Source organism: Orycteropus afer, unplaced genomic scaffold (assembly GCF_000298275.1).
Source record: "Orycteropus afer afer isolate SDZICR_OR568_19922 unplaced genomic scaffold, OryAfe1.0 scaffold00064, whole genome shotgun sequence".
Classification (NCBI taxonomy): Eukaryota; Metazoa; Chordata; class Mammalia; order Tubulidentata; family Orycteropodidae; genus Orycteropus; species Orycteropus afer.
Genome location: NW_006921651.1, coordinates 4,209,353 through 4,275,239, shown reverse-complemented (window position 1 = coordinate 4,275,239; position 65,887 = coordinate 4,209,353). Strand labels below are relative to the sequence as shown.

The 65,887-nt window shown below is 51.1% G+C and overlaps 6 protein-coding genes across 6 annotated transcripts in view; 2 read left to right on the top strand and 4 right to left on the bottom strand.

Moving 5' to 3' along the window:
- PSD (pleckstrin and Sec7 domain containing) overlaps nt 1–7,497 on the bottom strand; it is a 12,886-nt gene extending 5,389 nt beyond the window's left edge. The window contains exons 1-9 of the mRNA XM_007939901.2: nt 6,844–7,497; nt 6,469–6,571; nt 5,636–5,993; nt 4,342–4,770; nt 2,912–3,106; nt 2,668–2,748; nt 2,348–2,460; nt 1,690–1,748; nt 1,486–1,575 (exon numbers count right to left, since the gene is read on the bottom strand). Coding sequence (XP_007938092.1) covers nt 1,486–1,575; nt 1,690–1,748; nt 2,348–2,460; nt 2,668–2,748; nt 2,912–3,106; nt 4,342–4,770; nt 5,636–5,993; nt 6,469–6,571; nt 6,844–7,497 — 2,082 coding nt within the window. The remainder of the gene's footprint in view (nt 1–1,485; nt 1,576–1,689; nt 1,749–2,347; nt 2,461–2,667; nt 2,749–2,911; nt 3,107–4,341; nt 4,771–5,635; nt 5,994–6,468; nt 6,572–6,843) is intronic.
- A 3,804-nt stretch (nt 7,498–11,301) lies between these two features.
- On the top strand, nt 11,302–13,162 carry FBXL15 (F-box and leucine rich repeat protein 15). The gene is made up of 4 exons (XM_007939900.2): nt 11,302–11,354; nt 11,514–11,667; nt 11,943–12,448; nt 12,973–13,162. The coding sequence occupies exons 1-4, from the start codon at nt 11,302–11,304 to the stop codon at nt 13,160–13,162; spliced, it is 903 nt and encodes a 300-aa protein (XP_007938091.1).
- Nucleotides 13,163–13,592: 430 nt separating this feature from the next.
- Nucleotides 13,593–15,582, bottom strand: CUEDC2 (CUE domain containing 2). Its single transcript, XM_007939899.1, has 8 exons — nt 15,509–15,582; nt 15,028–15,171; nt 14,887–14,948; nt 14,666–14,796; nt 14,226–14,387; nt 13,972–14,033; nt 13,824–13,884; nt 13,593–13,739 (listed from the first exon to the last, which is right to left on the bottom strand). Exons 1-8 carry the CDS (start codon nt 15,580–15,582, stop codon nt 13,593–13,595), a joined length of 843 nt encoding a protein of 280 aa, XP_007938090.1.
- Nucleotides 15,583–39,394: 23,812 nt separating this feature from the next.
- CUNH10orf95 (chromosome unknown C10orf95 homolog) lies at nt 39,395–40,069 on the bottom strand. The gene has a single exon (XM_007940024.2). It carries the CDS (start codon nt 40,067–40,069, stop codon nt 39,395–39,397), a length of 675 nt encoding a protein of 224 aa, XP_007938215.2.
- A 13,972-nt stretch (nt 40,070–54,041) lies between these two features.
- MFSD13A (major facilitator superfamily domain containing 13A) lies at nt 54,042–59,918 on the top strand. The gene is made up of 8 exons (XM_007939898.2): nt 54,042–54,209; nt 54,846–54,928; nt 55,494–55,946; nt 56,101–56,224; nt 56,857–56,953; nt 57,501–57,672; nt 57,750–57,943; nt 59,656–59,918. The coding sequence occupies exons 1-8, from the start codon at nt 54,042–54,044 to the stop codon at nt 59,916–59,918; spliced, it is 1,554 nt and encodes a 517-aa protein (XP_007938089.1).
- Nucleotides 59,919–63,839: 3,921 nt separating this feature from the next.
- Nucleotides 63,840–65,887, bottom strand: part of ACTR1A (actin related protein 1A) — a 17,518-nt gene continuing 15,470 nt past the window's right edge. The window contains exons 8-11 of the mRNA XM_007939894.2: nt 64,975–65,149; nt 64,815–64,876; nt 64,116–64,156; nt 63,840–63,942 (exon numbers count right to left, since the gene is read on the bottom strand). Of these exons, the coding sequence (XP_007938085.1) occupies nt 63,840–63,942; nt 64,116–64,156; nt 64,815–64,876; nt 64,975–65,149 (381 nt within the window). The remainder of the gene's footprint in view (nt 63,943–64,115; nt 64,157–64,814; nt 64,877–64,974; nt 65,150–65,887) is intronic.

Here is a 65,887-nt window from a genome sequence, read left to right as displayed (position 1 = left end):
GCGGCGCTGTGGGCTCTGCAGCTCGGCGAGAGCGGGAGGGGGGCGCCGATGGGGAGGGGAGGCGAGTGCTGGGGGCGGGGACGTCGCAAAATGGAGGCGCCGACCGAGAGGGGCTCCCAGCGCGCCGCCACGGGGCAGGGCCTGGGGAGTCCTGGGAGAGCTGATCTGGGCACGTTGGGAGGAGCCCCTAAAGCCTGGGGCTGTGGGGGGTGGGCTAGCCCGGTAGAACCCAAACTTCCCTGCTGACTGCTCTGGGTTCGCGGTGGTGGGTAGGGTAGCAGCTGGACCGCCTCCCCGCAGCCCTTTTTCACCAAGCTAGGAGGGGCCTCGAGGTAGGAGACGGCGCGGGGCGTGGGGTGGAGGCTGGAAGCAGCCATGGAATTGCCCTGGTCGCACTCAACTTGCCGGCTCGAGTCCGTGTACATATCCCAAGTCATGTACGCACACCCAGTGCACAGGCACACGCTCCACCTAACCAGACACACCAACTCACAGACACAAATTCAAATGTACACCTCAAAGTGTCCACGCATACTCGCAAACATACACCCCCTTCTCATGGACGTGTCATTAATCAGATAGTCAATCCGCAGCATACATAAACACCCGAACTACATACACCTCGTTTTAGACACACTGTAAAGCCTAAAGAGCAGCCACACCCGGAGTCAGATGAATCTCCTGATTCACAGACACCCTAAGTCAATGATACACCCCAGCTGGGAGTGAACACCCTCACTCGGAGACATTTCCAAACTCGCCATCCCAACACACCCCTGCTCACTGGCACCCCAAGGGCACGCCTCTGTTACATATACGTAGTGGCCCAAAGACCCCTTTGTCCCACCCTAAGGGTTTCTTCAAGTGAACCCAGGCCTCCCTGGGTAAACCACCACCCAGAGATCAGAGAGGGGAGTGACCCCATCAGCCCCACGCTCCTCCCCCCTCAGGCCCGTGTATCTCTATCTCCTGTGCGGGCACCTGGGAAGCAAGAAACAGTATCTATCTAGTCCCAGTTTAGCGCTAACTCGCTGCCAGACCTTGGAAAAGCCTTGGTCCGTCTCCAGCCCCGCTGCCCCCGCATCCCTCAAGCGCAGCGATACTAGGAAGGTCTTCATGACTGTACACAACGGGGTGGGAGAGAAGGGGACGGTGGACATGTGTGCCCCACCCCACTCAGGAAGCCATCCCACTCTCAGTGAGCACCGACGAGGGCATACGCTGGGTCCAGGACCTCCGGGTCGCGTATTTTCGAGAGCTGTCTCCCCTCCCCCGCTGCGCGAGGCCGCCACTGCACGCGTGTGCGCATGTCTCGGGCAAGCCTGCGTGTGGGGGCTGGGAAGAGGGGGCGGTCCCCAGGCTGAGTCACTGAGAGCCCTAGCTCTTGTGGCAGAAACAAGGGACTGGCTGGTTCCTCCTCTTTCTCGGACTGGGACCCCCCCCAAATCTGCCCCGCAGTTCTTTTCATCTTTCCCTGCCCCTCACCTTGAGCAGCTCCTTGGGGAAGTCACCCCCATCGTTGAGACCCTCCAGGTTCCCAATGAAGTCCCCGCAGGTCATGCGCTTGCCGATGTTCTAAGGAGAGTGCAGAGGCCTGTAAGTCTGGAGGTGTCCTAGGCCCCTTAGGCCAGGGAGTCTCTGGACTAGGGATCTGTTTTCTGGGCTCCCTCCCTCCTCTTCCCCACTCACGTGGCCATGGAGATCGGTGTTAAGTAGCATGAGGGCGCAGGTCAGCGTGTGGGCACCATCTGCAGTAGAGTTAGCCTTCAGCCTGGGCCACCACTTCCCGGGGACTATTTTCACACAGACACCTACCTTCCCCAGGTCTCTCCAAGGAAAGATCCCCTTTCCCAGCACATCCCTCAGCAAACACTTTGCCCTGCATCCCTGAGGTGCTGGGGGTGTGGAAGCTCATAGCTGCTCCCCACACTCACATGCCTCTCTGGTCTGTGCACGAAACACACCCTACCAGCAAGGCGGCCCCACAAAGACATGCAGACCTGTGCAGCCAAACGGAATCCCCACTCCCGCCAAGCACTGTCCTCCACGTTTGTGAACAACTGCACACACACTCTCCCGCTACACGCCTCTGCACAATACGCGCTTGAATCTAGCAGTCGGCCCACTCACATGTACAGTCCTACACACGCAGCCAGCACTGCACACATGTATAAGAGGAGTGGTCTGCACACATGCATGCTCACATGCCTGCCAGCATGGCATTCATTCACCAGTGCACACACACACATGCTTCTATGCATACACATGCAAAGCCCAGCCCGTTGCCTCAGCCTCAGCGGCCCCCCGGTGGGGCAACCCCCGCCCCTCCCTGCTCCTGCTCCCTCACCCTCTGAGGACAAGGCTCCGGGATTGCACTGGAAGTATCGCTGGGAGAAGTGGGCCAGCACGCGCTCCCGTTCCTGGGTTTCACCCATTAAGGCCAGCTCCTTCAGAAACACCCTGGGGCGGGGCAGAGAGGACAATGTCCTGTCGTCCCTACCCCAGGACCCCTTCTCAGGCAGCCCCACCCTTGGCCCTACTGAGCCAGCTTGGGAAAGGTTGTCAGGGAAGTTTGGGAGAGGTGCAGGGGCTCAGAGCAGGCATGGCTAAGGCCCTGCACACCAGGCCTGGAGAGGGGAGGCTGCCCCCAAAGGACTTAACACCCACCTGAGAGCCTGGTCCAGAGTCATGCCCGTAAAGACAAAGAACTTGAGGTACTCGCCAGCTACCAGTTTGCTGAAGTCATTGCTGTGGGCAGGGCAGAGAGACAGGTGAGGTCATGAGGGAGAGCGTCAGGAAGGCAGGCAGGGGTTACCTAGAGACCCGGGGTGATGGATGGAGGGGATGTGGAGGTGCTGCCTGCAAGATGCATCTCCCGCCCCCATCCTCAGCCCCAGCCCAGGGGCTTTACTTCTTGCCCAGGTGCCGGGCCACGTCAGCCTTCCTGAACCCGTCAAGTCGGTACAGCCTCTTGGCTAAGCGCTGTGCAGCCTCCAGGTCTGCTTTCTGCCCGTTGGACAAGGTGTCTGTACTTCCCAGTGCCAGCCGCTCCGTGCTGTCCAGCTCCGAGTCTGAGTCGGACACCAGCTGGGTCAAGGGTGGTTCACTGCCAGGGTAGGACACCAGCTCAGGGGGTTGGGGGGGGCAGGGCCTAGGGGGCCATCCAGACCCTCCCGCTGCTTCCAGACCCAGACAGACAGTGGAGAAGTTGAGAGAACATGGTGAAGGCACTTTTCTTTTCTCCCAGAAAGCGATTTTACAGGTTCTCTCCATTGGCCTACTCCATCCTTACCACCACTCTGTGGAAGTCCTGCCTCAGATCTAACCCACGTTCATCTTGCTGCTGTGGGAGTTCTGGCTGCATCCCCAGACTCCCAGGGGCATAAGTTTGCTAGTGGACACAGATTCCCCATTCCCAACACTGGCCCTGTTCAAAACACAGTCCATATCTCTGAAAATATGGGCAGAGGTGGGATTGATGGTCTGTCAGAGAGAAACAGTGAAGGGTCAGGCAAAGACTTGAGGGCAGCAGGGCCACCCTCAGGCCTGCTCCTCTGTCATTCCTCCCCTTCTGAGGGAAAGGAGGCTCCTCCTCCATCCCTCCCTTCCACCCACCAAAGAGCAGACTCTGCGGTGGGAGAGATTGGGGGTCAGGGTGTGCTCTCTCACCCCTTCCTTATCCTCCCCTTTCTTCCCCACCCCAGCTGCTCTACTCGCAAAGCCACCTGTCACCCCAGAGACAGAGGCCGGAAACTCCTGGTTGCTAGGCAACCCTGTCTCCCTGGCCACCCCCTCCTGTTGCCATGGCTTCCATGACTGAGAGGGTAACTGGCGGAGGAGGGGGAGCAGAGAGGTTAGACTGGTGAAAGGACTTCCTGGAAAAGGGTGGGAGACTCCTGATTGCGGAAAGGAGGGGTGATGGTGGAGAGAAGCCAGGGGAAAGGCTGGTGGCTCCATCTTTGGGAGAAATCTCCCAGCTGGATGGGAGTAAGGTCATATGAACTCTAAGCAGGTTAGAGGCTCTGCCGGGGGAGGAATCGGCCCTTCCAGAGAGAAAGGAGGGTGCTCTCTGGAGACTCCTGCGACTTCAATCATGTCTTCTCAAGTCACTAAGACCAAAGAGGGCCCTGTTAGGGACTCTGCCTCAGAGCCAATGAAAGTAGTCCTCCAAATGGAAAACCAAACACCTGCAACCCCCTTACCATTCCCACTCAGGTCAGATATACAAACAACAGAACATCCCTGTGCTCAGGCTCTGTCTCGTGGGCCAGCTGCTCTTGGGATCCTGGGACCCTAGAGCCCTGGAAACTTCAGGTCTGAGGGACCAAGGGAATCACTCACCTGCCTAGAGGGGCTGCCCCCAGCCCAAAGCTGTCCTCAGAGCGGCAGGGACTGGAAGACTCCCTCCCTGGGGCCAGCTTGGCTCTGGCCTCTGCCTCCTCCTCCTCCCCTCTCTGAGTCCAAGGCCCATCAGCAGCGGAGCTGGTGCCAGAATCTGGCTCAAGAAGGGCAAGTGGGGCAGGAGCAGGTGGGTCAGGCCGTGGGGCAGGGGGCTGTGGGGGCAGCTCAAAGGTGAAGAAGGGGCTCTGGGTTGGGCCAGGTGAGGCCAGGGCTTCCAGTGAGGCCAGGCTGGTGTAGGAGGTGCCCTTGGCCCGGTGTGACTCCAGGATGGCTTCAAACACACAACTGAAAGAGTCAGGCCCGTCAGCAGAGGGGCTGGTCCCAGGCAAGAAGGGCACTGGCGACTTGAGGGGCATTCGAGTCCCTGGCCTGCAGGAGCAGGGAGAATGTTTGGTTAGGGGCACCAGCCGTTTTCAGAGGGCAGATCCTGGGCCACATCTCACTGAACTCTCATACTGATTCTGTGCGAGGATCATCACCCCATTTCATTTGCAGAGAATGAGGTTCAAAGAGAGGAGGAGGAAGCCGTGTACTTCAGGCTGCAGAACCAGGACTCAGACCTCTGACCCTATCTGACCCTGGTGCTGAAGCCTCCCATGCTGTGTCCTCAGCCCCCTCAAAGAAAAAGAGGATCCCCACCACAGGCTCCCCAAGCTATTCAGTGTCCCAGGGCACCCCAGGCCTACCCCCCCAGCACCCAATCCTCTTCCTCCCTCCCTCCCTCGCTGCTAATCTCCCTCTCTCCTCCTTTTCCCTGATCCGCTCCCCTCCTGCCATCCTGTATCTATTTCTGGCAACATCTTAGGAGAAGATGAGTCTCCAAGTTGCAGTGGGGTGTGAGACAGGAGAAGAAAGCCCCCATATGCCCCACTCTCCTGCCAGGACCCAAGATCTGGACTGATGCTCCCATTCCTCCAGGCTTCCTTTAGGCCTCTGGCCTCTCACCTTGCCCCTGGGCCTGCTAGAAGAACTCTCAGTGCCCTGCCTCCTCTCTCCTGCCTGCCCCCTATCCTCCTGGCTTCATGCCTGATGCTCTCCAGAACCCTCGTGTTCTTCCAGGCCTAGGCCTCTGTGCTCAGTCTTCTGCTACCCACACTACCCTGCCAGCACCCCAACCTTGGTCCTGATGCTCCTGGTCCCATCCTTGCTTTTGTCCCATTCCCTTCCACCCCAGCTCTGCCTCTGGGCCAGTGACAAGGAGCAAGCCACTTTCTTCTCCCACTCCCTCACTCACCGGGCTCCCTCTGAGGCCTCAAACACTTCATCATCCACATCCTCTTCCCCACCTGCCTCCTCCTCCTCCTCCTCACTGCCACTGCTGGGATGAAGGCCAGGGCACAGGCCAGGACGTAGGGCAGGTGGGTGAGCAGTACCAGGTGGGCCTTCCGAGCTGGGCTGACTCTCAATGGCCGAATCAGCTTCCTCCCGCTCAGCCAGCACCTCGTCAATGTCCGTCTCGCGGTAGCACCTCAGGGGCACCGTGTCCAGGTCCGTCTCAGAATACTTGGCCGCTCTCCCCACAGCCACCCCAGAGCCTTGCCTTGGGCCCACTCCAGGTGGAGATTGGGGGGCCTGCTCTGGGGGCTTAGCACCTGCAGGATGCATAGGCCTCCAAGTCAGGAGGTCTTCCAGTGTAATTCCCTAGCCTGCTCCTGTTCTAGGAACTCTCTCTGACTGCCCTCACACTGGCAGGAAGTTCCTTCACCGTCTGGCCACCACTCCTCATACTACAAACTCAGCTTGTTCCTGGTGTTGATGGAGCTCATTTCAAACCAAATTTTTATCTAACACCCTCGAGGGGCCTCTTATCTCCTCCAAGGAATGGCCCTTGAGATCCTTGCATCCCCTCCTTCTACTACCCAGCTTCCTCTAGGTACCCAGCCCAGCCGCTAGCCCTGAGCTCTCCCCATCATAACACAGGTGGGAAAGGGACGGCCTGGAGGGGCACTTGCCAGCTCAGAGCCCAGGAAGGGACTGGAGGGACTCTCAAGGACGGCTCCCTACCAAGGCCCAGCTGCTGCGGGGAATGTCCTGCCTCATTCTCCTTGCCTCAGTCCCAGGCCTTACCTGAGCTGGGGGGGTCCAAGGAGCCATAGAAGAATTCCCATTTGGCTCTAGCAATTCTCTGAGCATGAGAGGAGACTTCCCCGGGGGAGGACCAGGTGTCCCCCTGAGCCAAGGAGGGAGAGATAGACACAGGCACCCAGAAATAAAGCCAAACACGTGGAGACATAGGAACACAGGGTAGAAACACAGAAATAAACACACAGGGACAGAGATGGAGAAGCAGAGACACAGGGACCAAACACAGAAGGCAAGAAAGATATTTAGGAAGATTGAAGGATTCAGAGTAAACAGACAGATCCGAATCTACCAGGTGACCAAGCCTTGCCCCTTCACTGGGACCCTGTGGCCCCAGGGAGCCCACGGGGGATCACAAACCTGGTTCAGGAGTCCGGTGTTGGTAGGTCCTCGGAATAGTGTGGCCAGGTGCTCAGGGGGACCCCCCAGCCCATTGGGGAGAGAGGAGTAAAGGCCATCTGCCCCAACCTGGGGTGGGGCGGGGGGCCCGATTAAGGGGCCTCGGTGGCCAGACAGGGCAGAGCCTCCTCCGGCTGGAAGTGGGTCTGACGTGGACGCCTCCAGCCGCAACTTCCGGTTAGAACCAGGCCTAAGGGCTGGGGTGGGTCTGGGAGGAGAGACCCCACCCAGGTCCCAGCTCCGACTCAAGCCTCCGGGAGCAGGTAACCCATTCAGTGGCCTCACACTGGCCTTCTCCACAAGGCGGAAGATGACCACAGAGCTCTGGGCCCCAGGTGGGGGCTGCCCAGGGGGGGAAGAGGATGCCCACGGTGAGGGAGCAGCACGGGGTGAAGGGGGACCACGCAGGGGCGTACAGGGCGCTGTCACACGGCCCAGTTCCCGGCCCCGGGGACCTGGACCTGCCACCCGCCGTAGCAGGGAGCCTGTGCTGCCATACATGCTGGCCGGGGGGCTCTGGGGCACAGGGCCCTCGGGGAGCCAGCGGCGTGGGCATCGTGGTGGGGAGATGGCACAGTCGCCTTCTGAGCAGAAGCGCATGGCACCCTGGGCCATGCTGGGGCCGGGGGTCAGGCTGGGGGAGCAGGGATGGCGAGGCCAGGCAGGGAGTGAGGGGGCAGCATGCTCTTCAGACAGGCCTGCAAGAGAGGAAGGGGAGCAGGGGGTGAACTGCAGGAGAGCCGAGTGCAGGAGAGCAGGGGCAGGGTGGGGACGCGGGCTGGGGCCTCTGAGCACCAGGAGCCTAGCCTACACTGGAATTAGGGGCTCACTGACCCCACCTCTGGGGGTGAACTGGCCTCCCGCTTGGGCTACTTTCGTGAAAGTCTGAGGAGAAATGAAATGCCCCCCAGTGGACCCCTGGACCCTCTCCTTCTGCCCGGGAACCCTGAGCTCACCCTGAGAGGACAGAGGAAGCTATTTCAGAAGGTGGGTGAGCCCAGAGTCCCAGTGGCACTTTGGAACTGCTTCTGGTGGGGAGAGACTGGCACCCCATCCTCTGGACCAGGGGTGCCAGCCAGCCATCACCATCATACAGCCCTGAGTCCCCCACAGTCTCTCATTCAGGGAAGGGGAACACAGGCCCCCTGAAAGGAAAGGAGGAAAAAGTTGGAGAGGTTACGTAGGGACAATAAGGGGCTGAGAGGCACAGGGTGGAGGGGAGGAGAAAGGCTGAATAGAATATCCAACCGGATACACAGAAGCTGAATGAGAAAGGGACATTGTTGTTCTCCATACAGGTACACACACACACACACATACTCATACACACACAGGCATACATAAGGACAAATATGCCTAGACACAGTCAAACACATTCACAGGCAACACCCTCTGGCAAACACACATACACACAAGTACACACACACACACACTGCTCAAAGACACACCCTCACACACTCACGTCATAACAAATATGTGTGTAATGAAAAGGCACATGCTTGTTTTACACACACATTGTCATACTGACAGGAATACACAAAGAGATACCCAAATATACACACCGGCTCTCACTCTGCAATACTCTCTGATACACACAGAGACACAGAGATGCACAGGTGTATCGTATCAGACACAGAGACCTGCTGGTGCACAATCACACATAAACACAGATACATACTTACACAGTCGCAAGCAGGGACACCCACCCCTCCCCCCACACACCCCAGGAGTCACAGGTCGCTGGGTGGCGGAGAGAGCTGCACCAGATCCTTCTCCCACCCCCACCTCCAAGAGGTAGGCAGATCTTTCTCATCCAGTCCAGCCCTGGAGGGAGCCCAGAGGGGTAAAGGGGCCTCTTGGGGCAATGCAGGGTAGGGGCAGAGGTCAGGAGCAGCAACCCTGCCAGGCAGGTTCCTGCAGCTCACCCAGGGCCCTGCGCATCCCCTGTGTAGTCCCGGCTCGGAGCCACCTCAGTACTCACCGCTGCTCGCCAGGAGCTGGGGCCGAGGAAAGGCAGGGGAGAGGCTGGGCCCAGCTCAGCGGTGAAGGCAGCGCGGCTCCCGCTCGCTCCGGGCCCGCCCGCCTCTCAGTCCCTCCCCCTCCCCCCTACGCGCTGCTCCAGCAAAGCTAATCCGCACCCCCCGCCCTCCCCGGGGCCTCGAGCCCTGGGGGCTACCCCCGCTCGTCGCCTGGTCCCGGCTGTGCTCTCCCGCCAACCCCGAGACCCGCCCCTGACGAGGGGGAGGCATATGGAACCCTCGGAAGTGTTTCCCGGACCCTCACGTGCCCCACCCCACTCGCGTCCACATCCCTCTCGCCCCCCGCCCCCCGAGCCACACGCAAGGCCCAGCTGCACACGCGTGTCCCGCTCCAGACCCCACGCGTGTCCCTAGGCGGCTGCCACATGACCTGTTACATGCCACACGCGCTCTCGCCCCCACGAGCACGCGGCCACGCCAAGCACACGATATGGGTGTAGACCAGACCCGCCCCCTAGAACCAGGAGACTGTCAACTTAGTGGAGGGAAGATCTAGGGAACACCGCCTCGACTCCTCTGGGGTTCTCGGTCTTGGACCCAGGAGGAGGTTCAATCCTGACCACCCATCCAGGGAAGAGCAGGATGGACGGTAGTCAGACTTCAGAAAGAATGTCCCTGGTTCCTGAGTTAGGAGTCCTAGTTGCCTGGGAGTGGTAAGAGGTTAGCTGAGATGTCCCTGGGACTGGAGGAAATGGGGGACAGGCAACCTCTTTTTCCGCTTGTGCTCTTGGCGAGGGTAGAAGGGAGCACGGCTATTTTAAGAAAGCGCCGCTTGAGTTACTATGGTAACCGCTTTCCTTCAGAAGGTCGGAGCGGGTAGGTGGTGACCTCGGAAGGAGGAAGGAAGGTGTTTGTCCGGGCGGTCTAGGGGAACGGGGACGTGTAAGGCGGGGGCGCGCGGGGCTCACCGCGGGGTGGCGCGGCGCGGCTTCCGTGTGGTGCTGAAGGGGACAGCGCCAGATTTGTCGCACTGCGCAGGCGCAGAGGCGCGAACAAAGCGGGGAGGGGGAGAAGGCGCGCGACCCGAGGCGGTGCGCGCTCTTGTGGCTCTATCCTAGCAGAGGTCAATCCTCTCAGTCTCCCCTCCTTAAGCAAGCTACGGAAGAAAAGGAGGCCGGTCCTTCACCCAACCTGACCCTCTTCTATTCCTACCCTGCTGCTGGCCTCTCCCTTCTCACCGCATTGCGGGGTGGTGGAAAGTGGAAGGGATTTGGGGAAAATCAGAATGCCTGGATTCTCTATCCCCTATTCGCTTGACCCTGGACCAGGCACTTCCTCTCCAGGGCCTTGATTTCTCTATCTTTAAAATGGAGCGACAGCACTATCCAGCCCACCTTACGAAGGTGGCTCAAACCCCGATGAGATAACGGACGGGAAGCTGGTTTTGTTATGAAGTGGAGGTGAAGCGGTTGCCTCGAGGGAGCGCCCATCCCTGCTGGGGGCAGCTCTCAGCAACGGCAGTGGCGTGCCACTGAGGAGGCCCTGGGCATTCTTCATCCCATCCCCCACCATGCATAATGGGGAAAGCACTGTGTCCTAGTTCCCTAGAGCGGACCTAGGAACTAGGACCTGGGGGAAAGCCGGCCCAGAGACTGAACCCAGAGCTCTCTGCCAGAGCGCGGGCCCAGTCCCAAGCCCCATAACTAACCCCCCAGGTCTGTATTCGAGAAGCAGTACCCCTAGTGGACTGAGCTGGGCACTCATTCTTCTCAGGTCTCTGGGAATCCTGGGGAAAGGAAAGAGATCTGGCTGGAGATACAGTCTTCAGCGCCCCGTGTTTCTCTCACTGAGTATAAACCCAGTCCATAATATCCTAGAATAGATGGGCTGGACAGTGCTGTACTTCACAAGTAACCAGGAAGAGGACGTCTGCACAAGCGTGCTTGATGAAGGAAGAAAAATTCTGGCTTTGCCCACTCATTCATTTAATAATTACTTATTGAGCACCTACTACGTGACAAGCAGGAAGAGCCCGGACAGTTTTTCCCCATTTTTCAAAATCGCCAGTGGGAGAAAGGAGTAGAGCAGAAACCCAGGCGTCTTGACTCCGCCCCCTCTGCGTTTGGCCTTGCTTGCTCCTCCCATTACTACTTCGAGGTGGCCATCAGCTCAAAACGAAGACACAAGCCAGTCTTTGCTACCACTTGGTTCTCCAGCTCCGGGCCTCAAGGCCTGTTGGTGAGAAAGCGAGGTCAAATGTTACACCATCGGTCTGTTCTACCTCAGTTTTGGGGTCCTTCCGGAAGGTTTTCAGATAGGCTCCTCAATGAGACGGCACTCGATTGAATCAGTCTGTCTACAACCCAAGTAGGCGGGTTCTATGTAGTCGCTCCGAGGCCGATGTAAGAATAGCTTACTGCGCACGCGCAGTAGACAGCTGATGGAGCCACGGATGGAGCCGTCCGGAGGGGAGCAAGAGCCCGGAGCCGTCAGGTACCGAGGACTGGAGGGGCCGAGGCAGGGGAGAGAATCTGGGAGGGGAAGTGGGTTGAGGCCTGGGTCTTTGAGCTGGGGCACAGGAGTAGAACGAAGGCGGACTCGCAGTAACAGAGTGGCTCTGGGACGCCACTGCCACCGCTCCTTTACCCGCAGGCTCCTGGACCTGCCCTGGGAAGACGTGCTGCTCCCACACGTCCTATGCCGGGTTCCGCTGCAACAGCTGCTCCGGCTGCAGCGCGTTAGCCGGGCCTTCCGGGCACTAGTGCAGCTGCACCTGGCGGGGCTGCGCCGCTTCGACGCCTCTCAGGTGAGCCAGGGGCCACCGCCCCGCCCCCAGTCCCTCTGTTTAGCCTTCCCGAATCCCCGGAGCCGCAAGGGCTGCCCAAGAAGCGACCCACGAAGTGGGGAGCACTTTTCAAAGGCAGGTACTGGGTAGCCACTCAGGATGGTGGAACCTCTCTGGGAGGACAGGTGGCAAGCCCCGAGGGCGAGCGGCTGCCAAGAAAGAACTCAGGGACCGATGGGCACCGTCTGTCCCATTCCCGGGGCGGGCTGAGAGTCGAGGCGCCTCCCTGCCCACAGGTGGGTCCGCAGATCCCGCGGGCCGCATTGACCCGGCTGCTGCGGGACGCAGAGGGGCTGCAAGAGCTGATGCTGGCGCCATGTCACGAATGGCTGTCAGATGAGGACCTGGTGCCGGTGCTGGCGCGAAATCCTCAGCTGCGGAGTGTGGTGCTGGCCGGCTGCGGGCAACTGAGCCGCCGCGCGCTGGGGGCGCTGGCAGAGGGCTGCCCCCGCCTGCAGCGCCTGTCGCTCGCGCACTGTGACTGGGTGGATGGGCTGGCGCTGCGCGGCCTTGCAGATCGCTGCCCGGCACTGGAGGAGCTAGACCTCACCGCCTGCCGCCAGCTCAAGGACGAGGCCATCGCGTATCTGGCGCAGAGGCGTGGCGCAGGCCTTCGCAGCCTCTCGCTGGCTGTCAACGCTAATGTGGGCGACACTGCCGTTCAGGAGTTGGCACGGAACTGCCCGCAACTACAGCACCTCGACCTCACCGGCTGCCTCCGTGTCGGAAGCGACAGCGTCAGGTGCCCAGGCCTGGGGGGCGATGGGGTGGCAGGAGGACAAACACTTAGCTTCTAGGGGAGGGGTGAGCTGTTGTGGTCAAAATGCAGAATTACGGGGTTCTGGATCATCTGCTATCACAGCACCCCCATCCTAAACAGGAAAAACTAATAGGATTGCCAAGACTAAAGAACCCACACAGTTTAAGAACTTTTTGAACCAGTATTTACACATTGGGAGATTTCATATACAAAGAACTGGATTCTTTTCAACGAGGGGGAAGTCTTGAAATCCCGGGTGAGCCAAGGAGCAGGTTTCCCTTTTAAGAAACTGGAAATCTCTGGTTCACTGGAGACATTGAATGTAGACCCCAATTCAGTCCAGGCCCCCTCCCTCATGTACGGAGGAAAAAAGCATGGCCTGAGCTGGAGGGATTTAAGGGTTTTTCTGAAGCCAGAAGTAGGTACAGTGGGTCGGGGCCCGCCCCTCCTCCGCTGTGGGTGTGGCGGCTTCATGCCCCGGTAGCCTCAACCTGCTCCTCCCCCAGGACATTGGCCGAGTATTGCCCAGCGCTTCGATCACTGCGCGTGCGGCACTGCCACCATGTGGCCGAGCCCAGCCTGAGCCGCTTGCGGAAGCGCGGTGTGGACATCGACGTGGAGCCGCCGTTGCACCAAGCCTTGGTGCTGCTCCAGGACATGGCAGGCTTCGCACCCTTTGTCAACCTGCAGGTCTGAACTGCCCGCAGGTCGGGGAGCAGCTGGACTGTGTGGTGGGGACCTGACTGTGAGCTGTAGGGAAACTGGACTGTGGGGCCCTCTGGTGAGAGGTCAGTGCCCTGCCCCATCCTGGAGTTTCAAATAAAGAGCTTTTACCCCCTCTAGCCTGGCCCTACTGCCCTATTGAAGACAAGGGATGTGAGGCGGGGAGGGGAGGTCAGAAGACACAGTACTCTAAGCCTGGGGCAGAAATGACCAGACTGCACACACTGTGCTCACACCACCTTTACTGTGTCTGTGGGCAGCTCTGAGAGGAAGTTAACACTCTGGGGCAAGGAAGTAGAGAAGGAAGTCAGGAGTTGAGGAGATCCCTGTGGGAGGGGTCTAGTGCTCCTGCATCCCTCTGGGATCTGAGCCGAGAAGGCTCAGGTAGAGTCTGGTGTGTGCCTCAGTGGAAGCGGTACTTTCTGGCTGGCTTGAGGTTGATGTACGTGGCCTTCATCTCCTCCGCCTCAGGGTTCCGCACATCTTTGAATCTCTCCCCTTTGGTGCTCACTACCTGGTTGTCAATGTAGCGGATCAGCTTCTTGGGGGCCTGTCAGGCATTCAGGCAGTGAGTGGCAGAAGCCAGAAAACAGTCTCCTCCAAGTTCGTACCCTAGCACCCCCAGCCCTCTCACCTCCTTGGGAGCCATGGGCCGGTGAATCTTCTGATCCTCTGCACTATCCACCATCATGTACCTGCCGAAAACTGGCTGGTTGAAGCTGCCACCCTGGGGAGAGCCTTTGGGGCCCAGCCCAGCCCAGCCCAGCCCAGCCCAGACTCACTTCTGCAGGATGAAAGACTTCAGCTCATCCTTTTGGGGGCCTCTGAGGCGCCTGGGCAGGTCCTGTGGAGAGGGGAGGCCTGGTCTAGGCCTTGGGGCACCATCAGGGGAAGCAGATGGGGATAGGTTTCGGGGGAGGCACGGTTAAAACCAAGTGGGAATACAGCTGGAGCTACATGGAGTGGGGAGGGGAGAGCCAGGTCTGAGTCCTGGTACTGTTTTGGTGAGGGTGGTGGGGGTGGTTAGGGGAGATACCTGATTGGAGTGGTCCTTCCCCTCTACCAGCACCTGCACAGCCTCTTCCAAGTTCCCCCCAGCTTTGGCTAGTGCCCATTGGGCCTGTCCCACTGAGCAGGTTGGGAACACCTCCAGGAGTACATCCACCCCTGGCAGCAGCTCCTCCTTAGTGCCTGCTGCCTGTGGGCATAAATGTTGACTTTAAAAAAAAAAAAAACACTGCCATCAAGTCAATTCTGACTCATAATGACCCCCAAGGGTTTCCAAGGCTGTAAATCTTTGTGGAAGTAGATTGCCTCATCTTTCTCCTGTGGAGCAGCTAGTGGGTTTGACCTGTCAACCTTCTGGTTAGTAGCCAAATACCTTACCCCTTGCACCACCAGAGCTCCTAAGAGGCAGGAATTCCTCCATTCCCACTTCCCACCTCCCTCATCCATACTCTCCTCTACTACCAGTACCTTATCATGGCTGTCTCTAGCAGTAGTGGGAGAAGACCTGGTCTCTTCTTTGAGCTTTTCAGGCCTCTGCAAGGCATCTAGAGGGATGGGCACTTGACCTTGGACCTCAGAGCTCTGTGGTTGCAGGTTCTCTTAAAGGGGCAGAGAGAGCAGCAGGTTTTCCAGGGCTTTAGAGTGGTGGTGGTTATAAATCACCCAAATGCCCAGCACCCCACACTCACCTTTGTTTCTGGCATCACTCAGCTGCCCAGAGAGCTTCTGCATCATGTCCCCTATTGTGCTCCTGAGTGGATAAGGAGGATGGTGAAGGGACAATTCCACCTACCCCCCGCTCCCTCTTCTTGGCCCAAGCCAGGCCCTACCTGGGGATGTGGGCGAAGCCAGGTACATAGGCCTCCATCATCTCAGTGAAGGCCTCCATATCAAAGTTTTCTTCTGATGGGCCTGAGGGGCCCAGGTCCTCCAGGACCCCAAGAACATAGGAGAAAATGACATCATCCAAGCCACTGCAAGGAAGGGACATGACAACCCCTGGGTAGGATACTTGATACCTCACCAGCACCCCCACTGAACCTAAGATTCCAGCTGTCAGCTTCCTGGGGTCCATGAGCTAGACATGAGGCCTAGATCCTTAAGTCAAGAGAGTCTCCCACCCTTCCTCAGAGTTTTGGTTTCTCACCTGCCCAAAAAGAGTCACAGGGACAGATGAGGGGCAAGCCAATTCCACACCAGGCAGAGGGCTGAGTGCTCTCCACCCAGTCTTTCCAGTGGCCAGGCCTAGAGTACTACCCAGCAGCTCCAACCCTGGGCCTACCATGACCCTTCCAGGGGAGTTGCCTCTACCTGACATCAGCCTCTGGGAGATGCGTCTGGACAAAGGCGAGGAGGGCTGCACTGACAGTCTTCTCCAGCTCCATGCTTTCTCTTCTGAAAGGACACGAGACAGAGGTTTGCCAGGCCCTCTTCTGCCTGTCCCTCCCCTCCCCACTGAGCCTGGGGGTGGCCAGCTCCTGCTCCCAGCCTGTTGCTGCCTGATGCTGTAAAACCATCTGTTGATGTTGCCCTCAGCTTCCAGCTCTCCAGCCCTGCCCTCCTCCCCAAGCAGGGCCACAGCTCCCTCCCCACCCGTCTCCACCTCCTCTAGCCTGAGACAGGGCAGGGCACTGTTTCTAGAGAAGGACTGAGTGGAGGTGCCCTCCTACTCCTACCCCCAGCAGAAGGCCCAGACCCTCTGGCAAGAAGCCAAGGTCTTGGGGTCACATGCCTCGGAGCTGAGGAATCCCATCATCCAGGGAGCCATGTGGCCCCCAAGTCTGACTACAAGGGGTCCCATTGTCCAGCCTCCTCCCCCCTCCCAAAGAGTGGACCTCAGGACCAAGCACAGCTCTTCCCTAACCCAGAAGAGGCCACCCACCCGTTGCACAAAGGGGCTTTTCTGGCCTTGGGGCCCAGATGGAAGGGGAAGTCTTTCATAGACTCTTTCCTCCTGCCCAATCCCTGCCCTTCCAGCAGTGAGGGGCTGTCTACAAAGGATGTTCATATCCTCCTTCCCAACGCCTCTACAGCCCTACAAGATCTGGCCTTTGCCTACCTCTGCAACCTCACCACCCTTTCCTTGCTCACTCCACTCCTGCCCCACCAGTCACCTTGCTGAGCTTCTTTCTGCCTGTATCTCCCAGTTAGACACATGCTCATTCCTTCACTTCCTCCAGAGCTCTGCTCAAATGTTACCTCCTCAGATTCTCCCTAACTCCTTACTCCACTCATTTTCTATATAGCACTTACTATACAAGAACACAAATAGCTTAACATTATTTTATATATTTATTTGCCTATCGTCTATCATTCCCAGCTAGAAGGGAGAGACATTGTCTGTCCTATTCATTAGTGTAGCTCTAGAACCTAGAAAAGTGCCTGCACTTAGTAGGTGCTCAATAAAATCATTCATTCATTTACTTGCTAAACATGAAACTTGGAGATTAACCTTGATTTCTCCCTCTCTCCCCTCCACCTGCTACAGCCACTCAATCACCAAGTCCTGTCGATTCTATTCCCTCTGTATTTTCCAATATATCCACTTCTCCCCATATCCAGTTTGGCTTTTGCTGCAATAAGTCCACCAAACTTCTCAGTCTAAAGTCCACCTGTAACTTTTTTAGGTTTTAGTTCATTAGGTTGAGCTATATGAGTTCAGCAGTATTTGCCTGGTTTTGAGCCACAAAAAAACAAGAAAATAAGTGAACAAAAAAGGCAATTTCTTATGGTTTCGTCTAATATTTGCCGTCTCCACAGCATCAGTGTTGGTTTCTGAGACACTGTACTCTCCTGGCTCTCTTTTACCTTTCTGGCCATTTCTTCCCTGTCTCTGTCCCTCTCTCCTGTGCTGGATGGACTTCCTCAGGCTCAGAGCTGGTCCTCTTCTCCCCTCATTCTGCATTCTCTCTCTGGAAGTTTTCGTCTGGGTCTGTATTTTTATGTACCAATGTATGTCACTGACTCCTGAATGTCCACCCCTCTAGTCCAGTCCCATTCCCTGAGCTACAAACTTGTACATCTACTTCCCTAACACCTCCTCGTGGATGTCTTATGGGCATCTCACATTTAACAGGTCCCAAACTGACATTCTCCCATGTTTTCACTCCTCCAGGACCATCTTCAGTAAATGCATGAGCAGGCACGCAGCTGATTATGCTAGAAGTCTGGGAATTATTCTCGACACCACTGTCCTTTGTCATCCACATCCAAACAGTCACCAAGCCTGACTATTAACTCTTAACCACATCAATTCTCTTCATCTCCACTTGCCTTAACTCTGGTCCTTGCCTTAACTACTGCAAGAACTTCCTAACACTACCTTCACTATTACTACTACCTAGGCCCTCACGACCATCTTTTCCCCAACACCCTGTTCTCCACACTATAGCTGTGTGATCTTCACAAAAAAACCCTGTCAATTCTGCTTATGGCTCATCAATACCAATTATTTAAAACAAAACCCACCAAATTCACTCCCATCGAGTCAATTCAACTCATAGCAACCTCTCCTTGGGTTACTAAGCAATATGACTGCGGCAGTAGATTGTCCAATCTTCCTTCCGAGGAGCGGCTGGTGGGTTTGAACCACCAGACTTCTGGTTAGCACTCATATGCCTGAGGCACTATGCCACCAGAACTCCCAATACCTATTATTCCAAAACACCTATTATTAGGTATAATATACCTACTATACCAAACATTAGGTGTTTTTTAATACCCTTTAGAGAACTCCAGAATCTTTTTGTGTCTGTTGATGTAGGGCCTTACCCCTGTCTATCTCTCTCCAGCCTCATACACCACACTCTCCCTGGCTCCCCCGCCTCTCCCCTGGCTTGCTTTCAGTTTGCCAACACTTCAAGCTGTTTCATGGCAAGGGCCTCTGCACCAACAGCCTCCTCTGCCTGAGCACCTTCCACCTCTGTCCCTTCACTCATCAAACTCCTTCTTACCTTTAAGGTCTGAGTTCAAAATTCTCTCCTGAAGGGATGCTATCCCTCATCCTCTAGAACTGGCTTGGTCCCCTCTATCTTATAACCGCATTACAGACTGCACTTTTCCTTACTTAGCAGAAACTTTCACAGTGTAATTAAATAATTGTATGGGCAATGTTTAATATTTCTTCAGTTGTTTCATAAGGGCAGGGATTATAGCTGGCTTAGTCACCAATGTACACTAGGTATCTAGAAGGCACTCAGTAAATATTACTCCCCACATTATAGATGAATAAACTGAAGCTCAGTAGGCTTAATGACTTGACGGAATGTCACACAGCTTGACTGTGACAGAGTTTAGATTTGAATCCAAGTCTCCTGGTTCACTGATTATATTCCAAGGCCTACTCTGGGGATGGAGTGCTGCTGCTACTGGTGGTAACAAGGCTTCAATGGGTTGGAACAGAGCTACTATCTATGATCACAGTCCTCTGGTCCTCTCCATGGTAACAAAGAGTTGCTGTGACAGCACAGGGATCACTTTGAAAAGCAGGACTGAGAAGCCTAGCCTACAAAGAGGATGCTTGACTCTGAGCATGCCTCTTGCTCCAGACCCCAAGCCATGGGCCCCTGGGGAGAAGTGGAACTGCTCAACCTGGGCATACCAGATTCTATCATGCAACTCCCCCAGTAAGGCAGCCCCTTCAATTCTACAACAACCCTGTTAACAGCACCCTGACAATCCTTGCAAAGGCCAATGGCTACTTGTGAGAGTCCAGTTTCCAGAGAAGAAGCCTCTCAGGGATGTGTTTGATGCCTAAGGGTTTCTGACAATTGTCATTGACCCCAAATGCAATGGGCTTCTGCTCCAGGTTGTTCTCTCAGGGAATGCCCCCCCCCCCCCACACACACACCCTGTTCTTGGGCTGTCCCAACTGTATCCATTCTTCAAAGCTTCCCACTTCCCCCATTCCCTCAGCTTTCCTCAGCATTTCTTTTCTGCTGGGAGAGTCCTCCTAGAATTGCTCCCCCTGTTGGGGCATATTTGGTCTAGCAAACTGCTTCCCCAAGTTGAAGCCTGAGTAACCAGTTCTTTTCCAGGATAAAAGCATGTTAACCATGAGGCTTTTCAAATTCCAGATGTAGCCCACAGACCCCATTACTTCCTGGAGCCCCAAATCATCACTTAGTGGTTGGTGGTACATATGAAATGTGACCGTCATGAGCCCTACTTAAACACCTCTGATGATAACAACAGGATTTACTCTCTGCTTACATTGTGCCAGGCACCGTTCTAAGCCCTTACATGTACTAACTCATTTAAACCTCACCATAACCCTAAAATGTAGATAGTAGTATTATCCCCGTTTTACCCAAGTTGACTTGCCTGAGGTAAATGGCAGATTTACACTCAGGCAGTCCGGCTTCAGAGCTCTCGCTATTTAACCCCTGTACCACATACCATCCCTCAAGATGCAAATGTGTGCCCCAGCCACTGTTGTGATCCTCTTCCGCCTGGCAGGTGCCTAGACTGCCTTTGAACCTGCATGCACAGTTCTCCCTGTTCAGAACGTCTCTCCCTCTGCCTTTTTTTCTGTCTCTCCCAATCTCATCCTGTACCACCCACTTTCTCTTTGCATCCAACTTTGACTGCCCCATCCTCTAACTGGCCCTGTTCCAGGGGCCACAGGCCTGGACCTTCCAGATGCTCAATAGAGCCCTTCTGGACAAACTCAAGTGAGCCTGGAGGAGCAGTACTATGGTCAGAGGTGAAGGGAGAACAGAGAGCCATGTGCGAACCGGTGTGGGAGGCGTCTTGAGGGGTTTAGAGGGGCAACGGGGGTCCAGCTAGAAAGTCTTTATTTCTTTTCCCAGCCCCACAGAACCCTGCTCCTGGGATCCTAGCCCATGTCGCAAGCACCTGAGGGCATCATTCTGTCCTGCCCTCTAAGTCAGGTCTTAGAGGTGCCAAGGGCATTGAGGGCCACAAGGGATCCGGGCGTCCAAAGTCAGCGGGTTCGCAAACGGCAAGTGGGGCCGCGACGATGGCCGACCCCTGAAGCAGGAACTGCCTAAACTAGCTAACGAGGTACCCGCAAAGAGTCCAGAAGAGTGGGCCTCAGGGCATGGGGATGCGGTTGCGGCCCTGAGGGACATGTGACGGGTCAGGCCTGAGCAAGCTGGGTTGTGCATTGATGCAGGCCACTGAGAAAATCAAAGACTGGGGTCCGGCGGGCCCCAGAGAGAATACCGTGAGGGAACTCACAAGACGAGTACCCTGGGTCAACCTCTCCGCAACTCTCCCGCCGGGCTGAGGGCTTGAAGGGAAATCACCTGCTCCGTCAGGCGCCGCCGGCGACTTGTCCCGCGCGGTGCAGCTCTCATCCCCCGAGCCCCACCAACGAGATCAAAGGCATGGCCCAGAGCGGTTCCTTCCAGCGGCGCCGCGGTGGCCATTTTTGAAAAGGGCAACTTGCCCTCAACTAGGCGGGGATTCTGCCCCCTTTCCCACTTGTTCCATCTGTTCCAGGGCTTTGGACGCACCCTTGCGTTGGCCATTTTGTTTAGGGCAAAGAGTTAGTTGGGTGTGGAGGCCTGGCCTGTGGAGTCGCAGCGGCTAGACATGTATCCTTGCTTATTTGCGTCAGTATTTGACCATTCCCAATCTTTAGACTCCATTCAACGTCGTCCTTCCTCGCTTCAAGGATCTCCGCCCTCACATTCTCTTATCTTTTCCTCTTTTATCATTATTGTCTTACCTGCCTTTCCATAGACCTCGGGGCCCCTGGTAGGCCATCATGCCAGACCCGGTGTTTGCTCCCAAATTCCTGTGTCTTTCGCCTTCCGTGGCCAGACTAGACTCAAACTCTTGTCACTCAGTTCTTAGGCGCTGCCTTCTTCACCCTGTTTGTCCCCTTTGCACGACCCTGACAAGGATTGATGTCTCCCCAATGCTAGAGTGTGTTACAAGGTCTGGCTCTTTGGGCCGTGGAGCCTGGTTTAGGGAGGCAGCCGGAACTGGAGTGAGGATAGACCTGAGCCAGAACCAGGATGATCCGCAGGCCCTGCCTACCCCTTGTGCCCTCAGTCCATGTTGGCATGATAGCTGAACTCCAGGGCCCCTTGGGGCCTCAGCTTCCTCTTTCTGTTCCTGCTGCCTCAGCTTCCCAGTAGTGCTGCCCTGTGGGGAAGTCCACAGCTACCCCTTCCTGGGAACCTGGCAATGGGTCATGGGGGTCCAGAAAAAGAATTAGCTAGGTCATCCCCATCCGTGGTCTTTTCTGAGGCCCTGTTCAGTGCTAGTCCTCTTGTAGGGTACTGGGAACCCAGAGGCTGTCCCTGCTCTGGGTAACCCACAGTCCAAGGGAGAAAGCCCCATCCTCCCCTCTCCCCTAGGGACTAAGTTAGTTCCCAATGTGGATTAAAAAAGAGATCACTGCTCCCTCTCCTTCCAGGCCTGTCCCTTCACACAGGCTCCCTCTTTCCCACCAGCTTCCTCCTCCCCACCCAGGTCCCCTGGTCTCAGAGAAAGCAAGAGGTTGGTGGCTGGGGATGAGGAGGTGGGGTGGGGATTTGGCTTGGCGTCCTCCATAAAAACAGCCGCTGCCAGCCTGGCGCTGCTGGGGTTAATGAGGGGTGGGGTGACAGCCACTTTGAACTCCAGCCAGGCAGGCCTCTGGGAAGGGGATAATGGGCAGTGTCCTCAGCCCCAGGCCTCTGCCAGCCCTCCAGTGACTAGGGCCCCCCACCCCCCACCCCACCCATTACACAATACTGATGACTCTTAAATCCTTACCACCCTCCTCATTCTGGGAACTTTCAGGTTTCCTCAGTAGAGCTGCCCTCAGTTCTGACCCAAGACCCCTACAGCCATTCCTGACTATTATAGCTACCCCATCCCCATCACCTATTTCTTGGATGGCAGCTGAATGTAGCTAGGTATCAGAAAGAACTTCCGTAGCTTTCAGGGAAGGAGAATAGGAAAGACCTCTTAGGGGGAGCCCTCCATTCCCAACTCAAACTCTGATTCTAGGGCCCTAGGGTGGGTGGGCTAAGGAGAGTTACCACCACAGATAAAAGGATACACTCACAGACTATAAGGTAGGGGCTCCAAGGAACCCCTCTCCTGCCTGGAACTCCTCAATTTGCTCTACTTTAAGCCCCTGGTTTTTCATTCCCTCAGGCCTCAGTCTCTCACTCCCCAAGATGGGAACATAGCTGCTTTTGGGTACTGTTTGAAGCCACACAGGGTGAACATGGATAGAGTAATGCCTCCCCTCCCCTCTATTTCCTTATATGAACTTAGCAGCTGGTGTTTGGGGTGCCTGGGTCTTCTCAGCTGATGGAAAACGCTAGAAACCTATGCTGAAGCTCCCCCTTGTATATCAATTCCCCACCATCCTATCTCAGAATGAGGAATTAGGTTTGAACTGGGGTTTAAAGAACAGATTTGCCAGACATTAAGAGTCGATAAAGAACCCAGCTGGCTGCTCCCAAGGGATGGGAGAAATGCAGTCAGAGTGAGGTGAGGAAGGGGACACTTGGAAGGATGGGGGGGAGGGTCCCCTTTCTTACTTGAAGTCAGAAAGGACTCTCTGGGCAGGACGCCCGGCCCTCCCACACCTTCCTCCTTTCTCAGAAGAGCCAGCATGGGGCGGGGGCGGGAGTTGGCTGGGGCGTGGTGGGGGCCTATTTAAGGAGCACTCTTGGAGGGTTTCGTTGCAGATCCAGTCCCAGGAAAGAGGGAGAGAGAGAAAGCCTTCGTGGGTAAGTGCTGGTCCCTTTCTCCTGATCTCAGGCAGGGTGCGGGTAGGATGGCTCTGAGCCTATAGCTTCCTCTCTCCAGAAAATGAAAGTGTGTTTCAGGGAAATCTTTCTCCTCCGCTTCCTGACCCCAGATACTTCAGGCCTTCACTTCAGTGGGGAGCTGGTTGCCCACGGTTCCCATCTTGGGGAGCCTCATCTCGGGATTCTCCATTGACTCAGGAAGTTCCTCAATCCACAGAGCCAATGCCCTTCTCAGTGCGTTCTGGCTCTTCCCCCAAACACTGACCCCTTAAGCCCAACATCTGGGCCCAACACAGAGCACATCTCCTATGACTGGGGACTGATCACGGAGTACCCTAGAGCCTAGGGAACAGGGTCCCTGCTATAGAGCCCTGAGCTCTGGTCCATTCTGGGTTTCAATTTGCTCATCCTGAGAATGGGGGCAAATTCACAGAAGTGAGTATGGGAAGGAAGCATCATGAAAGAACTTTGGCCACCTGGCTCTGAGAACTGAATTCCATAGGCTGTGAGCTCTAGCAAATGCCCTAGGAACTCAGTTCTGGTGCCCGGCTGTGCCACTCCATCAGTGCTGGGTCCCCAGGGAAGCTGTTGGCTCAGCTCAGGTTCTCCCAGACAACCTTCCAGCCAGACTCTTTCCATGCCAGACTCCCTGCCCTGCTGTTAAAGTATGGTCTTCACTGGTTCTAACCTGCCCCCCCCCCCAATGGAACTTGCCAGCATGGTTTCCTTTTGCTGGTCTCATGTCAGTTCTGGGGACATCTGCTTCCCATCACTGTCTGTTGGAATCTTCTGCATCCTTCAAAGCCTCTCTCAGATGCCTCTTACAAGAAGGCTCTCTCAACTCTGCAAAAATGCATCTCATCTCCTGAAAATCCTCCCCACCCCTCTCCAGAGGGCCTGATGTTGTGAGCACCTGTAGTGTTTAGTCCAGTGTTCTGCACATAGTAGCTGTTCAATAAATGCCTCTTGTATTTTATTTATTTATTTTTTTTACTGTATTTCATGTGTGAATAGGCAGTTTGGCCTAGAGACAAAACAGGTTTGTCAGTGTAGGACCTTGGGTAAGTTGCTTAACCTCTCTGGACCTCAGTTTCCTCATCTGTAAGTGGGAATCATAATTATATTCACCTTAATGTTTTGTGAAGATTAAATGAGTTAATAGTCTCTATAAAGGGTTTTAATACAGCACCTGGCACCTACTGAGTGCTCAATAAGTGTGTGAAGTTATGATTATTATTTTCCCTTAAGTAGAATGTAAGGAGCCCTGATGGTGCAACTCAGCTGCTAACCAAAAGGTGAGTAGTTCAAACCCACCAGCCACTTGGCAGAAAAGAGATAGCGATGTGCTCCCGTAAAGATTACAGCCTAGGAAACCATGGGGGCAGTCCTACCCTGTCCTATAGGGTTGCTATGAGTTGGAATTGACTCAACAGCGTACAACAAGAAGTAGAATGTGAGTCATCCAAAGGTAAGATCAGTAGGAGGGTGGAATTGAACTTGGAATTGGTCAGCCAGGACTTGTTGAGTGAGGAACTCTAGAGCAGGTGGGAAGGTTTGATAACAGGGTCACTGGGAGCTCTGGATTCCCACCTGCTATGTGATCTTGAGTAGGTCACTCCCTTTCTCTGGCCTTGGTTTCTGACATAATGTAAATTGAGGGGGTTGGACCAATGAACAGCAAGGTCCCAGTAGTCTACAAGTTTTATGAGTTAAGTTCAAAGAAGGAAGCATCTAGGCTCCATGCAGAGCTCACTTATATCCAAGGGGCCTGGAGTAAGGAGAGCTAAGGTTTGGAAGTGCCCTGGGATGCTGAACTGACTGACTGGCTGGTGGTACCTCCCTCAGAAAGCCTGCAATTCAGGGGCATATCTCCCTCATTAGTAGGAGCCCTGGTAGTGCAGCAGTTAAGTGATCAGCAGGAGGAAGATGTGGCCATCTGCTTCAGGGAAGATTAACCCCAGATTGTGGGGTTAATTGTGGTTGATTGTGTTGATTGTGGTCCAGTCAAGTTGATTGTGTTGATTGTGGTCCAGTCAATTCGGAGTCGACAGCAACCCTACAGGACAGAGTAGAACTGCCCCATAGGGTTTCCAAGGCTGTAAATCTTTATGGAAACAGTGGAGTGACTTGGGGGTTCCAACTGCCAACCTTGTGGCTAGTAGCCGAGAGCTTTACCATTTTACCACCAGAGCTCTCCTGTTGGCTGGATAGGTGTCTTCCAAATTTCTTGGCATAAACAAGTGAGTACTTCCAGTGTTGCATCCATTTGTTAAAATATCTCAATATTCCATCAATTCCTGGAGCGTTGTTTTTTGCCAGTGCTTTCTATCCATCTTGGACTTCTTCCTTCAATATCATCGGCTCTTGATCATATCCTACCTCCTGAAATAGTTAATCGTCAACCAGTTCTTTTTGGTACAGTGACTCTGTATTCCTTCCGTCTTCTTTTGATGCTTCTGTATAGTTCAATATTTTGCCTATTGAATCATTTAATCTTGCAACTTGAGTCATAGATTTTTTCTTCAGTTCTTCAGCTTGAGAAATGGTGAGCATGTTCTTCCCTTTTGATTTTCTAACTCCAGGTCCTTGCGTATTTTGTTATGACATTTTACTGTGTCTTCTCAATAGAGAAGACATTTTACTATAACATCTACTCTGTCTTTCACCCTTTGAAATCTCTTCAGCTCATTTATGCCATCACGTCTCCTGTTTGCTTTAGCTACTGTACGTTTAAAAGCAAATTTCAGAATCTATTCTGACATCCATTTTAGTCTTTTTTTTTTTCTTTCCTGTCTTCGTGTATGATGTCCTTGATGTCATCCCACACTCCTCTGGTCTTTGGTCATTAGTGTTCAATGAATCAAATCTATATTTTTCTTTACATTTTATTTATTTTGTTGTTGTTGAGAATATGCACAGCAAAACATACCAATTTAGTAGTTTCTACATGTACAATATAGTGACATTGATTACATTCTTTGAGTTGTGCAACCCTTTTCACTCTCCTTTTCATGTCAAATGCATTCTTGAGATGGTCTGTAAATTCAAGTGGGATATACTCAAAATTATACTTTGCCTCATGGACTTGTTTTTATTTTCTTCAGCTTCAACTTGAACTTGCATAGAGCAATTGATGGTATGTTTTTCAGTCTGCCCCAGCCTTGTTCTGACTGATGATGTTGAGCTTTTCCATCATCTCTTTCCACAGATGTAGTCAACTTGTTTCCTGTGCATTGCAGCTGGTGAGGTCCACGTGAAACCAAGGCTATATTTTCCAACTACTGATCCTTTTCCTTCTCTCCAACTTTCACATTCCAAACACCACTAATTATCAATGCATCTTGGTTGCATATTTAATCAATTTCAGACTGCAGAAGTTGGTAAAAATCTCCATCTTTGGTATTAGTGGTTGGTGTGTTATTTTGAATAATAGTCATATGAACTGGTCTTCCTCATGGGTGTATGGATATTATCCTAACACAGACAGCACTGGACTTCAGGTTAGATCGTGAAATGTTCTTTACAATAATGAATGCAATCCTGCTCCTCTCCAATTTGACATTCCCGGTGCTTGAATAATTTCTTTTAGGAGGATCAGCCAAGGCTGTGAGACAGAGGTTAAAGATGTCTCAAATGTCCAACTTTTCCAAACTACTGTATACTGCATCATCGCTAATATCAACTCCTCCTCCTCCCCTCAGTACTCTCCCTCTCATCTTTAACGTTCCGTATTTCACTGTAACATCTCACGGAACTCAAACGAACTGCCAAGGAAATGGCTTATGCAGTTGTGGAGGCTGGCAAGTCCCCAATCTGTGGGTCAGATGTTGGTCTGCACGAGTCTTCTCACTCACGTGGTTGCAGGGCCTGACAAACCCAGACTGGCAGGTCAGATGACTGGCTGCTGTCTCATGTCCCGAGAACCGAGGGTGAGATGATGGTGAACCTGATGTAGGATCCAGAGCAAGAGAATGACCTTTCCCAGAGCGTTCACATATATACCCTCAAGGAAAATGAAGGGTGGTGACTTGAGTCACACCTTCCAACAACCTTCCAGCAAGGCAGGACTCGAGATACATTCCACCCTACTCCTGCCTCATCAGTGCAACATACAACTCACCCCAAAATGGGACCATAACCACAGGCATAGAGGCTAGGATTTACAACACATCACAAAAGGGAGGACTCTGGCTAGAAGAGCCAATATTAAGCAATTCACTGCACTGCACCCAGCATGGTAGACCGTGTGATTTTCTAATACCTGTCTGTTTCAGCTCACTAATGCCTAGGATATCTATCTCCAAGCATTCCATTTCCTTTTGACAACTCTCAATATTCCTAAATTCATACTTCACATGTTCCATGTTCCAATTAATGGATGTTTCAGCTGCTTTTTCTCATTTTGAGTGATGCCACATCAACAAATGAAAGTCCCAAAAGTTTTCCTCTATTCTTGTCATTAAGGTCAACTCTATTTTGAGGAGGCAGCTCTTCCAACCCAGTCATATTTTAGTTACCTTCCAACCTGAGGGGCTCGTCTTCCTGCGTTATATGAGATCACGTTCTGCTGCTTTTTGTGAGGTTTTCACTGGCTAGTTTTTTAAGATGTAAGTCTCCAGGACCTTCTTTCTAGTCTGAGTCTATGAACTCAGCTGAAACTTTTCCACCATGGGTGAACCTGCTAATTTTTGAAATACTGGTGGCATAGCTTCTGGCATCACAGCAATACACAAGACACCACAATACAACATACACACACACACACACACACGTCATTGTTAGGTGCTGTTCTGGTTACCTAGTGCCACTCTGACAGGAATATAGCACAAATGGAATGGCCTTAACAAACAGGAGTTTATTCTTACAATTTGGAGGCTTCAAGTCCAAGTTCAAAGTGCAGGGCTCTAGGGGCTGGGTAAAAGCCCCTCAACCTTGGGGTTCAGCTCTGCCTCCTGCTCACAGCCCACTGGAGCTAGAGGTTTTTCTTCACTCAGCTGCTGGCTGCTGAGGCTGACAAGCCCAAGGTTGACAAGTAAAAAGGCACAGTCCCGATGTTACCAAACCATACAGCAGGCCATTACTTCAAGTCCATTGTAAGTCCCAAGGTTGGCAGAGCATGGCAGACTGCTGAACAACAGCACAGCTACATGCAGGGTCTAAGTGTGCCATAAGCTTGAGACCATTCCTAAAATTGTTTCTTATATATGGGAAGCAAACCACATACCCAGAGGCAGCTACTCAGCTGCCCACAGTAGATTCCACCATGGAGTTGATTACCAGTCTCATCATGGGGAATACTACATCCAGCTGCCAGCCACTCAACCAGGCCCAGCCAAGTTGACATACAAACTGAACTACCACAGGTGCCATCGAGTCAGTTTTAATTCATAGCAACTCTGTGTACAACAGAACGCATCACTGCTTGTTCCTGCACCATCCTCACAATTGTTGCTGTGCTTGGGCCCATCATCACGGCCTTTGTGTCAGTCCCTCTCATTGAAGTTCTTCCTATTTTTTGCCAACCCTCTACCTAGCATGATATCCTTCTCCAGGGACATGTCCCTTCTGACAACATGACCAAAGTATGAGAGATGAAGTCTGGCTACTCTTGTTTTTAAGGAGCATTCTGGCTGTACTTTCTCCAAGACAGATTTGTTCATTCTTCTAGCAGTCCATGATACGTTCAATATTCTTTGTCAATACCACAATTCAAAGGCATTGATTCTTCTGTGGTCTTCCTTATTCATTGTCTAGCTCTCATATGCATATGAGGTTATTAAAAATACCCTGGCTAAGCTACCCAGAGTGACCGAGTAGTTGATCCTGCGGGCTTGGGACCATAGTCGCAGGGGACATGAAGCTCAATTGGCATAACATACTATACAAAACATAGTTCCACCTCCTACTTTGGCGAGTAGCGACTGGGATCTTAAAAGCTAGCAAGCTGCCATCTAGATGCAACAATGGGTCTCTCCTTGTCGAGAAGAAGAAAATCAAAATTAATGGAAACAATCAGTCCTAGCGACTGGTACACCATCCGATCTGCAACCTATGCAACTATGAGACCAGAAGAACTAGATGGTGCCTGGCTACCACTGTCATCCACTTGGAAGGGATGTAGGAGATCCTGCATAGAGAGGGAGAACAATGTGGAACAAAACTCAAAATCATTTGGAGGCAAAAAAAAAAAAAAAAAAAGGTGGGGACCAGGTTTGCTGGTCCAATAGAGCCTGGTGGAACCACTGAGACTATGGCCCTAGCTGCCCTGCAGGTCTGGAATTGAAGCCACACCTGTGGTTTCCAGCTAAACAAAGTACAGGCATGTGAATTAAACATTTACCTGAAGTAGACACACGCCCTGGAGAGAACAATCAAGGGAGAAGGAAGGGCTGCTTATGCACAGGGAGACAAATCAGGGTGCAGAAAAGTATGGAGGGGTGGACACGGGGAAGAGGTAACTATGGGGAGGAAGTGGGAGGGGAGCTGTTGCATTGTAAATTTTGGTCAATGATACGAGACAAAGTATATTATGTGAACTGCTGTATGAAAAGTGAATTTACTCTGTAAATCTTCACCCAAATCAAAATAAAATTAAAAAAAAAACAAAACAAAAAAAACCCTGGCTTGAGTCAGGAGCACCTTAGTCTTCAAAGTGACATCTTTGCTCTTAAACACTTCAAAGAGGTCTTTTGCAGCAGATTTGCCCAATGCAAAATGTCATTTGATTTCTTGACTACTATTTCTGTGGGCATTGATTGTGGATCCAAGTAAAATGAAATCTTCAATAATTTCAATATTTTCTTTGTTTATTATGATGTTGCTTTTGGATCCAGTTGTGAAAATTTTTGTTTTCTTTATGTTGAGGTGTAAGCCATACTGAAGGCTGTAGTCTTTGATCTTCATCAGTAAGTGCTTCAAGTCTTCTTCACTTCCAGCAAGCTAGGCTGTGTCATCTGCATATTGCAGATTGTTAGTGAGTCTTTCTTCAATCCTGCATTCTTTATGTAGTCCAGCTTCTTGGATTATTTGCTCAACAGATTGAATAAATGTGGTGAAAGGATACAACTCTGATGCACACCTTTCCTGATTTTAAACCACACAGTATTCCTGTACATATGTAGTTAGGTGCCATTGAGTTAATTCCAACTCATAGCAACCTCATGTGACAGAAAAAAGGTGCACTACAGAGTTTTCTTGGCTGTAATCTTTAAGGAACCAGGTCATCAGGTCTTTTGTTTTGTTTTGTTTTGTTTTATTATGATTTGGGTGAAAATTTACAGAGAAAATTCACTTTCCATACAGCAGTTCACATACACCTTGTCTCATGACATTGACCACAGTTTACCACAATGCAACAGCTTCCTTCCCACTTCCTCCCGATAGTTACCTCTTCCCTGTGTCCATCCCTCCATGCACTTCTGCCCCCTGAACTATCTCCCTGTGCATAAGCAGCCCTTCTTTCTCCAATGATTGTTCTCTTCAAGGAGTGTATGTACCTCAGGTAAATGTTCAACTCATATGCCTGTCTTTTGTTTGGCTGGAAGCCACAGGTGTGGGTTCAATTCCAGACCTGAAGGGCAGCTAGGGGCCATAGTCTCAGTGGTTCCACCAGGCTCTATTGGACCAGCAAACCTGGTCCCCACCTTTTTTTTTTTTCCTCCAAATGATTTTGACTTTTGTTCCACACTGTTCTCCCTGTTTATCCAGGATCTCCTACATAGATCCCCTTCCAAGTGGATGACAGTGGTAGCTGGGCACCATCTAGTTCTTCTGGTCTCATAGTCGTATAGGCTGCAGATCGATGGTGTACCAGTCGCTACGACTAATTGTTTCCATGAATTTTTGTTTTTCTTCATTCTTCTTTGTTCTGGACACAGAGAGACTCATCGTTGCATCTAGATGTCAGCTGGCAAGCTTTTAAGATCCCAGTTGCTACTCGCCAAAGTAGGAGGTGGGATGATGTTTTATGTAGTGTGTTATGTATATGCCAATTGAGCTTGATGTCCCCGGTCATCAGTTCTTTCTCCCTTGAGCTGCTGAGTGTGTTAGAGATGTCAGTCTTACAGTTAGCAGCCTAGCTCTTAACCTTATTGCCACCAGGCTCTTTCTCTCTCTCTGTATATAAAGTGTGTGTATATGTGTGTGTGTATCGAATATATACATAAGTATTTTTTTCTGAATAATTTGAGAGTTACAGATGATGTCCCTTTACTCATAAATATTTCAGTGTGTATTTTCTAAGAACAAGGGCATTCTTTTATATAACCACAGTATAATTAGAAAAATCAGAGAAATTCATATTGATATACTAGTTTTATCACATTAATAGTTCTTATTCAAATCTTGTTAATTGTCTTTTGTAACAATTTACATCCTAATCCAGGATCCAATCCAACACATGCATTACATTTAGTTTTTGTGTTTCATGAAAGAATTTCTCAGCTGCCTTTGTCTTTCATGACATTGACATTTGTGAAGAATACAGGCCACGTTTTGATCAAATATTCTGCAGAAGAATCCCGATCATAAGGGGGGAAATGCAAAACAGAACTTCTGCTTTTCATGGAGTCCAGACTTTCTGGAGCCATGGAGGCTGCATGAACCCCTGAAACTATTGCCCTGAGATAATATTTAAACATTAATCCAAAAATATCCCTGAAATCTTCTTAAAACCAAACAATAGTTTAGCTTAATTAGTAAAGAATGCCTGCTTGAGCATTATGCTATTTTAAGATCTCTCTATATGGGATCAAAGTGAAAGCAGCAACTCAGATTAGACAGGAACTTTAGGGAGCCGTGAGTTTATGTTAATGGAGGAGGAACAACTCAGGAAAGGAGGGTGAGGATGGTTGCACAACTCGAAGACTGTCGTCGGTGTCACTAAATTGTACATGGAGAAACCGTTGGATTGATGTTTTGCTGTGTATATTCGCAACAACAAAATAGATTATTGTTTTAAAAAAAGAATACAGCCCAGTGGGGTTGTCCTCCAACTTCAGTCTGTCTGATGTTTCCTCATCGTTGTGCATTTCCACTGAACTGATGTTGTTTTCTCATTTAACATCAGAAAGCGGGCACGATGTTGATATGTTCCATTAGTGATAATGTGAACTTTGATAGGTGGGTAAGGTGATGTTTTCCAGTTTTCTCTACTTTTTTTTTTTTCTTTCCACTTTGGAAGTAGTCAATATCTTATCAGACCATGCTTTGACATTGTGTAAATATCCTGCTTCTCATTAACTTTCATCCATTGGGTTTAGTGCCCATTCATGATTCTCACCTGAAGTAATTATTACTACAAATAGTTGGGAATAATGGTTTTCTAATTTTATTATTTCTTCTGTTGTAAGAAAGAGCTTTCCTTTCATAGTTAGTTAGTTATTATCAGTATGGACTAATGGATTTTTATTCTAGTCAATAGGTTATAATCCGTTACTGTTGCTTGTTTCGATGCTTAAATTGTCCCTGATTTGGCAGATGGAAGTCCCTTTAAGCTGTCTCCATTGTCCTTTTGAAATTTTTGAGCACCTCTTTATTATCTAGGGAGCTCTGGTGGCATAGTGCCTAAGACACTAACCAGAAGGCTGGTGGTTCAAACCCACCAGCCACTCTTCACAAGGAAGGTTGGGCAATCTACTTCTGTAATGACACTGCTTCGGAAACCCAAGGAGGGATCACTATTAGTTGGATCCTACTCCATGTCAGTGCGTTTATTTTCTAGCAAGTTGCTCTACGCTCATCTTGTACTTTCCCTACCCAGGCTGTGGCATCAACCACTTTTCCAAGGGCTTTTATTTACCTTTTAGTGGAGAATGATTTTTAGAACCAAAGATCTGAGCACACGCTGTTCTTATTGCTATTGAGGTGATTGCTCAATGATTCAATTTGTAATTCTAAGTACTTAGAAATACAGATTCTAGAATTTAACACTTGCATATGTGAACAAAGATGCATATTCAAGGACTTTTTATCTTCTCATCACCCTCATTACTTCCAAGCAAGGCCAAGGCATACTGTTCTTCCTGGATTACTTCAAAAGCCTCCTAACTGGCCTCTGTATTTCCACAGTGCTCCCTTTACAGTCTCTTTATCAGACAGCAGTCAGAATTAAAGAAAAGTCTGATCATATTACTCCTCTGCTCATAACCTTCTATCCCCTAAGAATACTAATGATAAAACCCCAAGTTCTCAACATGGCTTCATGGCCCCCACAGGACCTACCTTTATCGCTAATATAATTTGCTACCACTTTCCCCTTCACTCACAGGACAAGGACACCAGGCACAGGGTATTTGAGCCTGCTTTTCTCCCCCAACTATTGAAATAGCTTGCAAAGGCCTTCACTGGGGTCTCTACTCAAGAGTCACTTATTCAGAGATGCCTCTTCTAACTTTCCTACCTAAATAAACATGGTTGTCTGTTGCAGTTGACCTTGTCTGTAACAGAACAAAATATTGCCTGCTCCTGTCCCATCTTCTAGCACCATATCAGATAATACTGTGCTGTGATCCATAAGATTTCCATTGGCTAATTTTCAAAAGTAGATTACCAGGCTTTTTTTCCCAGTCTGTGTGAGTCTGGAAGCTTCACTGAAACCTGTCTACCGTGGATGATCTTGCTGGTATTTGAAATACCAGTGGCATAGCCTCCATTATCATAGCAACATATAAGCCACCACAGTACACAAACTGACAGATGGGTGGTGGATCTAATTAGTATCCCATTACTTATCACTATCTGATGTTGTATCATATATTCACCTGTTTGCTGTCAGTCTCCTCTACTGAAACGTAAGCTTCAAGGGGCTTGATTTCTACTGTAGCCCTAGCACCTGGAACACTTCTCAGCACATGTGGGCTCTCCACTCTGTTGAGTGGATGAAGGAAACTCTCTCCTTGCAGCTATTGGACCCACCATGGCTTCTGCCTAGATTCCCCATCTCACCCTTCTCTTTGCTTGGCTAGCTTATTCTCATTCTTTACATTTCAAATGTTACCTCTTCAGAGAAAGATTTCTTGATTACCCTAACTTCCACCACCCCACTCCCATTTCTATCTCAGCCTCTTATTCTTGCTGTAGTGCTTGTAACAACTTCGTATTTGCCTGTTGTTCCATCCTTATGTCTTCTTCTAAGCTCCATGAAGGCAGGGACTGCCAGCCTGTCTTGTTCAGCACTGTACCTCTAGGGCCTAGAACAGTTCCTGGAAAATAAAAGGCACTTAAGAAATTTGTAAGGAGCCCAGGTGGTGCAGTGGTTAAAGCGCTCAGCTGCTAACTGAAAGGTCAGGGGTTAGAGCCCACCAGCTCCTCTGCAGGAGAAAGATATGGCCGTTTGCTTCCATAAAGATTGTTGTTGTTGTCATGTGTCCAGTCAGCCCCGACTCATAGCAACCCCTCTTTGAGTTTCCAAGGCGGTATCACTACGGAAGTAGATCGCCCAACCTTCCTTCTGAGGAGTGGCTGGTGGGTTTGAACTGCCAGACTTCTGGTTAGCAGTCAAATGCCTTAGGCACTATGCTACTAGAGCTCCTTCCATAAAGATTTGTTGTTGTTGTTGTTGTTATGTGCCATCAAGTCTGGCTGACTCATAGCGACCCCTCCTTGGGTTTCCAAGGTGATATGTCTACGGAAGTAGATTGCCCAACCTTCCTTCCCAGGAGTGGCTGGTGTATTTGAACCACCAGCCTTCTGGTTAGCAGTCAAGTGCCTTAGGCACTACGCTACCAGAGCACCCCCATAAAGACTACAGCCTTGGAAATCTTAGGGGGCAGTTCTACTCTTGCCCTGCTGGGTCATTATGAGTCTGAATCGATTTGATGGCAATGGGTTTGGTTTTGGGTTTTATGAAATTTGTCGGATTTCTTTTAAGAACACAAAAATAAGTTTATTTTAGGTCAATATATTATCACAAAGTGAATTCTCAAGATTTCTTTTTCTTTTTTATTGTGGTAAATATACAGGTAACAAAACATTTGTCACCTCAACAATTTTAAAGGCGCAATTCATTGACATTAAATATATTTATGATGTTGTTCAACCCTCATGGATGGACTTTCAGTAGCTAAAACCTGGGAATAACCCAAATATTAGAATTCTGGATGGCTGTTAGAGAATGGTCTGTGTGCACTGGCACAGAATGATGTCCGAGGTATAGTTAGTGTAAAACGCAATAGGCACCATAGTGCAATACCTTTATATGATTAACACAATATACACAAAAAGAAAACTGGGTGCTGAAACGGCATTGGATAGAATGGGAGAAAAATGCAGAAAAAAACTCAAAAACAAAAAAGATCAAGCTTACTGGTCTGATAGAGACTGATGAAACCCCCAAGACTTTAGCCCCTAGCACCCTTTGGGCCTGGAATTGAACTTACTCCCGTGGCTTCCAGCCACACAACAGACAGGTGTATAAGGTGAACATTTACACCAGGTAGGTACACTCCTTAGAACAATCAACCATGAAAGATCAGAAGGGCAGTATTTGCACAGGGAGATGGCTCAGAGGTCAGGAATATATAGGAAAAAAGGACACAGGGAAAAGGTAAGCACAGGGAGGAAGTGGGAAGAGAGCTGTTACATTACAGGAATTGGAATCAGTGTATGAAACAAAAAGTGTATGAACTGTTGTATGGAAAATTAACTTGCTCTGTAAACTTTCACCCAAATCACAATTTAAAAAATGGGGTGAGAAGGAGGCGTGGGGACAGCTTCTGATCTCCTCTAACTTCAGGGGGGAAAGGAAGATTCAGAACAGTATCAACAGCCCAAGGCTGGTTCCTATGAGACAGAGGTCAGACATCAGACATGCAGCTACCCTCCAACCCTTTTTGCCAGCCATCCCTCCCACAGCACTCTCTTCTTTGCTGGGTTCAATAATCTGTTGCATATGGCCAAACATAACTCAGAGACAATACTCACAATTATGAGGTTTATTATTCAGGATCAGAAACAAAGTCAGGATACAGTTCTTCGAACAGGACAGTTCTTCTCAGCCATGCCACAGGCACACTCTTTTCTGGTCTTAGCCTTTGCCCTGTTCAGGCAAGTGTTACAATGCTCTTTTAGTAGATAGGTACCCAGAGAGGTACCCCACTCCACCAGCAAGCTTCCTGCCTGAATGCATTCAGCTTTCTTGCTTCGTGGGCTGAGAAGCCCATGGCGCCATCTCACGCCGGTCTCATGGTTCTACTGCCTCTGCTGCTGCTGTCTCTCTGCTGTCTCAGCGCAGGCATCTCTGGTCCAAAGATGGGCTCCATACCTGGCTCTTTTTTCTTGCTGATAGTGAAATCCCCTGGGAGCTCTGGTAGCATAGTGCCTAAGGCACTTGACTACTAACCTGAAGGGTGGCGGTTCAAACCCACCAGCCACTCCTCAGAAGGAAGACTGGGCAATCTACTTCCATAGTGATACCTCTGGAAACCCAAGGAGGGGTTCCTATGAGTCAGGTCCAACTTGACAGCACATAACAACAACAGTGAGATGCCCCTTTTCACCTCTGGGATGGTTCATTTTAAGCCTAGTGAGATAGAAAAACTAACCAATTCCCACATTAGAGTTCCATACACCTTATTTCCATGGTCCCACACCCACAAGGGTGACTTGTACCTTATTTAAATTATTAGCAAGCTATCCATTCTGCTTGGTGGGCCCCAAACACCTTACATTTGCATAGTCTCACCCAGTCATCTGGTGGGAGCCACAAAGACCATGGCTAGAAGAGCCATATTAAGTGATTCACTGCACCACTCTGGAAAAATAATAGAATGGACAACAGTGATCATTTGGGGGTGAAGGGAGTTAGCAAAGACTCTAACTGCCTATATTATATATTTCTGTATCACAAACTTTAAAATAAACACTAACATTTGACCAGTTAGTACACGCCAGGCACTGTGCTAAAATAAAGTTTATGTGCAGGACTTCATGGCATAATATTAGGATAACTTTTTATCCTAATATTATCATCGTTATTTGGAGATGGGGAAATTGGCTCAGGGTTTTATATGAAAGATGCTAAGCAAATCTGGCTGAGCTTCATGGGAGGAAACGAGATCCTTGGTGCTTAAAAAATAAAAGCAAACCACTTATCAGGAGAAGTATCAACTGTTGAGGTTTGAGAGAACTCCATGAAGCTCATAAGGATGGTAGTGTTCAGTCAGATGGTCCACAGCTTTAATGACACACCTGTAGACCCAGGGATCTGTTGCCAGCTACAAAGGGAAGTTCAGTAAAAGTAATTCCATGAGGGGCCAGATTTCTACAGCTTGGGCATCAGAACTGGTGATCACGCTTGGACCATAGTTGAAACTGGGTATGTGGTCTAACTCTCCAGCAAACTCCTAGAATTTTGCAAACGTCAACCTATTAAAGGAGCTCTGGTTAAGGATTAAAGACTGACAGGGTGAATGATCAGGTATGTCTAGACAAAAGGGAATATACCCATGACCACATATAAGGCTGGCAGAAGATATTTCTATACAGGTATTTATTTATATGTGCTGTAAGAATGTCCATATAAGTAGAACTAATGGGGCAAAGTTGTGATAACTTCTTAGACAGTTCACCACCCTGAAGGGGTGGGTTGTTGGGTCTGTGGGCTCAGGATCATGGTGCAGGGAACATCAAGCTCTATTGGCATACTACACAAAAAGGTCTTCATCAAAGACAAATGAAGAAAACTAAAGATCCATGGAAACAATTAGCCCAAGGAACTAGTGTTGTTGTTGTTGTTATGTGCCACCAAGTCGGACCCAACTCACAGCAACCCCTCCTTGGGTTTCCGAGGCAGTATCACTACAGAAGTAGATTGCCCAACGTTCCTTCCGAGGAGTGGCTGGTGGGTTTGAACCGCCAGCCTTCTGGTTAGCAGTCAAGTGCCTTAGGCACTATGCTACCAGAGCTCCTAAGGGACTAGTAGACCATGCGAATGTCAGCCTATATGACCAGAAGAACTAGGTGGTGCCCAGCTACCACTGTCAACTACTCAGAAAGGGATTGGTACAGAAGATCTCAGATAGAGCCAGAGAACATGTGGAACAAAACTAAAAATCATTAAAAAGAAAAGAAAAGACCAGGTTTACTGGTCTAATAGAGCCTGGTGAGACCCCCAAGACTGTGGCTCCTAGTTTCCCTTCAGGTCTGGAATTGAACTCACGCCTGTGCCCTCCAGCCAAGCAACAGAGAGGCATGTAAGGTGAACATTTACAGCAGATAGATATACTCCTTAGAATGATGGATCATGGAAGAATAGAAGGGCAGTATCTGCTCAAGGAGATAGCTCTGGGGGCAGGAATGCACAGAAAAGAGACACAGGGAAAAGGTAACTACAAGGAGGAAGTGGGAAGAGAGCTGTTACATTGTAGGGAACTGCAGTCAATGTCATGAAACAAAATGTGAATAAATTGCTGTATGGAAAATGAATTTGCCCTGTAAACTTTCATCCAAATCACAATAAGAATAAAATAATAAAAAGAATTAAAGACTATTAGCAAGAATCAAAAAACAGGTAGTGACATTCATTTTTTCATATTCATTCATTCATAAATTTCCTGCACCTTCTAGATGGGCTGGCTTGGTTTTAGGTCCCTTTTACAGATGAAGAAACTCAGAGAACCTAAAGTTCCATCCATGATTAGAAAATATCAGAACCTGCCCTAAACCCCTTGAAACCTAGGTGTCAAATACCCCTTCTCCAACCACACCTAACACACTTCATTCAACAAGAGAGCTAGCGCCCTCTGAACCTCTCCGTGGGTGGTGGGCTGCAGGACCAGTGAAGGCTAGGTGTGTAAGCCTGCACACAGGACTAGGCTGCTGAAGAGCGGAGCTGAGCCCCGCTGGTCCCGGGCACACCTTCTCCAGTGACCCACTCCCACTCTCTTCCTGCCACCCCTCTGGACCCAGGACTGGAAGGTAAGGCTTCCATTACGCAGATGGGGGAAATACCCAAGCATAAAAAATGATCTCACAGCACACACTGGATTTCACTCATTTATTTACTTTTCATTACAAGCTGGGGACCACTGGCCCTGAGCTTGGGGAGGGGTTAGGGGTAAGGAACTCTGCCAGAGGGAGAGGAAGAAAGGCGAAGTTGGGGTTTATCGCAGGGCAGGCTTCAGGGGAGGAGAACAAGGTGGGGAGCAAGAGGGACTGAGGAAATAAAAGACCCTGACTTTCCAAGAGTGTCTGGCAGAAAGGAAAAGAACACCCAGAGATGCCCTTCATCCCCTCTCGCCATTCCCCCATCGTCCAACAACAACGTGAGAGAAATCTAGGAAGTGCAAGAAGGGGCGACAGCAGTGTCGGGGGCTGGGTAATAATAATAATAAAACCAGAAAGCTAGGTGGCAGGTGCACTCAGCTCCCAGCACAGGTGGAAAGGATTCTCTCCTCTCCCGCTGGCGGCGAGCAGCGCAGGGAAGGCGAGCTACGCGCGTGCTCATTCAGGCCGGCCGCCAGGCCCTCGGGCACCCTCAGCTCAGGCCTTTCCTCTTTTTCCGGCGGCCGCGTTCCACGCCTCCCCTGCCCCGGCTGCTGTCTCCGCCGCCTGAGCGGCCGTCGCCCGCCGAGTTGCTGCCGCTGCTGGCGTGCCGCCGCAGTACGCGCCTCTCGACGCGGTACTCGGGCTCGCCGACGCGCGGCGCAGCTTGCAGCAGGAACTCGCCACCGCGATAGGTGACGCGCACGTCAGTGCGCGGGTACGTGCCGTACACGCGCCGCAGTTCCCGGCGCACGGAGTCGGGCAGCTCGCGGCCCTGGCCAAGCGTGCGTTCTACGCGGCCCCAGCGTAGCTCGGCCTGCAGGCTGTCGCCGTCCGCCCACGGCGCCCAACTCTTGCCTGCGGCCGCGGCCGACTCCAGCACCTGCCCTGCGTAGCCGGTCGCTGGTAACGGCGGGCGCAGGGCTGCGGCGTAGGCCGGAGAGAAGGCCCACAGGGGCAGCGCGGCTGGCAGGGGCGCGCTTGGGCTGTAGAAGCAGTGGAACTCCCGCGGGGCCGCCCACTCACCAGTGCTGAGGCTCGGGGGCCGGCTGCAGAAGTTGTGGGCCTGGATGGGGGGCAGCAGAGGGGCGGGCATGTAGGTGTAGGTGAGGGGCTGCAGCGGAGGCCATAAGCCCTCCCAGGGCAGCAGGCAGCTGTAGGAGTACATGATCTGAACTTCAGGCGGAGGGCATTTTTGGTGGGGCCTCGTCCTGGTCTGGAGCTGTGGGAGTAGGCACAGACTTTGTTCTTACCACCACTACCATCAGTACCCATTTCTACAGCCTAGTAATCCAGGCCTCTGGTTCATATTAGGGGCCCACGCATACGCATACCTCATGGCTTTTTGGAACTCTTCCTAAATCAGGTGTTCAGTTCCCTGCCTTACCTCTTGTCCCAGGCGCAGCCTGAACCCCATGCTCCCAGAAGATAATAAGGATCTGAGGCCTGGCCAAGCCTCAAGCCTGACATGTTTTTTCCAGGTAATCCCCCACTTACATGTCTCCTTCAGACTGGGGAGCTGGTCTCCAACATTTGGGGGAGCCAGAGAGGTCCAAAGCTGGGCTTTTTTCTGCTAGCTTTTTAGTTGAGCTGCCCCCTTCATGCCCTGCCTCAGCCACACCTCCCTGTTACCAGGCAAAAGGAAACACCTTGAGCTGGCCAGGAGCCAGTCAGCCAGTGTGTGTCTGGATGAGCCTACAGGTCATACTGGCCCTAACCTAAAGGCTTAGGTCCCCAACATACACTTCCCAAAATCCCTTTCCAATCAAATTAGATCCAGTTCCCCACACCAGCTTCTTCAGATGGGTTGGATTACCCTAACGTTTGAGTAAAACCTCATGAGGCACTGAATCAGTTTGTTGATGAGCATCTAACTTGAATTTCACATCAACTGTAGGAAGAAAGTACCAATGTTATCTCTGCTTTGCATAGGAAATAGCTCTGGTGGTGCAATGAGTGATTACGTGTTTGACTGCTAACTAAAAGGTCAGCAGTTTGAACCCTCCAGCCACTCCCTGGAGAGAGATGAGGCAGTCTGCTTCCATGAAGATTTACAGCCTTGGAAATCCTTTGGGACAACTCTACTCTTCTATATGGTTGCTATGAGTTGAAACCAGGAAGCTGTGTGCCTCGGAATTGATACACAGTGGTGTTTGTTGGTACATGACCTTGATTTTAGCCAATGAGAACCATTTTGAACTTTTGACTCCAGAGTTGTAAAATAATAAGTGGGTATTGTTTTAAGCCACTATTTTGTGCTAATGTGTTACAACAGCAATAGGAAACTAATACATCTCTCCCATCCTATTTATAACCTTGCCCCACCCCTAAAACCTCAGCATCTGGGGAGTGTCTGAAAGCTACTGAACTGTTGACCACACCCCTACCTGGAGCTTAATGTTGGGCCACATGGGACTGACCAGTTTGTCCACCTGCTCCTGTTCCCAAGAGGAGTCTGGTCACACCTGGGTGGGGAATGGGGAGAGCTGAAAAATAAGCTTAAGTCAAAGCCTGGGAAGGTAAGGAGCCTGCGTTTTAATTTTTTCCCAATTTGGTTCCTGCATGCTTGCTGAGGACACCTACTGGTCTGGGGAGAAAGTTTTCAGGCAAAATGAGAAAAATAAGGACCAAGCAGTGAGTTCCTTGGTATTTGTTACCCTGCCACCAGTAAAGCCCCCAGTTTTTGTTTGGCTCCTACATCTTACCTACTGTCAGTAAAGGGTTCTGCAGAAGTTGGCGTCATTCCATCCTTCAGGTGTGCACATGATTTTAGGCCTAAACCAACCAGGACTGCCATCCACCCGGACATAGTAATTGGTTTAGAGTAGCCATGTGACCCAGTTTGGGCCAATGGGAGCCAAGCCCAAGACTTCATACTCTTTTGAGATGGAGGTATGGTCCAGTAAATTACTTGGTATGGGTCTTCTAGCCATGGTCTTTGTGACTGAGTGGAATTTTGCAAATATAAGGTGCTTTGTGGTCTACCAAGGGGATTGGATAGTTGATAGTAATATAAATAAGGTACATGGCACCTTTGTGGGGGTGGGACTTTGGAAATAAGCTATATGGAACCTAATGGGGGGATTGATCAGTTTTACCATTCTGCTAGGCTTAAAATGAGCCCTTCTGTAGTGATACTGCCTCGGAAACCCAAGGAGGGGTCACTATGAGTCGGGGCCGACTCGACGGCACATAACAACAACAAGAAGAGGCAGAAAGGGGGATCTCACTACCATCAATAATAGCAGCCAGGAGTGGAGTGTGTCCTTGGACCTGAGATCCCTACACTGAGATGACAGTGAGGTAGCAGAGAGATGTTGGCAGCAGTGGCAGCAGGACTGAGGGGCCTGCGTGAGACAGAGTAGTAGGATTGCCAGCCCATGGAGCGAGAAAGCTGAGTGCCTTTGGGCAGGAGGCTTGCTGGCAGAGTGGGGTACACCTATTGACAGAGCCTCAAGCAGGGCAGAGGCCAAGCCAATGGCCAAAGAGAGGCATACCTGCAGGCATGGCCGAGAAGAAGCTATCCTGATGGAAGACTTGTCTCCCGGGCGTTCCTCAACCTGAATTGTAACTTGTTGCTTCCCTAATAAATCCCATAATCATGAATATTGTCTGTGAGTCCTGTGTGGTCATTTCAAGAATTACTGAATCCAGCAGGGAAGTAGAGAGTGTTGCGGGAGGGACGGTTGCTGTCAGAATTGGCGAAAGGCATGGAAAGTGGCAGCATGTCTGACATCCACCTCATAGGAAACACCCCTGAGCTGTTGATGTTCTTGACCTTCTTTCTCTCTTGTTAGATGCTGCCGCCCCTATGCCCGTTATGCAGGAGGCAAGTGTTCTCTTTCTACAGATAGAGATCTGAAAAAATGCAGCCTGGGTTGTGAGGGGAAGGCCTGTCTAAGCATGGATGGAGCCACAGAATCAGTGGAGCCAAGGGGTAGAGAAAGAAATTGGGTCCTGATGACATCATTTGAGTCCTGGATTTTAAAGATGCATGTGGTACAGTGAATTGCTTTTATATGGCATTTCTAGCCATGGTCTTGTAACTACCTCCAAAAGTTTGGGTGGGACTATGCAAATAAGGTGTTTGTGGAGCACCAAGGGGATTGGACAGCTTGTTGCTGCTGCTGCAACTCAGGTGCATGGCACCCTTGTGGGGGTGTGTCTTAGGCTGGATTCTCTAGAGAGGTAAAACCACTGAAGCTTATATGTATGTATATATATAGACAGAGAAAAGAGAGAGAGAGAGAGATTTATCTCAAGGAAATCATTCACATGGTTGTAGAGGCTGGCAGATTACAAGTCTGTGGGTTAGACGTCAGGCTGGAGGCGTCTCCTGATTCGTGTAGCTGCGTAGACTGATGAACCCAAGATTGCAGGTCAGATGGTAAGCTGCTGGCTCATGGGCTGTGAAGACTAATGAATTCAAGATTGGCAGGTAAGATGACAGGCTGCTGGCTCATGTCCAAAGAACCAGAGGTCAGGTGATGATGAGCCAGGTGTAGGATCCAGATCAAGCAAAAAGCTAGAGAGCTTTGCTAGAACAAACATATATACTGGAAGCAGGCTGCACTCCTAAGGAAACTCCCTTTCAATGGATGAGCTGTTCATAGCAGATCTCATCATGGAGGTGATTACATCATATCAGATTTCCTTATGGAGGATAACTACATCATAACTGCCAAATCATTGCAAATCATGGCCCAGCCAAACTGACACACAACCTTAACTATCAGAGGGTGGGACTTTACGAATAATATGTTTGGAACCCTAATAAGGAAATCAGTCAGTTTTGCCATCCCACTAGGCTTAAAATGAGACATCCCAGAGGTAGACAGGAGCACCCAACTACCAGTAAGAAGAAAACATGGGAGCTGAGTACATCCTTTGGACCTGAGGTCCCTGTGCTCAGAACCTCTTAGACCCAGGAGACAGAGAGCTGTAACACTGGGAACAGTGAGAGATGCTGGGAAGTCCCAAGGGCAGCAGCAGAACCAGGAGACCTGCATGAAACAATACCCATGAGAAAGCTGGAGGCTTGTTGGCAGAGTGTGGTGTTAAATAAGTTTGTGACACTTGTCCTGAGCAGGGCAGAGGCTGGGCTTGGCCCTAAAGGCCTGATGGGCCAATGGCCAGGGAGAGGTCTGGCTATGGGCACAGATGAGAAGCTGTCCTGATGGAAGAACTGTATCTTGAGTCATTTCTTATCCTGAATTGTAACCTGTTTCTTCCCTAATAAACTCCATAGTCATGAGTATGCTCTTGTGAGTTCTGTGTAGCCATTATAATGAATTACTGAAGCCAATAGAGTAGAGAGTGCCATGGCAGGGATGGTTGGGGTCAGAAGTGATAAAAAGTTTGGATAGAGGAAGGAAGTCTGATCTGTGCATCATAGGAATTAGCCTGGGGCTTGTTGATCTTGATTCTCCTTTCCTCCTGTGAAGTTAGAAGAGGTCAGATGCCTCTGTCATGCCATTCTTCCAACATGCAAGTCAAGAAAATTCTTTTTCTTTTTTGCTTAAGTTAATTTGAGTGGTGTCTTTTATTGCTTGTATCAATGGACATACCCCTGAATATTTTCCCCTCAGCATTTTATTATTAAAATTTTTTAAATACAGCAACCTGAGTAGTTTTTGATCAGGAAGCCTTGCGATCAGATCCATATTTTAAGCTGCTCACTTGGAAGCAAAGTGGTGTGAGAGAGAGAGAGGCTGGAAGCCAGTCAGGGAGAAGGTCCTCACATTATGAAAACTAATTTCACATTTCCTCACAACAGGAAAACTGACAACCAAAACAGGAGCATGGGGTGGAAAAGAGAGATGGGGGTGGGATGCCTCTGGACTTGACCCCATATGACTGTCTGGATGGAGGAGTTAGGATAGAAGGTGCATGTGCATGTCCCTGGCTGGGTGGGAGATCAAGGTAATCATAGAGATAGAAAATGCTAGAGAATGAATGGGAGTTGGGAGAATGGTGAGTTCAGGATGTTCTGGGAGCGGTTCAGCAGGCAGTTTTTTTAAAATACATTTTATTGATATATAATTTATGTACAGTGGAATACACAAAACTAAAGTGACATGGGTTGATCCATATATATATGTATTTTTTTCTGCAGTGTTCCCTTCCATCCCCCCCACCCCGTAACCAACAAAGAAAGTTTCCTTCTGTTTATAAACGTTTCCTTGACTTTCTACAATAATGAACTAATACCATATTTGTCCTCTGTGATTGACTTATTTCACTCAGCATAATGTCCTCCAAGTTCATCCACGTTATGGGGTGTTTTGCAGATTCTACATTATTCTTTAGTGTTGCACAATATTCCATTGTGTGTATGTACCATAGTTTGGTATCCATTCTTCTGTTGATGGACACCTAAGTTGTCTCCAATCTTTTTGATTTGTAAATAGTGCTGCGATGAACATGAGTGTGCATATATCTGTTCTTGTCCTGGCTCTCACTTCTTTAGGATATATATCTAGTAATGGGATTGCTAGGTCAAATGGAATTGCCATACTGTTTTCCACAGTGGTTCTATCATTTGACAGGCCCACCAGCAGTGTATGAGAGTCCCAATCTCTCCACATCTTTGCCAGCATTTGTTATTTTCTGTCTTGTTGAACTTTGCCATTAGTGCTGGATGAGATGGCATTTCATTGTTGTTTTGATTTGCAGCTCTCTGATGGCTAATGATTGCGAGCGTTTCTTCATGTATTTTCAGCAGGCAGTTTTATATTCAGGCTGGAGACTGGAGGCGTGGAGAAGTCGATGAGAAAGGTGGTAGGTGAAGTTACCAGAGTGGCCACTCCCTGTGCTTGGCTCTATTTGGTGTGTATCAACTGTGATATCATGGCTTTCAACTTGTTTTGTTCCTTTTGAAGGTTTCAGTCTTGTCTTTGAAGTCCTTTTACCCCATATAGCCTATGGGGTAACATGAACTAAAAGTGTGAGTAAGAAGAACATTGAGCACTGGCAGCAGGAGCATGGTTGCCCCCTCAGGTTTGGCTTCTGTGGTTTTCTCACGTGCATAACGCTGGCTGCTGTGCTCTAAGCCCTCATACTCACCCTTGAGGGGCTCACAATCGAGCATGAGGGAGTCCTAGGTCATGCCCCCACCACCTCTACCTATACCTGCCTCAGCTGTGCATCCAATCAGACCACAAGGCTTGGGGCAGGTGCTGAGCTCTCTTCATTCTCTGAAAAACTTGAATTGAATGGAAATAACATTAAGCCTGCCTGGAGGTGAAATAGAGAGTGTGAACTAGTCAGGAATCCAGGCAATCTGCCTCTCTCTTGCTAGTGTACATTTTCTCTGTCTATTAAGGGCAAGCACCCATAACAAAGATGGCGGCGACGGGCTCCAGCGCGGTCACCTGCCCGAGCTGCAGTCCTGGGAGCTGCGGGGAGCCAATCGTTTAGCAGGGGTGGAGGGAGAGGCTGGGGAAGAGCCCAAGGACTGAACGCAGGCGCATTGGCTCGCACCTGGCTCTCGGCAGCCGTGGGATTCCGCTACGCCGGCGAGGTCTGTGGTGAGAGCTGGCCCGCGGCCCGGGTTCGGGGGATGCAGCCGACCGAACAGGGGTTCAGTCAGACCCAAACGACGGGCCTGCGGGGAGGGGAGTGATTTCAGCTCCAGGAGTCATGGGGACTGCCTGTGGAGGTTCTCGAGGTGATCACGTTGTGGGTTGGAAGAGCCCTTGGGTCAGAATGGAGTAAGCTTGGGCTCCAGAGGCGAGGGTGGAATCCTTGCGAAAAAGAGTTTTTTGGGGGGTCAGGGGTCATGAATGCATTAACATAATGGATCTTGGCTCCGGTGACATAGGAGAACCTCTTGTGGAGCTTAAAAACAAAAACAAAACAAAACAAAAAAACAAACAAAAAAACACGGTGCTGGGCCCCACGCCCAAGAGATTCCAGTTTCGAGGGTCTGGGGTGAGGCCAGGGCCCCGGTATTACTGAAGAGCTCTTCAGGTGATTTTGATGTGCGTCCTGGACGGAGAAGCACTCAGCATTTCAGCGCCAGCTGCTGAGCGATGTCCTGGATGGATCCCAGACTCCTCCGTGGTTTTGGGGGGCAGTTGGTTCTGAGGTAGAGCTGTCGACCTTCCACCGCTTTTGTAGTAAAGTGTGGGGGAGGGGGAGGGCGAGAAAGTGGCGCCCCCATGGGGTGAAAGTTCATTTCCAGCCTGAGGTATTAGTATTAGAAGTAGAAGGTGCAATTACCCGCTCTGCCCCAACAGCCCGTGTGAAGGCTCGACCCTGCTGTGGGGAGGCTGGTCGGGAAACAGCTCTGAAGAGTGAAACAGGAAACTGCAAAGAATTCAGAGGTCAGCTGCTAGTTGAGAAAAGGACAACGCCCGGCATTTGCATAGGGTAGTATGCTTTTCAGAAGCTCTGGTGACGTAGTGCCTAAGGCATTTGACTGCTAACCTGAAGGCTGGCGGTTCGATCCTACCAGTCGCTCTGCGGACAGAAGCCTAGGCAATCTACTTCTCTAAAGATTTACCGCCTCGGACACCCAAAGTGGGTCGCTGTGAGTCAGGAATGGACTCAATGGCAATGAGTTTGGTTCGGTTTTGTATACTTTCCCGTTTCATTCCTTTATTTGATAGCCCTTGAGGACAGGCAGGAAATGAAATGTTGGAATGTAGGCACTTAGCTAGTTGGTGCTAACAGTCAGACCTGACTCCGGCCTCCTAACTCCAAATCATGTGCTTATTGGACGTTTTTTTCCTCCTTCTGCACTAATTGCTTCTCACAGTCTTTGGTCCTTCTGAAGGGAATAAGAGACCCCGCACTCCAGGGCCTCTCTGGCATTTTTCATTTCCTTCCCCAGACGCATCAGTCCTCCCACAGCCATAGGCTGGTTCAGAAATCAGGGAGAAGTTGCTATTATCTTCCTTTTCCAGTTCCTTTGTCTCCAGGACCTGATGGGGTGAAGTGGGGAGAGTTCTCACACCGTGCCAGGGTCCTCCTGATTCTGTCACCAGCCCACCCCCGGTGGTCCTCCTCTCCTTCACTGCCCTCAGGACTGGGCATATGGTAAAAGCTTAATAAATGGTACTTTCTGTTGTTCCCAATATTCCCCTTTGTACACCAGTTGTCTTGTCTTTACATGTGTTCCTCTTTTGGGGGGCACATCAAGGCTCTCCAGGAAGGGCGCTAGAGGGGGCCCAGGTTGCCTGCCTCTTTCTGATGATCACAGCCAAGCAGAGCAGAGGTGGGGCACATGGGATCTGTGGATGATCATTCACCTGTGGCTGCAGCTGCCTCTTCATAGGGCTGAGGATATGGCCTTTTAGGGGCAATCCAATCCAGTTGAGCACTGACTGTATGGTGATGAATCTGGTGGGGGAAGGGACAGACAAATTAAAAAACAAAACAACTTACTGCCATTGAGTGGGATCCTACTTGTCGTGACCCCTCCTTGGGTTTCTGAGGCGGTATCACTATAGAAGTAGATTGCCCAATCTTCCTTCTGAGGAGTGGCTGGTGGGTTTGAACCACCAGCCTTCTGGTTAGCAGGCAAATGCCTTAGACACTACGCCACCAGAGCTCCTATCTATAACATGGGGATGGAAAATAATAATAGAGTTGTGAGGATTCATGATGGATGTAAAAGCCAGGCATACCCTATGTGGCTGAGAAAGAAAATAGTTACATCTAGGGTGCTTTAAGGAGCTCTGGTAGCGTAGTGGCTAAGGCAGTTGACTGGTAACCAGAAGGCTGGCAGTTTCAAACCCACCAGCCACTCCTCGGAAGGAAGGTTGGGCAGTCTACTTCCATAGTGACACTGCCTCGGAAACCCAAGGAGGGGTTGCTATGAGTCAGGCCTGACTCGATGGGAAATAACAACAACAGCGTGCTTTAGGGGGAAGGAATAGCATGAACAGAGATGTGGAGGTGACATTTAAAAATTTTTGAACGGCAGATGAGAGGGCTAAGAAATTTCAGGCAGTGAGAGGCATCAATTTTGGTTCTGAAAATTTAATCATGGATTTGGTGGTCAGGAGACATTAACTGAAGTAAAGATAATGAAACCAAGCTTCAGAGGCATGAAAAAAAAAATACTAGCTACTGTTTAGTGAGGATTTTCTATGTGTTAGGCACTATGGTGAGTGCTTTTTATACATTTTGCCTTTCAGCCCCACAGCTACACTAAGGTTGGCATTTCGTTTCCACTTTGCAGGGGAGGAGACTGAGATTCAGGAAGAGGGAGTGACTGACTAAAGATCATACCAAAGGGGATAGGTTGAGGAAGGGGGTGCGGGTAAGCTCTGGGGACCACCAGGTAGGCTCTCGTGCAAAGTGCCGAGGGGTAGGTGGAGTTGGTTGCAGGTTACAGGATAGCTCACCAGGTTATGCAACTGGGCTGGTGTGGGCTGCAGCTGTCTTCCCTGGGAGAGGCTGAATGGTTTGTTCTGTGCTGGGGTGGGTTGGGGGTGGGGAGGGCTAGTGAGGGAAGACTGTTTCCTGATGGAAGGGAGGAATGCGGAAGAGAAACCTCTAGAGGGATTGTCTCCCCTCTCCCTTCTCTAGGGCAGCGGTTCATCTGGACAGGTGTGTTGCCCCGAGCTCACGTTTGTGGTGGGAGTTGTGTCTGGCGTTTGTAGACTTTGCAGGTTGTATCGCCCCTTGCAGGCCCCTCTTCTGACCATCCCTGCTGTGCCGCTTCTGTTTCCTCAAAGTCCGTTACCTGGGGAAGGGGGCTGGTTCCCAGGGTATTCTCTTGCTCCTAACCTGATCCAAGTGATCCCAGGAAAAAGCCAATTTCGGAGGGGTTTCCTGTGCCAGGCCCTGCTCTGGGCTTCTTGGACATCAGTCCTCCCTGCACCCCTATGAAGATAGACCTTATAACCCCTATTTCACAGGTGAAAAAACCAAGGACGTGCAGCTGGGATTTGAACCCAGGCCTTCTGATGCAACAGTCATACCCTTTCCATCTCACCGCCCTTTGAGGTTTTCTTCTACCTTTGACCCCATGCAGGGAGCCAGCTAGTGGGGGTTGGGAGCTTTCCTGCAGGGTTTGCTTTCTCTAACTCCCGAGGAAGGCCACAGGACAGCTGGTACTGGTTGGAGAGGTTTTGGAATTGAGGCTGGGGGAGTTCTGAAAGGGCCTGGCAGAAACAAGAGAAGATGACCTGGGTTAAGGATAATAAAGGAGGTATGCATTGTGATTTCCAGCCTCAAAACATCTTTAGATGTTGCCTCATTTAATCCCCACTTCATCCCTGTGTGGTGGGTATTGGGGCCGTCTCCCTTCTATGGAAGGTCTGAGAGATTCAATAATAATGATAAGGCATTTGACTGCTAACCAGAAGGCTGGCGATTCAAACCCACCAGCCACTCCTCAGAAGGAAGGTTGGGCAACCTACTTCTGTAGTGATACCACCTCAGAAAGCCAAGGAGGGGTCATTGTGAGTCGGATCCGATTCGATGGCAGTGAGTTTTAGTGATGATTTACTGAGTGCTTTTCGCCTTTACTGGCCGAAGTGCTTTGGAATATTTTCTCATTGAGTGCTAACAGCTATCTCATGAAGTAGACAGGGTTAGTGGCCTCATATTACAAATTAAAAAACTGAGTCCAAGAGAGGTTAAGTAAACTGCCTCAGGTCACACAGCTAGTAATGTGTGAGTCAGGATTTTTGAAACCTCCAGTTGTGTCTTCTTTCCACTATGGTGTTTAGAAAAGCAATGTTGAGGAAACTTCTAGGATGGTTGATATGTTCATTATCTCAGTTGTGATTGTTTCACAGGTGCATAAATACGTGGAAGCTTATCTGACTGTATACTTTGAATATGTGCAGTTTAGTGTATATCAGTTACACTTCAGTAAATCTATGGGGGAAAAACAAGAAGAAAAACATTTCCTACTGAACATTCCTTCAGGGATTCATAGGCCACAAAGAGGCCACTTGGCCATCCTCCTGCCTGGGAAGATTCTTGCAGACTGAGGGGCCTGGTTTCAGGTGGTTTGGGCCAGCTTCTCCTTGCAGCCTGCCGCCCACTAGGCATAGACTGGCACAAGATTGGCACAGAGTGAGTGCATGTGAAGCTCTGAGTGAATTGCCACTGAGATCCCAGTGAGAGAACTTCCTTAGGGTCCTGTCAGAGCTGCCTCCTCTGCCAGTCAGTCACTCCCACAGCAAGAGAGGCCAAGCACAGTGCATTCTCTCTCTGAGGGGGACAGAAGGTGAAGACACAGGCCCTGCCTTGAAAGACCCACAGTCAGGTTGGGGTGGCGACAGGCAGGAGCGATAGCTGTGCAGGCAGAGCTAGTCGTGTACCCAGGCAGAAGGGATCAGTCTGAGGAGTCAGGGGTGGTTTCCTGGACGTGGTTGGTAGCTCCTGAAAGATGAGTGAGATTGAAATGAGGAGGTGGGAAGGTGCTTCTGGAATCAGCAAAAACAAAGGTTTGGCCAGAGAAGAGGGTGGATTGAGGACCTGGAGGAGGCCAGGCTACGCCTTCTGGAACAAGGAGGCCCTTGGAGGCTGGGAGAGGAGGATGGTAAGGCCTTAGTATGCTGGGTAGTGGGAGCCATGGTGGATCATGGGACAAGGACTATGCTGTGGGGTCCCTGCTGCTGCTGTTGGACTGGGGCTGAAGGCAGCTGACCAGGGCCTGCCCCTGATAAGAAACAAGCTTTGGCTCTGTGTGTGCTCATACATGTGCATGTGGGTTTGGGATGGGAGCCCCAGGGATCTCTGAAGATCAGCCCTGGATGGTACCCAGTCTTCTAGGGCTGCTGTAACAAAGTATCACAAAGTGGGTGGCTTGAAACAGCAGAAGCCTATTCTTCCACAATTTTGGAGGCTGAAAGTGAACTCGAGGTCTCTGCAAGGCCATGTTCCTCTGAAGGTCCTAGAGAAGATCCTTTCTGCTTCTCGCTTCTGATGGTTGCCAGCAATCCTTGGCATTCCTTGGCTCAGAGTTGTAGCACCCCAGTTTTTGCCACCTTCTTCATGCCTCTCTGTGTGTCCATCTCTGTGTCCAAATTTCCTTCTTCCTATTAGGACACCAGTTATTTATTAGGGCCCACCCGCATCCAGCATGACCTCACCTTAACTTGGTTACATCGGCAAAGACCTGATTTCCAAATAAGGTCACATTCACAGCTACTGGGGTCAAGATGTGCACATACCTTTTTGAGGGACTAATGTCAACCCACAACAGGGTATCTGAGGGAAGGAAGGCCTGCCCCATAGCTCCCCTCTAGGGATCAGACAAGCACCCATGAGGATTTTTTTTTCTGAAGAAAGCACAACTTTCAGTTTTAAAACAAGTGAGAGACAGTGTGTTCATGGACCATCACCTGGGAGTCTGTTAGAAATCCCCTGACCGACTGAGTCAGAACCTGTATTTGAACAAGGTCCCCAGGTGGCCCGTAAACACATTGCAGTTTGAGAAGTAGTCCTCTGATAATCTGCCTTTTATTTCCTTCCCCACCCGTGGTTAGTCTAGACTACTGGTTTTACGTACAGGTTGGCCTGGTTGGGAGCTAGGCACCCACACTGTCCTTTGTTCTCCTCCTTTCACGCCTCGTGTTCTCACGTTTCTTGCCCCGTGTGGTGGTAGTGCCCGTGTGGAGGCCCTGGCCCAGCCTATCTGGAGAATAGCGAGTGAGCTGAGCGAGTCCCTTTGTTGCACTCTTGGGCTGCCTCCAGCTTTTTGCTGTATATAAACGTTGCTGCCATGGCCATATCTGCACGTCTTTGGGGTTAGTTCTTTAAGGTGGAATTTGGGGATCAAAGAATATAAGCAGTTGTGGACTCTTACACATTTTGCCGGATCAGGGAGCAGACAGACATTCCGTTGAATTTCCCCTTTCTCCCCAGTGGCATGTAGGACCCTCCCTATTTGGCAGATCTAGTAGCAGAACAGGCTTCGGGGCCAGAGAGGCCTGGGCTGAAATCTAACAATACAGGTACACCTCGGAGATACTGCAGGCTTGGTTCCAGACCACGTCAATAAAGCAAATATCACAGTAAAGCAAGTCACATGAATTTTTTTGTTTCCCAGTGCATGTAAAAATTGTTTACACTATAGTGTAGTCTATTACGGAGCCGTACTGGTGCAGTGGTTAAGCACTTGGCTGCTAACCAAAAGTTCAGTGGTTCAAATCCACTGGCTACTCAACAGGAGAAAGATGTGGCAGTCTGCTTCTGTAAAGATGACAGCCTTGGAAACCCTAGGAGCAGTTCTACTCTGTCCTACAGGGTCGCTGTGAGCTGGAATCGATTTGAAGGCAACAGATTTTTTGGTTGTGTTCTATGAAGTGTGCAGTAGCATTGTGAAAAAGTTTGAAATACTGTGAGAATTACTGAAATGTGACATGGAGACATGAAGTGAGCACGTGCTGTTAGAAAAATGGTACTGATAGACTTGTTCAACACAGCGTTGCCGCCCACCTTCAATTTGTAAAACATGCAGTATCTGTGAAGTGTAGTGCAGTGCAGTGAAACACAACAAAATGAAGTATGCCTATGCTTTCTTTTTTGCTGTGTGACATTGGGCAAGTCACCTAACATCTCTGAGCTTAGAGTTACGCATATAAAATCATAACAGTGCTACAAACTTTGTACGAATTTTGTAAAAATAGGAGTGACACCACTCACACCCATGTCTTGAGCATTTAGTGTGAGTCACTCATTTAATCCTTAGGGCTCCTCTGCAGAGTAGGCATGATCGTCCTCTTTTACTGTGGACAGAAGAGGGAACTGAGGCTGGGTGGTGTAGCTTGCCAACATTATACTGTAAGGACATTGTGCTCAATCCCAGGGTTGTCACGTTGAGAATGGAAGGCCTTATAGTGCAGATGGAACAAGATATGATCATCAGCCCTTGGCTGGTGGCCTGGCTCAGCAGTTGCTGGGTCCCTGTCTTCTCTTCCCATGGCTTCAGCGGTTTTGCCGGGTTACTCCCCCAGTGGCTCAGCAATACTTCATTGATGAGTCCCTGACTTTGTGTACAGACTCTCTCTCAGGGGAAGGGAGTTCTTAAATAACTCGTGTGAGGGGCAGAACGGGCTCTGATCCTGCTGCTAACTGGCTCCTTCTTCCCCAGGCAGGAGGATGGCGAGACTCCCTGTGGCCATGAGGCCTCCTCAGTGCTGCTGAGGCTGAGGCTGGGGCTGGCGGCCATGGGGCTGGCCTGGCCCCAGGCCTGGTTGGTGGGCCTGCCTACAGCTGTGGTCTATGGCTCCCTGGCCCTCTTCATCTCCATCCTGCACAATGTATTCCTGCTGTACTATGTCGAAACCTTTGTGTCAGTGTACAGGATCAACAAGGCAGCCTTCTGGGTCGGAGAGGTAGGGCCAGTGCTGGACGGCCAGCCTGGGTGGGGTCCTAGAGGGTGCACAGGGCACTGGGCAGATCACAGGTGCTGGGTCCTGCCCCGTCAGGGGCGTAGGGTGGATTGAGGTTGTCCTAGAGACTCAGTAGGAAAGCCAGAGATGGAGCCCTGGGTGATTCCGCAGTGGGGGTTAGACCAGCTATGAACGTGGCACTGCTCTATATAGTCCCATAAACCCACTGCCATCGAGTCGATTCCAACCCCAACCATAGTGACCCTCACAGGATTTCCAAAGCTGTAAATCTTTATGGAACCAGATTGCCTCATCTTTCTCCTGTGCACTCCATAGGCTGGTGGGTTTGAACTGCCGACCTTTTGGTTAGCAGCCAAATGCCTTTCCCATGGCACCACCAGAGCTCCTATGTAGTCACAGATAGGGTGTAAAATATTATATACACAGGTACTAATTTATCAGCTGGGCCCTGCATGGGTTGGTTAGTGGGGGCAGTGGCTGGTAGAGTGGGTTTTAGTGTGGAGGGACTGACAGAGCAAAGGTTTGTGGGCAGAAAGGCGGGGGCCGTCTTTGAGGGGTGGCGAGGAGCCTGAGGAGCAGTCTGCCTGGAGCCCACCTGCCCCCCTCCTCTGCCCGCAGACGGTGTTTCTCATCTGGAACAGCCTCAATGACCCCCTCTTCGGCTGGCTCAGTGATCGCCAGTTCCTCAGCTCCCAGCCCCGGTTTGTGCCTGGGGACGGCTTATTGTGCTGTCCTACCACACCCCCTCCAATCAGCTAGAGGACCCCTGCCCATGTTGGGTAGGGGGAGAAAGGGGTACCATTTTCAGCTGCCCATTCCCCATCCCCTCTTGAGGCCCAAGGGTAGTCTCCAAGTTGGAGAAATGGCCTTGACTAAGCCTTGTCCTGCTCACCTAGGGGAAGATTCACCCCAGCTTGGCTTGTCTGGTGCCTCCAGACTGAGCTCTGTACCCCAAGCACCCTCTGCTGCTGCTGGCAGCTACCCCAGCCCTGCTTCAATGCCATCACTGCCTCACCCTTGAGAAGTGGGTACCCACCACCCTTCGGCTGTCTGCACTGGCAGGCTGCAGGCGGGAGATGGGGACAGAGGAGGGGTGCACCCACTGGGAAGTGTGCTGCCTGGGTTGGAGGCTAGGGTCTCGGGTTATACCACCCTGGTACGAGTCCCACATCTGGGCCTCCATCCCTCCTCTGGGACTTGGAAGTGGAGAGCTGGAGCCTGCCAAGGCTGAAGAGCGTCTCCCAACAGCCCTCCTTTCCCTGGCAGGTTGGGCGCTGGGCTCTCCTCGAGGGCCGTGGTGCTGGCCCGGGTGCGGGCACTGGGCTGGCACGGGCCACTGCTGGCGCTGTCATTCCTGGCATTCTGGGTGCCCTGGGCCCCAGCTGGCCTACAGTTCTTGCTGTGCCTGTGCCTCTACGACGGCTTCCTGACCCTTGTGGACCTGCACCATCATGCCTTGCTGGCTGACCTGGCCCTCTCAGCCCACGACCGCACTCACCTCAACTTCTACTGCTCCCTCTTCAGTGCCGTGGGCTCCCTCTCTGTCTTTGCCTCCTACGCCTTCTGGAACAAGGAGGACTTCTCCTCCTTCCGTGCCTTCTGTGTGGCACTGGCCGCTGGCTCCGGGCTGGGCTTTGTGGGGGCCACGCGGCTGCTAAGGAGGCGAGTTGAGGCGGCCAGCAGGGAGCCAGGTTGCCCAGCCCTGGCTGTGGATGGCGGGTGAGTGGCCGGCCTTGGTTCTGCAGGTTCCCGTCAGCGCTCTTCTGAGTTTGACTTCTGCACTGGGTCCCCTGGCTGATGGGTGGTTGCCCTAGAGTGGGGGAGTGGCTCTGACTCAGCCCCAGGAAGCTCTCAACTCCCCTCTGCCCCATAGCCTGTGTGGAGAGGAACTCCTTGTGGGCAGCGAGGAAGCAGGCAGCATCACCTTGGGTCAGTACCTCCGGCAGCTGGCACGCCACCGGAACTTCCTGTGGTTCGTGGGCATGGATTTGGTGCAGGTATGGGGAGCCGCCCTTCTCCCTGGATGGCTGGGGTATGCCTCAGTCAGGGGGCAGGTTCTTCAAGAGCTGGCCAATCAGTTCTGGGTCTTGTGTTAGGGACTGCGAAGGGACTCAGTGACAGGATCACAGGAAGGGCCATTGGGAGACCTAGATTCTAGCACCATCTGAGCTCCTAACTGCCTGTGTGGTTTGAGGCAGGTCTCAGCCTCTCCGGACAGCCTTGTCCTCACCTGCAAATTGAGGGGAAGAGAGTCATGCCTTGTTGGGGCAATCTTTTTAACAAAACTGTGACAATTGTTTTAAAAAACTGAAGTGCCGTACCTAAAATGCATGATGTATTTAAGCTACCGAAATTTAGAAAGTTTGTTTTTATGTCACTACGTTATTTTATTAAATTAAAAAGAAAAAACTTAGTTGCTTTCATTACTATTTGATCATTCCTGCTAACTTTTAGCAAAGATAGATTAAAAAGTTGGGGTTTTGCTTTAGGTTTGGTTCTGGCATGTTCCATGTTTAGGGCCATGGGGATAAAGACCCGCTCTCCCTCTGACCGCCTTTGGCTTTCGGCGCTGGCTCCGGTCTCCCCTGCCGGCCCCTGCAGCCCCCTCACTGCCCCTGTTGGGTTGCAGGTCTTTCACTGCCACTTCAACAGCAACTTCTTCCCCCTCTTCCTGGAGCACCTGTTGTCAGACCACATCTCCCTGTCCACGGGCTCTTTCCTGTTGGGTGAGTGGGTGCATTGGACAGGCTAGAAGAAAAGACTTGTACCCCAGTGCCCTTAGCCCAGCTGCAGGCATGGCCATCTCATCAGTGGAGGCCCCGGGTGTCAGAGGGCAGGGATGACTGCTGCGGAGGTTGAACCTTCAGCGCCCAGCTCTGTTTTCCGGAAGGACGGAGTGGGAGCCCATTGTGGGAGTGCAGGGGGGACTGGCCTCTTGGTGATGGTGCCACCCAGAGGCGATGAGGTGCAGTACCGGTTATCGGCAAGGGTTATTGTCTGATAGGTGTGGGTGTGTCCAGACTGCTCATTCCCTGTGTGGGCTTGGGCATGTCATTTAATCTTCTTTAGCCTCCAGTTCTCATCTGTAAAGTAGGGATAATAGTACTTACCTTAAAAAGGGTTGTGAGGATTCTGTAAAAGGATGATTGGTAAGCTCAGCACAGAGGCTGGCTCGTCCTTAGTTTCCAATACATGCACACTGTGATTCTGATCGTTAAAAACGTTGATAAGCTGTGCAGTGCCCCCTGACAAGCTTGGGCCCCTTCTCCCCAGGCATCTCTTACGTGGCGCCACATCTCAACAATCTCTACTTCCTGCCCCTGTGCCGGCGCTGGGGAGTCTACGCCGTGGTGCGGGGGCTCTTCCTGCTCAAGCTGGGCCTTAGCCTCCTCATGCTGTTGGCTGGCCCTGACCGTCCCGGCCTGCTCTGCTTCTTCATCGCCAGGTATGGCCCGCCCTCTCTGACCCCCCGCACATCGGTCCCCCACCCCCTCACTCTTGCCCCTCTCTCTTCACCGGCAGTAACCGTGTCTTCACTGAGGGCACCTGTAAGCTGCTCACCTTGGTGGTCACCGACCTGGTGGACGAGGACTTGGTGCTGAACCACCGCAAGCAGGCAGCCTCAGCGCTGCTCTTTGGCATGGTTGCCCTGGTGACCAAACCAGGCCAGACCTTTGCCCCATTGCTGGGTACCTGGCTGCTCTGCTTCTACACAGGTGAGGGCCTGGGGGCACAGTTTACCTGGAGTACCAGCTGACAAGCCTGAACTCTAGGTCCAGTGAGGGAGAGAGAATGGCAAGTCCGGCAGAGCCTGGGCCTCCCAGGACTAACCCGCCCTCCTCTGCTTATGGGTAGAGGAAACTGGATCTCACAGTCTTCCATTCTTTCCACGCACTCATTCCTTCCACCAGTATGTTTTGAATACCTTTTCTATGCCGGATGCTGCTCTAGGTGCTAGGACATAATAGTGAGTAAGACAGACAAGGTCGTTGCTATCATGGAGCTTATAATATCTAGTTGGGGAAGAAGGGAGGACTTGTGATAAATAGCCAAACAAACAAATGTTGGGTAGTATTAAGTGCCCTGAGGAAAAAATACAGAGATGTGAGACTGTATGACTGAGTGTGGTCAGGGAGGCCTCTGGGGGAAGTGATGCTCAAGATGGGAACTGAGTAGCAAAGAGCTGGTCTCGAAAAGATCTCAGGAAACCTCAGACGGTAGAAGCAGCAAGTGCAAAGGCCCAAGGAATCGTGAGTGGTCAGGACGTGAGTCTGGAGAAGTGAAAAGAGTTTTGCAGACCAAGGCGGGGTTAGATTTTATTATTGGCAAAGGACACTATTGGGAGAGTTCTAAGCAAGGGCATGACAGTCCAGTTTATGTTTTTTTTCCCCCCATATATAATTTTTCTTGCTGTTGAGAATATATGCAGCAAAACACCCCAATTCAACAGTTTCTACATGTATAGTTCAGTGACTTTGATTTTATTCTTCGAATTGTGCAACCATTCTTACCCTCCTTTTCTAAGTTTTTCCTCCTTCATTAACATAAATTCATTGCCCCTTAAGGTTCATATCTGGAGCTCTGGTAGCATAGTACCTAAGGCATTTGACTGCTAACCAGAAGGTTGGTGGTTCAAGCCCACCAGCCACTCCTTGGAAGGAAGACTGGGCAATCTACTTCCACAAAGATTTACCGCCTCGGAAACCCAAAGGGTGTCCGCTCTGAGTCAGGATCGACTCGATGGCAGTGAGTTTGGTTTCTTTTTTAAGGTTCCTATCTAATCGTTTGAGTTGCTATTGTCATTTTGATCCCATGTAGGTAGTTCTTAAAAGATCAGGATGCTTAAGGCAGACCTTTTTTACTCGTTGAGCTAAACTGTGGTTTTAAGATGACTCCAGGGGATATTTTTGGTTTAAGGTTGAAAGATTATCTCAGGGCAATGATTTCTGGGGTTCATCCACCCTCCATGGCTCCAGGAGTCTGGTTTAAGTTTTGTCGCTCACTCTGGCTGCTGTGTGGAAATGGATTGTGTGGAGGCCAGAGCTGGAACGGCAGAGGGGGGTGGATAGATCATCACCAGGCTGTGGCAGAAGTGCTGGGTGCTGGGGCCAGGGTGCTGGGTGCTGGGGCCAGGCTGGTGGCAGAGGAGCTGGAAGGAAATGAGTGGGTTGGGATGTTTTGGAGTTGGAGGGAGGAGGAGGATTGGATGTTGTGGGATGCTGAAGGAAATCGAGGATGACTTGGAAGTTTTTGGCCTAGGTTGTTGGGTAGATGGAAGTGCTGTTCACTGAGGGTGGGAGAGGAGCCAGCTTAGAGGAGGAAATCAAGAGTTGTGGTTTAGACACGTACGTGCAACGTTGGAATGTCCCACTGCAGACTTGGGAGTGGAGCTGGGCTGATCATGTACCTCTGTGCTCTCTCATCCTAGGCCATGATGTCTTCCAGCAGGCCCCACTAGCCCCTGTGGGGAGTGCCCGGCCCTGGCCAGAGCCCCCAGCCCCACCCCCGGCACAGGCCCCGACGCTTCGTCAGGGCTGCTTCTACCTGCTGGTGCTGGTGCCCATCACCTGTGCTCTGCTGCAGCTGTTTACCTGGTCTCGGTTCACACTGCATGGGAGACGCTTGCACACGGTCAAAGCCCAGCGCCAGAACCTGTCACAGGCTCAAAGCCTGGATGTTAAGACAGTGTGAGAAGTGGGGCGGGGCCACCTGAGGAAGACACTGCCCGCAGCCCTGGGCAGCACCCTCTTTTGCCAGCCTTCTGTCCCGTTCCTCCACCTTCCTCAGGTGCAGCCAGGAGGACAGATGGCAGACTGGGGACTCCTGGGGCTGAGCCAGGAGTGTCACTGGGGTCTAAGTTTCCAATTGGCTGGCTGACCCAGCTTGGGAAGTGCTGGGTGTATGTGCTCAGGGACCTGTTTCCCCCTTAGGGGGCAGGAGAAAAGAAGAGGACCAAGAAGGGGTGGGGCTGCCCTGGAGTGCTCATGGGCTTACTGTGGGGTATGGCGCCTGTCCCAGTGTCTGGCTGATGCTGGTTGCCCATGGGCTCAGGAACCACTTTTGATACTACAATTGCTTGCTCTCAGTCAGGAGAAGCTGACTGCAGTTCCTCCCTCTGCTCTCCAGTGGTTTCTGAGGTTTCTTAGCTGTACCTGAAGTAGCACATCCCTTCTGCTGCTACAGGGTTCCCCCACCCCTACCCCACCTCTGAAGAGGTTCATTTCATACAGATTGAATAAAGGCAGTCATTTGTATCTCTCTGTGCTGTATGCGTGTGTGTGGTCGGATGAGGGCGGCATTGGGGCACAGGGCTCCTCAGTAGAAAAAGCACTGAGAGCTTTTTCCCAAATAGAACAGGTGGCTGTCAGCGTCACTGACTGGGGTACCAGGGAGAACACGTGGACTGGTGGCTACATGGGGACTGGGGAGCAGAATGCCTTTCAGGCCTGGAGGCAGCAGCCCCAGAGCATTTCCCATGTGCCATTGCTGGACACCGTAGCTAAGGACGAGGAGCTTCTAGGCAGAGGTTCTCAACCTTAGAATCACCTGGGGAGCTTTGAAAAATATTCATGTTTTGAGTTCTGTTCCCAAAGATTCTGGTTTACTGGATCTGGGGTGTTGCCTAGGCACTGGGATTTTTAAGAGCTCTGTGGGCGATTTTCCAGTGCAGCCGAGATTGAAAACCACTGCTCCAGGCCAGCGTTTTGAAGCCTCAGATTAGAGACATGTGAAAAAGCCCCACTGCCATCAAGTCTATTGCATCGCCTAGCCACCTAACAGGACAGAACAGAACTGCCCCACAGGGTGTCCAAAACTGTAAATCTTTACAGAAGCAGACTGCCTCCGCTCTACCATGGAGTGGTTTGAACTGCCAACCTTTTGGTTAGCCGAATGCTTTAACCATTGCACCACCAGAGGTACCTTAGAGACATTGGGGGCTGAATACTCCTTTGTGGTTGGTATTTTTCAGTAGCAGTATCCCTGGCCTCTACTCAGCTGTCAGTAGTCCCAACTCCAACCCCAGGTGTGACAACCAAGTATCTCCAGCTGCTGCCAAATGTGTCCTGTGGGGCAAAATTGACTCCTACTGAGAACCACTGCTGTAGGCCAGTGTTTTTTTTGAGGGTTTGCTTAGTGGCAAAGGATGTAGGCTCTAGGACTACACAGCCTGGGTTCAAATCCTATCTTACTAATAAAGAGCAGAGCCTTGGAAAATTGCTTGTAGTATCTACATCATCTTGGGTTACTGGATTAAATGGGTGTTTGTTTTTTTTTTTTAAAAAAAAACCCCACCACCAAACTCACTGCCATCGGGTCATATCCGACCCATCAGCCACCCCTCCTTCGGTTTCCAAGGCAGTATCACTGCGAAGTAGATTGCCCAGTCTTCCTCCCAAGGAGCAGCTGGTGGGTTTGAACCACCAGTCTTCTGGTTAGTGGTCAAATGCCTTAGGCACTATGTCACCAGAGCTCCAGCTATTACTGGGTTATTGGATTAAACAGGTCAGTGTTGGTAAACTGCTCAGCAATTACTTTTCCCAAATGTGGATTTAAAAGGAAGAACTGATTAATCAGAATATCCAAGAGTGAATCCTAGAAACTGCATTTTAATAAGGTCCTGAGATTCTTATACACTTGGGAGTTTTGAGAACCTCTGACTTGCGAGATGTCAAGAGCTGCTCCCTTCACTGTGGGTAGTCTCACCCATGGTGGTGGGATCCTCATTCATGAACCTGGGCTTTGGCATGAATACCAACCGGCAACCACCTGACAGGCTCCAACTTGGAAGGTCTGGCCCTCTGGCTGGTACAACAATGCCCTCTAGAGGCCACACTGGCCACTCAGGGCCTCAGCTTCAGGGACTGCAGCTCCTCCTGCTTGTCACCACCCCAGCATGGACTACAAACAGAGGTTCAGCTGACGCATCTGTTGAACGACTTTATTTAAGTATATTGGGCCCCACCAGGCAACGTGGTTTGTGCGAGGCTGTGCGAGGGACAGGCTCGGGCTAAGAGAAGGGAGGTGAGCTGGTTAAGCACACTGCTGTCTGCGGGTCGCCACATCACTTTCACACACACCTGCTGCTGCGTTCCACATCTGGCAGGAGCCTTTGGTCATAGGATGGTGTGGGGGAGAATACTGCCTGGAATTTGGAATTGGGTGGGTTTTGGTGTCACAGCTGGGGGTGCCAGTGAAGGCATGCTAGCCCCAGCCTTGCACCATCTGGGCTGAAAGGCCTTTGGACCACTGCTAGGGAGGGCAGCCTAGGTACCTGGCACTGCTGGACCAGAGAGAAGCCTAAGTCCTGGCACTCTGGTCTGGTACCCTCCTTCCCAAAAAAGGTCCAAAGTCGAGAATGGCACAAGATCAGCCTAGAGGGGCCTTTCTGCCTCTATTAGCCAGCCCCCTTCGCCAACTAGAGTGGAAAAGGCAACTTGGTTAACGCTGTTCCAATCGCAGCTCCGGTCCTAAGGGGTGTTACCCCTCCTTTACTAAAGGGGCTTCTGCCAAGGAAAGTGGTTCTACTTCCTGTTTCAGAAAATGTGACCAGCAGTCAGTCTGTTGATTTCAGGACAGTGAACAAGTGGAAAAGGAGGAACAAGAGAGGCTGTGGGAGTGCCTTTGAGGGTAGCCTCCATCCCACACCAGCCCTGAGGCTTATGGGTACTGTCAGTTCACCATTAGCAGGGAGTGGTGGGGCCCTGGATGCTACGCTAACTTAGGTGCTGTAAACATTAGTGTGAACAGGGTGACTGGTGGGCAGGAGGTGATGAGCTCCATTCTTTCCAGTCCCCTTACTGAACAAATACTTTAATAAATAAAACTGAAGATGGCATCAAGACAAGGGTGGATGAAAAGCAAGTAACAGTAGCCGACAGGTTCCTTAAACTCTCCCGAGACCCCTTGCATGGGGGATGGGAGTGAGCATCAACTCTGCAGCCCATCAGAAGTAGCACTGCTCCTGCCCTCCTCAAAGCCCCAGTGTGGCCCTGGTCCCCAGGTGACCTGGAGGGCATCCTGCCGCCTTCCTGGCCCCGGAATCTCTAGAACAGCTCTCGGAGTGTTTTCCCAGCTTCCCAAACCAAAATTGCACCAAAATCAGACAGAACTCAACCCTGGCCACAGCTCTCAGTCCATGATCTAGAGGCATGAGAGCTGAATGATGAACAGGGGAGGCAGCAGCTGCCTGGGACGGGCCACCCTGGGAGGTGGGGGGAGGGGTTAGCCTGGCCTGGGACAGGCAGCTGCGAGGTCTGGGAACAGGTTGGGTTTACCTCCCTCCATGTCTCCCTCCAGTAGTAAACACAGTCCCACACAGCCAGCCAAAGGCCCCGCTGACAGGAGTGGGTCCCTCTGCCAGTGCTCTTCCCTGTCAGGGCCAGTTAGTGGTCAACCCCAGGCCTCAGGCCGTCGCCATCGTGGGTAGTTCATTGTCCTTTCTGGGCCCTGGGTCCCTGGGCCACACGGCCTCGCATATGCGCACACACTCGTACCCACGCACCCACACACACACTTGCAGACACAGGCAGTTTCTCGCAAACACTCCGACTCAAGAAAGCGAGTTTTAAAGTGGAGTTAACTTCAGAGAGAGGTGAAGCTGATGTCCCGACATTAGAACGTTTTCCTGTGGATGGACCGGGCACCGTCTTCCTCGTATTCCTTCTTGGAGACCCACATCTTCTTAAAGGTGTCCAGGGAGGCAAGGATAGAGCCCCTGAAATGGAGAGAATCCAAAGAAACGGTGTAAGATAGAGTGGGTATTCCTGGAGCCAGCTAGTCCCCATGGGGCCAAACCAGATCAGACTCTTCTGCGAGAAAGGGACGGGTGGGGAGGGGTAAGCGATACCTTCGCTTCCTGTTCCGCTCATTTTCCAAAGAGCTACTCACCCGATCCACGTGGAATACAGTCTCTCCTGAGGTGCAGATATCTGCAGGCGTGGGTGGGAGGAGGAGTCTGAGGCTTGCACTCCCTCCCCACTTGCCCCTCCAATGCATGTCTGTATTCCCCATCCCGCTCCGAGGCAGTGGCTATACTTCCCACAAGAGTTCCTGCTGGACCCTGTGGCCTCTTTTGGGGGTAGTGTAGCCAGCCTGACATTCATGTGGGGAACCAGGTTTCCAGGAGCTCTGAGTGCTGACAGTTCCCAGTGAAGCTGGGGCTACTTGGGGGCAAGATTCTGTCCTGCTAGGGTGCAGGGGATGGACACACACTCCAGGGCAGAAACCTCACTGCTTCATTTAGTTTCCCTCCTTTCTTTGGCTGGCCAACTCCCCTGCTCCCTTTGGCAGTCACTAGGAGGCTAGACTGTGTTACAGGAACAGCAAAGGTCAATTCCCTGTCATTTTTGCAGTTTCTTGGAAGACCACGTGTGGGGTGTTCAGCCTAGTACCCAGCCCCATCTGGGTACTAGAAATGCCCTCCTTTCAAGTGAAGAGGGAGAATGAGGATGGGTCCTCCCCTCTGGCAGGCCTAGGCCTCAGAGCCAGCATGTGGGCTGAGCAGCTATTCCCAGGAGCCACACCACCAGGCGCTCCGGACCCTTGGAGGCCTCGTTTTCCCCAGCCCAGCCCCCACCATGCTCCTACCCTGATCTTCACGTCTTTTGGAGCCAGTTTCTTCACTTCACTCAGTAGCCTGTCACCAAAACCTGCATGAGCAGGGAAAGAGAATGTCAAGTCAGTTCTCTGAGTGGCCCCAGTAGGGTCTGGAAGTTTGCTGGAAAATGGCTCTCGAGCAAAGCCCAACCTTTGAACAGCGTGGAGCCTCCCGAGAGGACTATGTTGGAGAAGAGTGTGCGCCGCAGGTCCATGTCCGACTTCTGGATGGCAAACACCAGGACCTCGTGGATGCCCTCACTCTCCTCGCCTATCAGGTCCGGCCTGAAGAGCAGCTCAGGTGCCCGGAATCGGGAAGGACCTATCTGCAGAGCAGAGGACCAGCTTCAGAGGCCCCACTCTGGGGGCCTGGGGAGGGAAAAAGGATGCTCTGCCTGCCTCTTAGTAACAGAAGGCTATGAAGGCCAGGTTCAGGAAAACCCTCTATGTCAAGGGCCTTGAGGAACAAAGCAGATATGGGGCCTCTGAGGAAACATTTCATCCTAGCTCTGGCATTTTCCAGCTAAGAGACCTTTGGCATTAATAGGTGGTTCATTCATTCATGGGGATTTCTTCTTATCACAAGAATTTCAGGAAGAGGCAGCTCAGTCTGGAGGCCACCCTATGAAGTACCCAGGAGAGCGCACTAGCCATCCTACTTCCTGATCCCATCCCAACCTAGGGAAGTACCTCTGGGGCTTCTTCTCCTCCGTAGGGAGGGAGCAGAGTCCCTGCTGCCTCACTCTGCAGGAGACAGTGCTGCTTAAGAGCTACACTGCTCCTGCCAGAGGGTTTAAAAGGTTTGGTCTACAAACTATGGTACGTACACACAATGGAATACTATGCAACACTAAAGAATAATGTAGAATCTGCAAAGCACCACATAACGTGGATGAACTTGGAGGACATTATGCTAAGTGAAGTTAATTCAACCACAGAAGAATAAAGTATTAGTCAATTATTGTAAAAAGTCGAGGAAAGGTTTATACATGGAAGGAAACTTTCTTTGTTGGTTACCAGAGGTGGGAGGGGAGGGAATGCTGCAAAAATAATAAATAAATAAA

Excerpts from the sequence above, each read along its gene's own strand:
- CUNH10orf95 (XM_007940024.2), bottom strand. The coding sequence starts at position 40,069 with ATGTACTCCTACAGCTGCCTGCTGCCCTGGGAGGGCTTATGGCCTCCG.
- MFSD13A (XM_007939898.2), top strand. The coding sequence starts at position 54,042 with ATGGGGCTGGCCTGGCCCCAGGCCTGGTTGGTGGGCCTGCCTACAGCT. Across the intron at positions 54,210-54,845 it reads CAGCCTTCTGGGTCGGAGAG|ACGGTGTTTCTCATCTGGAA; the intron begins GTAGGGCCAGTG and ends CTCTGCCCGCAG. Across the intron at positions 54,929-55,493 it reads TTCCTCAGCTCCCAGCCCCG|GTTGGGCGCTGGGCTCTCCT; the intron begins GTTTGTGCCTGG and ends TTTCCCTGGCAG.
- FBXL15 (XM_007939900.2), top strand. The coding sequence starts at position 11,302 with ATGGAGCCACGGATGGAGCCGTCCGGAGGGGAGCAAGAGCCCGGAGCC. Across the intron at positions 11,355-11,513 it reads CAAGAGCCCGGAGCCGTCAG|GCTCCTGGACCTGCCCTGGG; the intron begins GTACCGAGGACT and ends CTTTACCCGCAG. Across the intron at positions 11,668-11,942 it reads GCCGCTTCGACGCCTCTCAG|GTGGGTCCGCAGATCCCGCG; the intron begins GTGAGCCAGGGG and ends CCCTGCCCACAG.
- CUEDC2 (XM_007939899.1), bottom strand. The coding sequence starts at position 15,582 with ATGGAGCTGGAGAAGACTGTCAGTGCAGCCCTCCTCGCCTTTGTCCAG. Across the intron at positions 14,034-14,225 it reads GGAAGGACCACTCCAATCAG|GACCTGCCCAGGCGCCTCAG; the intron begins GTATCTCCCCTA and ends CCCTCTCCACAG. Across the intron at positions 13,740-13,823 it reads GGCCCATGGCTCCCAAGGAG|GCCCCCAAGAAGCTGATCCG; the intron begins GTGAGAGGGCTG and ends AATGCCTGACAG.